This window comes from Macaca fascicularis, chromosome 3, assembly GCF_037993035.2.
Source record: "Macaca fascicularis isolate 582-1 chromosome 3, T2T-MFA8v1.1".
Classification (NCBI taxonomy): domain Eukaryota; kingdom Metazoa; phylum Chordata; class Mammalia; order Primates; family Cercopithecidae; genus Macaca; species Macaca fascicularis.
In genome coordinates, this window is record NC_088377.1 from 84,333,352 (window position 1) to 84,405,440 (window position 72,089).

The window sequence follows — 72,089 nt, forward strand, 5'->3', positions numbered from 1 at the left end:
AATAATTGTACTGCTTTAGATAGAAATAATACAAATACAATTTTGGGGGTAGATGTTTGTATAAATGTGCAGACAATATTTATTCAGAGTTGAAAGGAAGCAAAAATGATTCTGCGGTTGTGCTGGCCGTCCTGCCCATGCTCCGCACAATGCTGTTCAGCAGCGGCTGGTGTTCTTTCTATTGACATCAAAGTTATTCTCATGAAATTGTTCTCAAACTTTAGCTATTTAAACTGAACAATTAAATGACTTTTATGATTTTGTTGGACTAGCGATGTTCAATTATCTCACTGTCAAAAACTCATATTCTTTCATACATTTCATTTAAAATTTTTTCAGTTTATTTGAAGAAGTGAAATCATTCTTTAATTCTGAAAAAAAACCTCACAATCCATGTTGACTTTTTATGTGATTCGTTGAGTAAAGCCTTTATACTTCTAACTAGTTTTAAAAATATCTTCAGCTATGGAATTATGTAAATTGAAAAAAAGGTAGCACTTTTATACTTAAACCTGTTGAAGGTATTAAAGAAATAATTGAGGAATAATATATCACTCTAAGTATCAACAATAGTAGTAAAAGGGACAATATTACCTATAAACAGAAAAAGAAATTTTGACACAAAGTGGATAATTATTATGGCATTTGCTGAGCCTACCTTTGAAATGGATTTCACACCTTAAGAATTCTTTACTTTTTTATGGATGTGACTAATACTCTTCCAGCCTGGAAACAAGGAGACCATCACATGCAATGTTGAAGATAAAGTGAATAAAAGTCGACATGGATGCTTTCTTTTTGGCAGTGGGCAACATTTTTAAAAGTTGAATAAGAGATGCAATGTAATCTCAAAGAATGGAAAAGCAACTTATGTCATAGAAAGTGATATTACACTCCTCAACAAATCAAATCTGAAGAGCAGTTTTCAGAATTGGTAACTTTATGCCAGTGCATGGACAGCATACAGTTCATAAAGCTAATATTGATCATTTTCTTAGTAATGCATAGTCATTAGGCAAAAAAAAAAAAAAAAAAAAAAAAAAGGAGACAAAAGTGGACTTGATTGCCTCAGAAGATACACTTCAATGGAATGGAAAACACACTGTTTCTGCAAGGAATTTTATGAGTGAATTATGCAAAAAAAAAAAAAAAGGAATTGATAAGGGAAGCCAAATCATCAGGAAGATGTAATTAAAAAGGTAACAAACATTTATAATTTATTTCAGATAGATAAAAGTAATTGTGAGTATAAATGTGTCCCATGCAATATATGTTTAATCTTAATGAATGCCTGCATAAGCAATGCTCCTTTCCCAGCTCCTCAGGCTTACCTGCTGCCCTTTGCTCTCTTTCTGGTGGGTCTGCCTGGGACACTCCACCTGCGAAGAGCTTCAGAATGCCCTCTCTGGTCTCTTTCAAGTATTTGCTCCAGTCTCATCTTCCTATGAGAACGAATCAGATCATTTCTAGCAAATGTGCCTCCCTCCAGCCCAGCCTCACTCATGGACTAAACCTCTTATCCGGCTCTATGTTTTCATCTTACCCTTTCTTTTCCTTTTTACTCATCTGTTCTAAATACCATGTAATTCCTTCATGCATTACTCTGATGATTTGGGGGCATTTTTCCCTTGTTAGAATCTAAACTATAAAAAGTGGGGATGACTTTTGTTCAATAATGTGTCCCATGTGTTGGAGGCTCCTCCAACAAGGGCTTTTATAAAACAGGTTCTCAGTAAAAATGTGTTCGAGAACACATTGATGTAACAGGTAAGATATAAATGCAAGATCCCAAGCTTTAACATCAGCCCACAATTGAGTGGGTTCATGTGGGTGTGCAGGAAAGGAAACCCACAGTGCCAAGACTCTGACATGCTGCATCACTGCCAGCAGTGACGGGAGACACCGACTGATACGGTTTGGCTGTGTGTCCCCACTCAAATCTCATCTCTAATTGTAATCCTCACATGTTGAGGGAGGGAGGTGATTAGATCATGGGAGTGTTTTCCCCCATGCTGTTCTCGTGATAGCGAGTGAAGTCTCATGAGATCTGATAGTTTTAAAAGTGGCCGTTTTCTTTCTGCGTTCTCACTTCTCTCTCCTGCAGCCTTGTGAAGAAGGTGGCTGCTTCCCCTTCCGCCATTGCCGTGCCTGTAAGTTTTCTGAGGCCTGCCCAGCCATGCAGAACTGTGAGTCAATTGCAACTCTTTCCTTTATAAATTACCCAGTCTTGGTAATATGTGCACAATGAACTAATACATTTTATAAATGTATAAACTTATGCATTTATGAATCGCCCACCTTGATAGGTGTGAGAATGGACTAATACACTGACAATAGCGATGCCAGGGCTCAGGGTCTTTCTGTTGCTCAGTAAAGATGAAACACGGTTGCTGAACACTCATGCACCACACATAAGGTCAACTTCAGCATCTCCTTTCATGAAGTGTGTGCTGTGGACCTTTCTCTCTCACTTTCTCCCACTCTTCAGAGCGTAGGAGTGCCTGAATGTTTTAGAGTAACAAGTGAAGAATGTATTAGGTGGGGGAAAAAGTTTCTTTCCTGTAATTGTTCAGGAATCTACTTCCTGGGTCAGAGGGAATATGCATTTTTGTAATACTGGGTTTTTTTCTTTGTTTTATTATAATAAAAATGAAAACATTAATTGATTGAATCACAAACAACTCTCAAACACTTGCCCATGTCAAGAAACAAAGTTGAGTTATACCATTTTCTTTCAAATTTTGCAGAAACTTTAATTCCTTAAGAAATTAAATAATATTCTGGTTTCTGACCAAGTAGAGGAAACATAAATGTCAGTCCTCCCCCAGAAAAGCAGATTTGGCTTTAATTTGGTGTGCTAATGGCAAAAATCCCATGAGCAAACCTGTTTTTTCTTTGCCCTTTTAGAGCAATCAAAACTCAAAACAACAGCAGACTTAAATCTTGATGACCTATATCCCAGCCCAACCCCTAACCATTGACATGCTGCATCCAAATCTGTCCTTTCTTTTCATGTGTCCAGGAAGAAGATTCCAAGAGAAGACCAGATGTCAGATAGAGAGATTTATGAGAACTATCGAGAGAGAGCTATGATCACCAGTCTCTTAATAATTCACAAATTAATTGCAAGCCTAAAATGTATTTATCTCGACTTGCCTATCAGGCAACTGTGGAAATAGAGATAATGGAAAACAAAGTGGGTTATACTAGTTTCCAAGAAAATACCACACTTTTCCCTTCTAGCCCTGATGACCTGTGAGTGCTGAAAAGAAACCCACAGCAGTGTGGACAGAAGAAGTTCAGAAAGAAGGCCAAGCAGGGAAGCACAGACAGGAGGACAAGGTGTGGCAGTTGGGACAATAAACCCTAAGACTGGGTCAAAGCAAACTAATCCCTCCTCACACATGCACATAGACTCCACGTTGGCAGAAGAAGCAGGCAGGAATCTGATTTCTAGTCAAGTTGCTGAGCAAAGCTGGAGGAAGATGGTGGCAGATCCTGATAAGAAGCTGGAAGGAGCTGGACAAGGCTGAGCAGCCACCCAGGAGGCCTTGCAGGAGCAGAGTCCCTTACAGTCATGCTGTAAGCAAGTCCAGGAATAACTGGCCCTGCTGTCCTCCCATCACCAAGAGTAGGCCATTACTTTTGTAAACATATCATAGACCCACCCACATCTTTCCAGTCCTGGTCTGGGCCCTTGCATTCTCTTGTATGAGCAACTAACAGCCTTTGAATGGAGCCCCTAACTTCAAGGGCCCCCAACTTCAGATATCCCCTCCCTGCTGTTTCCAGTGTCCATCCTTCCTATGCACAGCTACTAAAGCCATTCTTAAGGTTGACCTATGTCAGAGCCCAGATTCCTGACAGTCCTGTAGACTCCACAGGCCTGGGGAGGGGCCCAAGAACTGGCATTTCCAAAAGGTTCCCAGTTGAGGCTGATGTTGCTGGACTGGTGACCACATTTTCAGGAGGACTGAGCAGCCAAGAGACCAAACCATCAGCACAGAGTTCAGAGAAAAGATTGAGGTCCTCAGGATGCACATACCCAAAACCCAATCCTAGAGCTGACAGCAAGGTCAATGCCCTAACAGGAGCAATAGCAGGATCGATGGAACATAGGGTCCACCCCAAACCAATCCATTTGTTGAGAAAATAAATGAAAGAGGGATTTTCCGAAATGAATTGGTGGTAAATAAAGGTAATCCTATTTCTGATGGAGAGCATGCGAGTCCATTGGGAGAGCAAGTCCCTTGCTGGAGCCCAAGGTCCAGGAAGACCCAGCTCAATGGCTCCTGGGCTCTGAGGATCCCTCCTGCCACTTATTCTTCATCATGATGTGTTGATGTTTTTCTGCCTCCTTAGACTTTGAGTGTGAGTGAGCAGAAACCATTCTGCATTCACTGCAGAAGAGGAAGATGATGTAAAGATGGATGAGCCCAGTCACCAGGGGACCATGGGTGTCAGGCTGGCAGCTATGAGCCAGAGTGCTTCACTAGCTCAGCAAATATTTATGTAGTTCCTACAGTGTGCCAGCTGCCTTTATCCTAAGTGCCGGGAGTACAACAGTGAACACAGCAAAGTCTGCACCCCAGTTGGGAGGAACTCAAGATCACATGTAAAAGAAAGCATGACAGCAGATAGGACATAGAGAGGAAGTGGATGGGATGGGGCCTTGATGGATGCTCAGACATGAGGACAGACACCTCCTTGACTGACACAGAAAGAAGGCTGAGCTCATCTGCAATAAAAACACCAAGAAAGAAAATACGAAGGTCACAGAAGGATTATAAGTTTGCATCTGTCCGTCTGAGGTAGCAGCAGAGCCACTGAGTCCAGGACCAGGACTTGGTGTCCCTGAGCTGGAGAGTGAGCAGTGAGGGACAGAGTCAGCCTGCTGCCACCATCCCACCCTGACAGAGAGTGCCGCTCCATGGAAACAAAGGGTATGTGCTTGACCCCAGGTGGGAAGAGGCAGAATCAAGCAGCTTAAAAAGTCCTTGGGAGCAGAATTCCTGCACTTGGCTCCTGTCCCAGAGTTACTTCTAAGCTGGGCCACTTTCACCAGGTGCATGAATCCACATCAGGAGACCAGGGGATTCCCCATAAAGAGTATGCTAAACATATTTCTCTAGCTGACACCCAGAGCTTTCTCCAAATAGCCAGCATCTCTATATCAGGAACTGCTGGGCTTCAGCATCAGTGGGGATTCAAGTTCTGGGCTCGCTGCATCCTGGCATCACACCCAAGCCCCACCCGCACCCACCTCATCTCAGCTGCCCAGCGCTCACTACCTTGGCTGACTCAATCCCTCTTCCAGAGACAATGCATCCCTTAATGAGACAGCCAGGTGGGGAGGGGTCCCCAGAGAAACTCCAACCAGTCTGTGCACTAGGGAGGAGCCACAGAAGTGCTGTGCTGTCTGCATCAGGGAGAAGCCTGGCCCCTCCTCTTCATGGGTGAAACCTGGGATTCAGTCTGTGAGGTGGGAAGCGCACAGGCAGAAAGCACACCATCTCGCTTCGCTAAGAGTATCTGTTTCCCCCCTTTTTTTTCCTTTTTGCCCAATAAATCCCATTTTTCTCACTCTTCAAATCATCTACGAGCCTCAATGTTCCTGGCTGTGTGACAAAGACCCTGTCTTTAGCTGAGCTAAGGAAAAGTCTCGCAACATTAGCATTCCCTCCAAATGTGCCTGTGGATTTGTACATTCTGTTTCTCTTGCCATGATATCCCTTGTGCCTAACTCTGCCTGGCAGGGAGTGAGTGTTTAATAAATAGATAAGAAAAAAATTTTACAGGAAGGGAGAAGGGAAGGAGGGATGACAAGCTCACTAGCATTCAAATAAAGTCACAGCAAGGACTTGGTGGGGTGTTGTGAGGATCCAAGCCCATTGGATAAATGGATACAAGATACGAATGTTCCCTTCCAGCCTCGTTTGTTACATCTTTGACTTAAGCCCTAGGTGTTGAGCATTTTTCTGGCACTCTCTCTGGAGAATTGCCTGCAGATTTGGTTGCATGGCAGATTCAGCAGACTTCACACACTGAGCTCTGTGCCAGGACCTGGCTGTTTTCTGGCTCAATCCTCTCAGCACCCCTAGAAGTGGGGTTTGGTATTCCTGCTGTGAAGAGGAGGAAACAAGATTCAGAATTTAGGAGATGGCCCCAACCTGGCAGCTAGTGGCACCCAGTCCTGAGCTCCGTCCTGCCCTCTGGGCCCAGAACTCCTTTGGTGCCTGTGGTGTGACTGTGATTGCCTTGTGAGGTGGGGCTTACTATGTAGAAAGAGCCAAAAATATTCAGCGAGAGATCTATGGTCCAGCATGGTGACTATACTTAATAACAGCATACTGTGCATTTCAACATTACTGACAGAGTAGATTTGAAAAGCTTTCACCACAAATAAATGTTGACTACGTAAGCTAATGTATATGCTAATTAGCTGAATTTAGCACTTCCACAATGTGTACATATTTCAAAACATTATTTCGTACACCATATATTTATACAATTTTACTTGTCAAATACAAATAAGTAATAAGAACAAAAGTTTTAAGAACCGTCGTAAAATGAAATCAAGCCATTTCTGCTACCGGACAGACTCGCCTTCCACGCTCCATGCCTCTTCTTTACTCCTGACTAAAACTAACTCCCTGGACTCAAACCTTGGCTCCTGCGACCTTCACCGTACCCTGCCCATCTGCCCTTGGTGGCCCCTTCAACAGCAGGGTCTAGGCCATCAGACCCTCGGCCTTCCTACTGTGACCTCTGCCTGCCAACTTGTCCTGACGTCTCCCAAAGTGAAAATGCTCATGGGCCGAATTTGGCCCCAGTCCAGGGCCTCAGCTTGGCAGCATGAGCAGGGCCAGAGCTCTGGGTGCCCGAGTCATGCGTCATCCACAAGCAAGGGCACTGCTCATGCTCCCGTTGCCAGTGGGCAAGCCAGGGCAGGACTCGATGTTATTTGTCCCATTAATCATGATCTTGGAGAAAAAAAAAAATCTTGAGATGGCTATTTCAGCACACCACGTAGTAACTGAATGTTAGTCACATCAATCCATTTTCAGACAACAAAGGAGGCAAATTTGAAGAAGCAGAGTAAGTACTTTGCACCATGTGGCTGTTGTTCACAGATAGCCAGATGTTAATTAAAGAAGGAAAAGACTGAAATCACTCTATTACTCTGATTAATCCTTCACTCCTGTTTGCAGATTAAATGGTCAATACATTCTATCACTGCATTGATTCAAACTATGGGTCCAGGGACCCTCTTCCTCAAGCCTTCTAGACAGGATTTTAGTCATCTAAATTGTAACTAGATTTAGTTTGTCTTGTATCTGTATTTGTTCTTTCTTCACTCTTGGCAACCAACATAGACCTTGTTCTTAAGGAGTGAGAGGGGGCAGAATCTTTTTTTTTTTTTTTCTCTTAGTCAACATTGTATTTCCTCAGGTATCAAACACATAAAGTGAACACAAAGGGATAGTACAGATTTTGGAATTAATTTTTCAAGTAGTGTTGATAATGGAGTGTTGACACTTGGTGAATTTAGTTCTTCTCTATTGCATCAGACAAATCTAAGGAGTGGAGTCCTCATCCACGTCGTGGAAGTCTCATCAGTGATTTCATGCCAAGTCAAGGCCAATGCAGAGGAAGTAACTGTGGACCAGCAATGAGAGATTTGGCTTGTATCCCTGTGCCATCCTGACTCCCCTGTGACTTTCCCCGTCTGTAAATGGACTGGCAGTCACGATGGTTATTTGAGCAGAACCCTTGCAATGTGGCGTGCTTTGGAGAAAAGAATCAGCATGTGCTAACAGCCGCTGAGGAGCAATGATAGCACTGCTCCCATTCCAGATGAGGACACTGAGGAAAAGAGTGACTGCTGTTCCTCTTGCTGGTGCACCGTTCTCCAATGACACTGGTGGAGAGTCAAGGAGTGAACTGTGAGAGGAAGCAATTGTATTGGAAAAATATCACCTAACCAGAAGAATTCCCCAGAAGCCCAATGTGATAGTCAACTGCATGTGTCAAATGTGCTGTGCCACAGAGCCCAGATATGGGATTAAATATTATTCTGTGAGTGTCAGTGAGAGTGTTTTGGATGAGATTAATATTTAAGTTAATAGGCTGCAGGTAAAACAGACTGCCCTTCCTAATGTGGGTGAGCCTCATCCAATCAGTTGAAGTTCTCAGTAGAAAAAATAAAATAAAATAAAAATAAGACTGACTTCTCTTGACCAAGAGCAAGTTCCCCAGCAGATAGCCCTCAGGAGTTGAACCATAATATGGAGGTCTTCCCTGGCTCTTCAGCCTGCTGGCCTACCTTACGGATTTTGGACTTGCCAGCCTTTGTGATCATGTGAGTCAATTCCTTAAAATAAATTTGTTTATGTGCACACACACATGCACATACAAACAATTGGTTCTGTTTCTCTGCTGAAGCCTGACTAACACACCCAGCCAGTGATTTTAAGGTTTTCTAGACCTGATCAAATGTACTGATATTCCATAATGTCAGGCAGAAGCGGCTGACAATATTCCAGGCTGGAAATTGCCTCTCTGAGGTGCAAATGGTTCCCAATCCCCTCGCCAAAGGCAAGCACTAGGTTAAAGACTGTTACATTCAGTGCTTACTAATTAGTTGCTGTCAAAACCCTGGCCTCATACCCCAATCAATGAGGTTGAACATCCTACCGTAACCCCAGACAGTTGGGCTGTGACCAAAACCTATCCCCATGGGAGCCTATAAGACACAAATGAGGAAACCTCAGCCTGCTCCACTTATGTTCCCAACGGGGCACACAGGAAGGGCAGCCCCAGCACAGGGCTTAAAACTGGCCCTTAGACCTGCATCCTACCCAGGGAACCTCTCCTTTATTATTGCCCCTCAAAACTTGATGCCAGTTTCTCCAATGTTTGATTCAAGTATTAGAAAATGCTTCTGAATATCCATTGAAAGAGATAAAGGCAATAACAAACAACTCTTCATTAAGCATCTACTATATTCACAGCACTGTTATATCCATGGGACAATAATGTAATAAACCTTCATGCTGAACTTTCCCATGCATCTTACTATTTGCTATTAACAACCATCTTGTGAGAAAAAGAATATAAGCGCATGTTGTAGATAATGAAAATGAGTTTTAGAGGGTTCAAATTGAGTTGTGCAATGTGAGGCATGTGGAATTTGGATCCAGGTGGGCGGTTCATCCTAACCTTGGGAGTTTTACTACCATGAATCTGTCTTAGAGGAGGAAGCATCACTGACTTCCCTTGCATATTCATGGACTCAAATTCATCATTGCTTGGTCCCCAGACACCTCCACCTCTATATTGGCCTGCAGCTTAGGGGAATTTTTTTTTTTTTTTTTTGACAAAGTTTCACCCTTGTCTCCCAGGTTGGAATGCAATGGTGCTATCTGGGCTCACTGCAACCTCCGCCTCCTGGGTTCAAGCAGTTCTCCAGCATCAGCCTCCCATGTAGCTGGTATTACAGAGACCTGCAACCACGCCCAGCTAATTTTTGTATTTTTAGTAGAGATGAGGTTTCACCACATTGGCCAGGCTGGTCTCGATCTCCTGACCTCAGGTGATCCATCCGCCTCGGCCTCCAAAAGTGCTGGGATTACAGGTGTGAGCCACTACACCTGGCCAAGGGAGATTTTTATATGACCATTTGGAGGAAAATTCTGTAAGCAATATAATTTTTATTTTTAAAAATTACATTTCCCTTATAATTTATAAGAAATATGTCAGTCAGGAGAAAGAGGCAGAGAAAAACCAATCTAAGTAATTACTGGTCTTCTCAAGTGTCAATCCACAGTCAAAATTAAGCCTGCTCCATCTTTGTTGCCACACTCGTAATCTATGAAATATTTGTCACTGCATATGCACTTTGCACAGTTGAATTTATCATGAGTGAAGTGTTTCATTTGCTTTCTCAATAAGCTAGCATTCTACATTTCTGCAAGGGTAAGTATGCAAGTTTTGCATGTTAAAATATATACAGACGTCTCATTAGTAACTTCAAAATATTCTCAGGGCAGTTTCTGAGGCAGGAAAACATTTCTCAAGGGTCTGCTAGGTGCCAGGTGCTGGGATGGGGCCTTCACAGTAACAGACCAGGGGCTTCTTCACAGGGCCTTTTGTTTGGCAAGGTAGGGAAATAAGTAACAAATAAACAAAACACTGCAGGACTATTATGATTGGAATGAAGAAAGCAGCCATCTCAGGTAGTCCTTCAAGGCTCCTTTAGATCAGGGGAAAAGAAATATCCCTTAAGGAGATGGCATTTGGGCTGAAATATGAATGTGAGAAGGAGCCAACAATTCACACTGCAGACATGCTACGAAGAGCCTTAGGCAGAGGGACAGGTGCAAAGGCCCAGAGTCAGGGATGCACTGGGGGCAGGACGGAGGTCAGTACAGCAGGGATGCCATGGTTCCCTAGGGGGATGCATAATTCCTTTTATAACTAAAATATAATGAAACTATACAATAAGGTTTAACCTCACAAGCAAGTGCTCCAAGTCATAGCCAAGACAACATCAGATTACATCAAGTGGAAACTTGATTTGTGGGATTCCAGATGAAAAAGAACCTTAAGATTTTATAAAGAAAAGGAGTAAAAGTCAAATTAATAGGGGAAAAAATGGGGAGACAGTTCAGAAAGCACAGAGGCACGTTAGGACTTGCAGGAATCATTTGAGAAAAGATACAAAATATACAGCTTTGCGCCCCACTTAAAGCAGTAAACAAATTCATTCCATACTTGGTTATACTAATTTCTATTTTACCCTAATCCTCAACAATGCTAAGAGAAAAGTCCAAAACAGCAGAGCATAATGCTCTCCGGAGGTGGAAAGCCATTCTTAGGCAATCATGATAAGGAACACGTGCTTGTCGTCATTCATCACAGCAGACGAATCTCTGAGGAAGTGTCGTAATTGGTGGTAGAAACCTGAACAGATCTGTGAACACCCAAAAGTTTTGTTTAAATTATTTTTAGTAGATAAATAATAATTACATATATTTATGATGTCCAGCATGATGTCTTGATATGTGTACACACTGCCGAATGATTAAATGAAGCAAGTTAGCACATCCATCACCTCGCATACTTATGTACTCTTGTGGTGAGAGCATTTACAATCCACGCTCTTAGTTTTTTTCAAATATACAATATATTGTTATCAACTGTAGTCCCCATGCTCTGTAATAAATCTCCTGAACTTATTTCCATCTAACTGAAATTGTATTTCCTTTGATCAACATCTGCCCCACCCTTCCCCACTCCTCCCCTCTCCCCCCGGCCCTTAGCAACCAGCATTCTACTCTCTGCTCCTGTGATTTCAACTTTTTAAGATTCTACATATCAGTGAGATCATATAGTATTTGCCTTTCTGTATCTGGCTTATTTCACTTGGCATAATGTTCGCCAGATTTATCCAGGTTGTCACAAATGACGGGATTTCCTGCTTTTTTTAAAACTGAAGAGTATTCCATTGTGTCTATAAACCACATTTTCTTTATCCGTTCACTCAGTGATGGACATTTATGTTGCTTCCATATCTTGGCTACTGTGAATAGTGTTGCAATGAACACAGGCATGTAGCTATCTCTTTGACATACTGATTTCATTTCCTTTGGGTATGTGAAATTCTATGCATGTATCTTTCTAGTGAGCAGGTCTCAAACCTGTCTCAAAAATTAATTAGCTAATTAAAAGTAGAATAAACCACAATGCTGACCCCTATTTTATTTTGATCAAAATAAGAGATGTCAACCCAATGTTTTAATAAGTGAACTCTTCAAGATCTTCCCTGACAAATATTACTATTTGCTTCTAAGCAATTTCCTTTTGCCCATGAGTTGTAGTCTATGCTCTGTCACCACATTTCAGAAGTTGATGAACCTAGCAAACTCTGTCATCAAGACATGGTCCATGTTCCATCTTTCCAAGGAAGCTGTGAGAATGGAGCCATCTGTGCACTCTTCATGGAAACTGTAGCCATTTGCAATGGCTGCCTGGGGAGAGCAAGTTCAGTGAGTCAGGAGGTTCCAATTTTGCTCTACCTGTTTCAAGTTATCTAGTAAACTGCACTTGCCTCTGCTCATAAATTTCAGCAATCCCATTTTGGCTCCCAGATTTCCTGCAGAAGGGGTTATAATGATGTTATATGATTTAGTGATCTGACAAAAGCTTTGTCCCCACAGCTACAAATCTTAGGCAATCATCTGTTCCAATGTAATGCTAACCTTATGGGTCCCCTGAGTGCAATTTTCATGGCTACCAGAGACTCCCTTAACTGTTGTCTAGTTACATGTTTTGAGAAGCATGTCTTTGGTAATTTTTTTTTTTTTTTGAGATGGAGTCTCGCTCTGTCACCCAGGCTGGAGTGCAGTGGCCTTTGGTAATTTTTAATATAAACATTGCAGATATATCATGCTAATTGATACATATCTGCACCCTGACCCAAGGAGGAAAAATTGGCAAACTTCTAGACAAATTGGAGAAATTTTCATAAGATGAGCTTGTTTTAAAGCAATATCTGCATTATACATTTCTGAGACTATGTATTTTCAAATGAAATGTTTAAATTGTGGGGTATTTTTTCTTCTTCACTGGAGAAGAAACTGTCATTTTTGGAGAACAGTCTATTCCACTTAACTATTTTGGAAAATCTTAATTATGTTAATTAGTCTAAAAACATCATGTGTGCATGTGTTTGTGCACATAAGTGTGTATGTTTTTTAAGGAATAATGTTATGTTTTGCAGAAAGCAAGGCAGAGAAGAATGATCATCCTTAGCAATGAATCCCTGGAAACATTACAGGTTGACATTTTCATTGCAGTGTATTCATGGTTCATGGAACTATCAAACTGCAAAGCACTCACATGTCATTTATTTGAACAAGCCTAAGCATAGGTGTCCAAAGTCCCTTAAGTGACACCCACAGAGACATGCTCCTGTGCCTGATTGACTTTGCTAACAGTGAAGAAATATCTATCTCTTGGGTTTAATACACAGTGAATCTTACTGGCCACCCCTAACCAGAGGCTGGAGGGCAGGGGACCCAGAAATAACACTGGTAGAGGTCAGCCTGATAGGGAGCACAGTAGGGCAGAAAGGGGGGCAGAGGAGGTCCTTGGGGCCAGTGGGGAACATCTGGCACACACCGAATGTTCCTCTAGTCATGGGATGGCAAGAATTAAACAGTTCTTTGTAGTTCTCATTCAGAACTCTTAATCTCATGAAAAGGGATCAAGACCTAGATGAGAAAAGTGACCTCCCCAGGACGCCCAGAAAGGTAGCTGTGGGTTGTCAGCAAGAAAGTTTTCAGACTCCTGGTACACAACTCTTTATTCTGCTAGGTGGACTTGTCAGCTCCTCTCAGGGCAGAGATGATAGTCTGGTTGTGGAAGAGAACAGTGAAGTATCCCCCACCTGGAGTCGACCCTGAATTCTAGCTTGAGGAATCTTGCGAGTTGTCTCCTTGGGATAGTCACAGACCAACCCTGCATGCCTGAGATAAGCGGTCTCGACCTGAGGGGCAAGAAAGCAAATAGTGCTCCAAAACAAGTGAGCTCTTTTTACGAAGCCGAAGTTAACATTCTTGTAATCCTTTTTGGCTTGGAAATGGAAAAAAAAAAATACAATCAGGAAAATGAGAATTAGATTTGCAAATGATATTTTTATAAAAATAAGATAATGCAAAAATCTCATTTTAAAATTTGTTTAAAATGTATCCATTATGTTTTAATGATAACTCAGAGTTATCCCTGAAGAGGCAATAGGAGGAGGCAGAGAAATGCCCCAACTTTTGAACTTGGTATGATGTACATGGATGGCAAAGTTACCCAGAAACATGTGTCCTAAGCAGAAGGAAAGGTCACTGGTTTATACAAACTAAACATCCTAAGTAGATTGTCCCGAGGAAGAGTGCACAAAGCGGTCATCTCGCAACTGCGAGCCACTACTCTAGGGGCCTCTAAGGGCCTCTGACATCAGTTTTTGGCCTTAACTTCCCCCTGGCTACGATTGAGACAGGATGATCTTGTGGTGTAAGAACCTCTGAGGCTGAATCCCTGCCAGGTGATTCAGGGCCATGCAGAAAGCACTACCCTGCTTAGTAGAAATTCTTTCCCCAGAATCCTCGTTGGCTTGCCCTCAGGATCTTAGTTTACTTTGTTTTACTCAAAGGTGATATCACCCAAAAGGTGGGGAAGGCATTACACATTCTCTCCCCACTCCATTTGGAAATCCCCTAACAAGCATTACTAAAGCCCAGCCCTGCTTACCTGGTGAAATCTCATTAATCTCTTGCCCAGGGCACTGCAATTCCAGTGACTGGTCCACGTGGAGAATTGCTAAAGGAGGTTTCCGTGTGCATTTCAGCTGCCTTTGTAGAGACAGCTCAGCAGGTGATGCCGCCAGGCTGCCCTCAGGAGAGGCAGGTGCTTCACAGCTTCTGCTCTGCAGGCTCGACATCAACATGTGACACTGCGGGAGGAGCGGGCACCTCACCCTCCACAGTGCGTGGCTAGAACAGTCATCCAGCCCACACAGCACTTTCTGTTCCACAACCAGCCCAAACTGCCTTTGCAATGCATTGGAAAAGCCACCCTTCCTCCAGCCAGTAGCTGCTATCTGCTGCAACACAGTTGTCAGAAACACGTAGATCTACAAGGCCTGTTTGTGAAGAGAGCCCCACGATTTGACGCCCTGAGTGGTGGGTGGACCAGGGAACATGACACCCCTTCACAGTTGTGGGACCTCAGTGTCAGAAGCACCAAATGATGTGTCTCACTTTGCACTACCTAAAATGAGTTAGGTTTAGTTCCGTGGGCTAAAAATGGAAGTGAGAAAGGAAAAACCAAGACTTAACACCACAGCCAGCTGATAATGGCCCGAATGTTCAGGAGAAATGACAATGTTTTAAGAGAAGAGCCATCTAAAATGTACTAAGAACAAGCAACCCTTGCTTATGAAAAAGTGGTTAATAAAAGTGTGAACTGGCAAAAGGAAAAGATGATTGTAGCTAAATCTCCAATGTGACGCACACCTATTGGGTGCTGTTATATCTGGGAGTATTAGAAAGAGACAGAATTAGTCTTCCACAGATCAGTGTTAGGAGGTTTGTCAATAAAATGTCTCTCACCCAAGATTGTCAGGGACTAAAGTCATAATGTCTAACATCATTAATTGTCAGAAAAACACAAATGCCACCATACACCTTATGGAGTGGCTAACATTTAGAGCACTTACCACACTAAATGTTGGTGAAAATCTAGTGGGAACATAAAAGAGTCCATCTCTTTTGCACAAGGCTGACCATTTTCAGTAAAGTTCAGCACATACTTACCATGTGACCTGGCAATTTGATTCTTGACTATTTGCACAAGTGAAATGAAAAAGATGTCTCCAGAAAGTCTTGCACAGAAATATTCAAAACAAACTTATTCAAAATAGCAAAAGATGAAAACCAAAGACATACCATGCCTATATGTATCCTTAGAAGGGTTTTGTTTTGTTTTGTTTGTTTGTTGCTAAAGTCTCCAAGTTTTTCTTCCCCCTAACACAGACAGATACACAGGAGTACCTGCTTTTCCTTTTAGATTTTCACCTGACTTTTAGGGTCACATGTATGTGAGCTCAATATGCTTTTCTTAGAGCCATTGGAATTTGCAAGAAGAGTATGTCTACTGGCATTAAAACGAAAGTATTGCCCAAAATGTCAATAAAAATTTTCCAGGAAAGTTCAAAACTTATTTTTAATACACACACTCACATGCACACACACACACACACGCCCATACACACAAACACACAGATTTTCACACAAATAATTGTCTATACCGAAGCCTTATTATTGGGTTCCCATATTTAGGTTAAAAAACTGAAAACAACCCTAAAACAAGCACGTGTGTCCACAGTTTTTTATGTGTCTACACAGTTCAATATTATTCAGCAATAAAAAGAAAGCCGCTACTGATACAAACATGAATGTGGGTGGGTCTCTAAAACAAGGCTGAGGGAAAGAAGCCGTGAAGTCTTTTCTACATGTATGCATTGGTTGGTTGGTTGGTTGGTCGGTCGGTTGGTTGGTTGGTTGGTTGGTTGGTTGGTTGGTTGGTTGTTGGTGCTGACAGGAAGCATGTTGTTCTTGATCCAAGACAGACCTAATGATTCACAGAGCATCTTGTGTCAGCTCCCCCATGCAGCCCCTCCCCATGGGGCAATGCAAGAAGAGCAGTGGACACCTATGCATGTGGTTTGGTTTGTACTACAGGAAGGAGTTCCAAATCATAAATCTTGCAGCTTATGTGGGTGGCTGGTACAGCTGCCTGACTCCCCTCTGGAGGAAAGAGAGAAACCTGTCTTTTTTTGACATAAACAGATCCTCTCGGGTGGGAAGGAGAAGCCTTCAGGTCCATTGCCCTTTGGAATGTAAGCTAATGGCTGCACAGCAGATGAACCATAGTGTCTCTGGAATAACTCCCCATCTCTAACTTCTTAGACATGGTTACCATCAATCATCCTTCAGCCCAGGTGGCCAGGACCTTTTGCTCAAAAGCCCAGATCACACAAAAACTTGAAAATATTCATGGAGTGTTGTTTTTTTGACAGAAACCAGACATTAAAAACTCCATATGGTATAATTTTGTGTTAGGAAATACAAAACATCGAAGTGAATGTGTAGTGATAGAATGCAATCAGCAGCTTTCTAGGGCTGGGACAAGTTGGGTGATTGACGGCAAAGCAGAAATTTCTGAGATGATGGGAATGCTCTATGTCTTAATTTTGGTCATAGTTTCACCACTGTCATATTTGTCAAGGCTTGTCAAACTGAACACTTAAAAGCAGAGCATTTACAGTCACGCTGGAATCCTCAGCAACATTGTTGATAAGCCCAGCTTGGACAGATTCCTTTGAGCTGTTTACATGGAGACTGCTGGGCAGCTTCCAGCCACACTGGTCAATGCTCCTACTTCTATACCCCTCTTTTCTTTCTTCGACTTACATACAAATAGTCAAGTACTGCATAATAATATTTTAGTCCATTATGGACTATATTATAGTGGCCCCAGAAGATGATAATACTGAATTTTTACGGTACTCTTTCCATGTTTAGATAAACAAATGTTTCCCATTGTGTTACAATTGCCTAGAATGTTCAGTATAGTCACATGCTGTACAGGTTCGTGGCCTAGGAGCAATAGGCTATACCATATAGCCCAGGTGTGTAGTAGGCTTTACCATCTAGGTTTGTATAAGTATACCCTGTCATGTTTGCACAATAACAAAATGGCTTAATGACACATTCCCCAGAATGCACATCAGTTTGTTAAGAGATGCGTGACTGTGTATGACTTGTGTACTTGGTTTCACTATATGCACGATATGTAAGTCAAATGTTCCTATAAAGTGAGGGTACCAAAAACTGGAGCCTCTCATTTTCCATTTCTTATACTCTCAAGTCTCACACCTAGCATATCATATGCTCTTTGAAATGATAATAATAATAATAATAGAATCTCATGTTTGAAAACACTGCCACTGTAGGATGGCTCCCCACTCTCAATCACTATATTAACAACATAAGAATGAGTCCAGTTTAGGGAGTTAAGGCTCTGCATCATGGTGTTACATAGCTAAGGCTTCATTGAGCTCTTCCTTTACGTTGGTGTGTAGAATACTCAGAAGTAATACAGCTTCTGTTTTCCTTTTTTTCTTTTTGCCATATGATATTAAAATTGATAGGAAAAGCGCAGCTTCTCTAAAGCTGCAACATGGAGTTACAGAGGAATGTTTAGTGCTTTTTTTTTTTTTTTTTTTTTTTTTTTTGTCTTTCCAATAGCCACTGTTGCTAAAGAATGGAAATTAAGCCATATCCTTTAGCAACAGAGTGATACAGCTGAGCAAAATATTTTTAAAATAAATGTTTCTCTTACATTATAAAGATGACATGTTGTTGTTTGGGAACATTTAGAAGATACAGAAAAAGTAGAAGGGAAAAAATATCAGACTACACTTAAACTCTTGAAAATTGGTTTCTGCCAAAAGGCCCATAATTCTTTTAAATGCCTTTTCCTCACCCCAGTGATTGCTTCATTTCTCTGCTGTTTAGACTCCTCTATCTCATGAGCCCAGAAAAAACTCACTGCTCTTTGTGTTAGAAATCAACATGATTTAGAACTGTTGAATTAGAATCTGGTTATCCCATATTCCATGGAAATGACACATATTATAGGTTGAATCCACCTGGATAATTTCCTGTAATTCCTTAGTCTGGAAACCTCTTGTTAACCCCAGCCACCTCCCACTCATTTTCACACCCATCATCACAAGCTTTTCTTGTTAACAGAATTTCCAAGTTGCACCCACCTGTCCACACACATGCACAGAATTCCTTCTCCTAAAATGGCCCTATTTTAAGGAATCTAAAATATTCCTCAAAAAAATCATGAGAAAAATAAATTCCTTCTTCTACAATGGAAATAGGGGAGAATCAAATATATACAAATCTTGTCTTTGTGGATTTACAGTAGGGAATGTAAGGCACAAGCACAAAAGCACCGAGCTGAGGCAGAAAGTAATGGTTAGCTTATAGAGTAAGCAGAAAAAACGATTCTGAAAACACTATACATGTACACTACAACTGAACAATTAAGTAAAGGAATGGCAGGTGGTAAGAGCCAGGTTTCTCACTGTCGGAGAGGCAACAAGCAAGAGAAGAGGCTCTAATGACCCATATGGTAATGGATTAGACTTGGAAACATCACCGTGAACTCATGTTTATCTTGATATAGAGATAGGCACACATAGAAATGTGTACACACACAGGTTGGTATACATATGTATTTTCTTGCTCTGTCAGGTGAAAGTGCCTGCAAGCAACTATACCCCAGGCCCAGCAAGCACAGACATCTTGCACCCAGATCTTGGTGTCCAACATCATTCTCTGATGAAAGGAGCCAGGGGTTCTCAGAAAAATTGCTGATTCTAGGACTGGAACAGGAAATAGACAAGATGATCCTGAAGCATCTTACTGTGCCAAAAAGTGAGGAAGTGCTGAAAATAAAACCCAAAACAAACAAACATGACGGGGGCATGTCAAAGGAACACAGAAACCAACTGGAAAAGGTCTCAGTGGCCAAAACTGAAACAATTTGAAAAACAAAATAAAGTAACATTGGATGATAATTCAAAATGTGAAATAAATAAACATGAGTCCATACTGATCAAAATAAAACACTGAATAAATAAATAAATGGGGGTGAAGAGACAAATGTCCTAGGCGGGAGCATTCCAAATAATTTATGTAGAAACTCTGGCCTCTAGAAGATGGAGTAAACTCCTCACCCCTTAAGTGTTGATTGTTCATAGTGTCTTCCATCCAAAGAGTACAGTATGAAAAGAAAAAGAGTAACTTGACAGTGGAGAAACCTCACCAACATAACCTCAACCAGAGATCAGGGTCAACAGCAACAGGGCGAAGTCATGCTGACTGTGCTTACCCTTGACAGGACGTGATGAAAATGGTCCTCTATCTCTGTGGCCTTCCTCCCAAGAACCTATAACTCCAGTCTGTTGATGAGAAAGATGTTAGACAAATAACAGTTAGGAGACATTACACAAAACACCTAACAAGTACTCCTCAAACTGTCAAGATCATCAAAAGCAACAAAATTCTGAGAAACTGTCACAGCTCAGAGGAGCTGGAGGAGATACAACGACTAAATGCCATGCAATATCCACAATGGGATCTTGGATCAGAAAACGAACATAAGGTAAAAATTAAGGAAATCTGAATAAAGTACAGACTTTAGTTAATAACAGTGTTGCCGTGTTGATTCATTAATTGTGACACATGTACCATACTAATATAAGGTGTTAAACAGGTATATGGGAACTCTCTGTACTATCTTTGCAATTTTTCTATAAAATAGAATGAACCTAATGCCTATCAATCAATTATATATATATACACACACACACACACACACACACACACACACACACACACACAATGGAATACTATGCAGCCATAAAAAGGAATGAATTAACGGCATTTGCAGTGACCTGGATGAGATTGGAGACTATTATTCTACATGAAATAACTCAGGAATGGAAAACCAAACATTGTATGTTATCACTGATATGTGAGAGCTAAGCTGTGAGGACACAAAGGCATAAGAATAAAACAATGGACTTTGGGGATTTGGAGGGGAAGAGTAGGAGGAGAGTGAGGGATAAAAGACTACAAATGTGGTGCAGTGTATACTGCTCATGTGATGGGTGCGCCAAAATCTCACAAATCACCACTAAGTAACTTATTCATATAACCAAATACCACCCGTACCCCAATAACTTATGGAAATTTTTTAAAATTATAAATTAAAATTAGAAATCATAAAATTTATAATTATAAATTAAAATTACATAAATTAAATTAATATAAATTATAACATGATTGTTATAAAGAAACAAATTTTTCCATAAAATGAGATTATTCTAAAATGGAAAGTCTATTTAAAAACAAGTAAATAGAAAGAAAGATGGAGATTCAGAGGGAAGAAAAGTGAAGAAGCATTTTTATGTCTATCGATATGCATTTGATCTTCATGGCAAGAGTGCTGTTCCTATTTTAACTATGATAAAACAGTAAAATTCAGCTACTTATCCAGTGTCACAGAGCAAATTCCAGTTGATATAAATATTTGGATGTTTATTCTGTACTGTTTGGTATACTTTTCTATATCTGGATTTCCTTACCAATAAAAGCACTCACTGCTGACTTAAAAGAATGACAGCAGAAAAATTATGGGAGGAATAAAAGATATCAAATCTCCATTCGCAATACATTCCTATAACTTGCCTGGTACTTGAGAGCTTTCAAGATGCTTGCACCAAAAGAAACTATCAACAGAGTAAACAGGCAACCTACTGAATGGAAGAAAACTTTTGCAGATTACGCATCCAACAAATATCTAATATCCAGAATCTATAACAAACTTTAACAAGTCAACACACACACAAAAACAAACCTCATTATAAAATGGGCAAAGGACATGAACAAACACTTCTCAAAAGAAGACGTACACTCAGCCAACAAGCAGATGAAAAAATACTCAACATAATTAATCATTAGAGAAACGCAAATTAAAAACCACAATGAGATACCATCTCACACCAGTCAGAATGGCTACCATTAAAAATTCAAAGAACAACAGATTCTGGTAAGGTTGCAGAGAACAGGGCTCACTTGTACACTGCTAGTGGGAAAGTAAATAGTTCAGCCACTGTGGAAAGCAGTTTGGAGATTTCTCAATGAACTTGAGACAGAAATACCCTTCAGCCTAGCCAACCCATTATAGGGTATATACCCAAAGAGATACAGATCATTCCACTGAGAAGACCTATGCGTGCATATGTTGATCACAGCACTATTTACAATTGCAAAGACATGGAATCAACCTAGATGCCCATCAGTAGTGTGAATAAAGAAAATGAGGTACATATATACCATGGAATAATACACAGCTATAAAATAACAAAATTATGTTCTTTCAGGGTAATGGCTGCAAGTCTAAGCAAATTAAGACAGAAACAGAAAACCAAACACCACATATTCTCACTTGTAAGTGGGAACTAAACATAGAGCACACATGGACACAAAGAAGGGAACAATAGACACCAGACATACTATTCTAGGTGGTGAAAATTTTCTGCATCTTGGCTATGCAATTGTATTCATTTCTCAAAACTCATTAAAATATGCACTTAAAAGTTGGTTTTTTAAAGTATAAATTCCTAAACCTCACCAAAACATATTTGCAATAAACATCTCCCCGTGCCTTGCCCCACAGACACGATATCATGCTGTTATAATAATAGTGTATATACAATTTTTTGAGAACTCTCTTCCCACTGGATATACTTTTTGAATAGCTTTCCCTGTTGCTGCACTATTGTGAGTCTGAAATGCTGCCATTCAGGATGGTCCTAGGCTCCACCCGCTGGAGGAAAAACAGCTAATCCAATGAGATCCAACATGTGATAAGACCAGCATCCTGAGTGTGCTTTCTGGTGTTGTGAAAGTAATTGACGTGCCACCAGTCCCAAACTCACATTTTCTCCGTGAGCTATCTGGGGGATGCAATCGTGTCAGAGAGCTGGGAGGCATCAGAAGTGAGGCTGGCACAGACCCCTCTGAGCAGGCCAGGGATGCGTCTCTCCTCCCCTTCTCTCACACACTCCCTAGTGTGAAGCTGCTGACTCCATGCCATGTGTACTTTTAGAAGTGAAATGCCCCAGCCCACTTCACTCTCAGCACCTATGGATTGGAGTGAACACTGAAGTTAGCAGACATCTGAATAAGAATTGAAAAGAAATCCAAATAGAAAAACCACATTCCCTTCCAGTCAAGTTAAAGCCATAATTTTAAATTAATCACTCACATTCTGTTCAGAGATTATTTTCTTGGTCTATGGCATAGTCTCCCAGGATATTCATAACTGGTAATAAAAATTATGAGGGCAATTAAAAATACCAAGACTCAGGTTCCCCACAATGAGCCAACCAAATGGACCATCATCCATCCCGAGGGCAACCATTAGGTGCCTTCTCTGATGGCCTCTTCCAGAGGGCTTCTCCAATTACAAAAGTCTGTGACTTGTGATGACATAATCTCCTAAAACCCCAAATCTTCTGCAGATTCCTCTAACTCCAGTAACCCCCAAAGCAGGGCAAACTAAATGGATAGTCCATTTCCTTCCCAGGGGATAGAGTCAGAGTCATTAAAAGTGGTCTTTAATGTGAGAAATTGAAAAGGAGTTGGGAAAGTGATAATAACTTCTCCAAGACCAGAAGAATGTCATTAAAGACATGGGAAAGCAGTGAGAACTCTGCTCACTTTGGGCAGTTACTGCTTGATGTTGAAAACATAAAGGAGTTCATGGGGAATGAGACAAAGCTTTCATGCTATGAGGAGTGACTTCCAGGGTAAGCAAGGTCCTGAAGGAGATGTACTCTAGGGCAGGTGAAGGAGTGGCCACTTCAAACAAAAACAACAGCATAAAAGGGGCATAGAGGGGAGAAGCGGTACTACAGGTAGGGAGGAGGGGAGAGGGTCACACCTGGGGCAGACCACAAACATTGGCAGAAAGAGGAGGGGGACAGAATAGAGCAGCCCAGAACCATGGGTGCCTTTCTTCCCATTGTGCAATTTTTTGTTTGTGTGTTTTTGTTTCTGAGACAGAGTCTCACTCTGTTGCCCAAGGTGGAGTGCAGTGGTGGTGCTATCTCGGCTCACTGCAACATCCATCCCCCAGGTGCAAGCAATTCTCCTGCTTCAGCCTCCCCTACTGAGTAGCTGAGATTACAGATGCCTGCCGCTGTGCCCCACTAATTTTTATATTTCTAGTAGAGATGGAGTTTCACCATCTTGGCCAGGCTAGTCTTGAACTCCTGACCTTGTGATTCCTCCACCTCGGTCTCCCAAAGTGCATTTTTTGATGCTGAGTAAAACTGAAAACTGTGCCCCAGTGGAAGGCTGTCATCCCACACACCTTACACTCATGAAGTTTCTCCCCAGTGCAAACTCTGATGCAGAACCTAGTTGATTTTTCAACTGGATGCTTTCCCACATTCCTGGCATTCATGAAATTCTCCCCCAGTGTGTGTTCTTTGCTGCACTGTGAAGCAAGAGACACAGGGAGCCTTTGCCAGCATTCCCCACGTTCACAGACATTTTCCCAGCACGGAATCTCTGGTGCTAAAGAAATACCCACCTCGGGCAGAAGGCCCTGCATGCTCTTTACATTCATAACGTTTCTCTCCCTGTAGACTCTGTGATGCTGAATCGGGACAAAGGAAGACTAAAACTACACCCACATCCTTTACATTTGTAGGGCTTCTCCTTGGCATGAATGCACACTCATGCACCGAAAAGCATGTTCATATTCCTTACATTCAAAGGCTTTCTCCCCAGTGTGGGTTCTCTGATGCTAAATAAGTTTTTCATTATATCTGAAGGTTTTCCCAAAGTCCTTACATTTCTAGGGCTTCTCTCCATTATGAAGTTTCTGATGTTGGAGGAGGGATTTTCTTCCCTCCTTTCTTTCCTCCTTCCCAATGCTCGATGAAGACATTGTCCACATGCTTGATATGAGTAGGGCTTTTTCCCAGTGTGGATTTTCTGGCACCATGACCATTTCAACCCATATCTGAAACCTTTCCCATCTTCTTTCTACTGTAGAGCTTCTCACGAGCAGGGATCCTGTGGTGCTCGTGAAGATCTGAATGTCAGTTGAAATATTTGCTACATGTATGGAATATCTGCATCCTAGCAATGCTCTGAATTGCAATGAGGTGTGTGCTGACTTCACTTTTTCCCAATTTCTTGGCTATCTCCTCTTTAGAGGGTGGAGGGTTATAATCTTGGGCTGTCAAAACCCTAAATTCTCTGCTCTTTAATTTTGTTTTCTTCCCCGTGTCGTACAGCTGCAGCTTCTCTGAACCGTCCCTGAGGTCAGAGTCCTGGGGAACATCAGCAATGCTGCCCTGGACATCTGACACTCAGGCTCCTCTGGAATGTTCAGCTTTGGACCTGGTTCCCACTCCCGGTCTTGGTTTTTCCACCTATGCAGCATCTCTCAGAGCCTCTTCATCCATGGGTGCCCAAGGATCAATGCTGTTTTTGTTTGTTTGTTTGTTTGTTTGTTTTTGTCTTTAGTTTTCTAAAGTTCAAGTAAGATATGTTTTGCTTTGTAATTATTTAGGCTTATCTTGTTTGGAGAACACTCAGCTTTTTTAAAGTGTTGCTTTATGTTCTTTGTCAAATCAGAGACATTTTCAGCCTTTGTTTCTTTAGGCAGTTTCTCAGCCCCACGCTTTTAGTCCCCTCCTTCTGGGACTCTGATGGTACAAATGTTAGATCTGTGTTACTGTCTCACAATTTCCTCACTGTTGTTCATATTAGGTAATTATACTGCTATATCTTCAAGTTCACTGATTCTTTCTTTTATAGTCATCCTGTTAACAAGCATATCCAGCAAGTTTTAAATTTCAATCATTGTATTTTTCAATTCTATCATTTCCTTTCAGTTCTCTTTCACAGTTTCTTTTCTTTGATTCCACTTCTACTTTTTAATTTGTTTCAGGAGTACTTGTAATCGCCTGATACAATCTTTAGCAAAAAGAGCAAAGCTGAAGCTGAAGACATCATACTACCAGACTTCGAAATACACTGTTGGGGTTCAGAAAAAAGTAGCCCAAAATGAAAGCCTCAGAATCAGCCTCAGAAACAAAAGTTTTTCTTTGACTTTTCATGCCTTCCTGTCTCTCAGTCCCACTCTTCCCTGAGGCTTGCCATAGAAACTAGAATTCCCATTTGCTAATGTGACTCATAGAAACCAGAATCTCTTTTCCCTAAAGACAGTCATAAAACCTAAACATAGTACTCTAATTTTTTCTCCACCTTGCTATGTAAAAGCTGGCCACAGAAAAAAGTTACCTGATCTACCTTGCTTGACTATGGGTCATAAGACCCCCCATTCCAGAGAGCATCCTGCTCTGCACCCAGAAGGAAGGAATGCCGCTCAGAGAGGCTAAGAGGAATACTGACAGACAGGCCTTGCTGGGTTTCCCCACTCCATCTATTAGCATTACATCATGCCCTTTTTGTCCACTCGTATTTCTTCAAAACTGTTCACACTTTGTTGAACCTAAGCACAAAAGTGGACGATTTCCCCTGAATCTTCATTCTGAAGAGGTCTTCATTCTGAAGGTCTCTGTTTACACATGTTAAATAAATGTGTATGCCTTTATTAATACACGTTTTGCAAGTTGATTTGTCAATGAATTTTCTGAGGGCATAGGGGGAAATCTCCCCTTGGTCCCTGCAATACTGCAAAGCTGTCATGGCCAAAACAATATGACACCTGCACAAAAACAGACACATAGACCAACAGAGTGGAATAGAGAGCCCAGAAAGGAATCCACACATCTAGAGCTAACTGATTTTTAACAAAGGTGAGGAAAAGGCAGTCTCTTTAATAAATGCCGCTGAAAAAACTGGATATCCACATGCAAAAGAATGAAAAAAAATCAACTCAAAATAGATTAAAGACTTAAATGTAAGACCCCGAACTATGAAAGAACTAGAAGAAAATACAGGGCAGATGTCCATGACGTTGGTACGGGCAAATAATTTTTGGCTAAGACCTCAAAGGCATAAGCAACAAAAGCAAAAATAGACAAATAGAATTACATCAAATTGAAACGCTTCTGAGGTAGGAGAATGGCGAGAACCTGGGAGGCAGAGTTTGCAGAGAGCCGAGATTGCGCCACTACACTCCAGCCTGGGCAACAGAGCAAGACTCCGTCTCAAAAAATAATAATAATAAAAATAATAAGAAAATAAAAAATAAAATAAAAAGCTTCTGGACATCAAAAAAATCAACAAAGTAAAGCAATTACTCACAAAATGGGAAAAAATGTTTACAAACTATAGAAGTAGATTATTTCAATAGCCCTATCACTAAAAGGAAAATTGTGCTAAGAATTTTTTAATGAAATCTTAATTTAATCAAGATTTGACTTTCAAAACGAAATCTCTAAACCCAGACAATTTCACTGGAAAATTATACCAAAGTTTTAAAGAATTATTAGCAATGATTCTACACAATCTATTCAGGAAAATTGAAGAAAGGAGGTTCATTTGCCAGTTCATTTTATGAAGCTAGTATTATCATGATGCCAAAACTAAACAAAGACAAAACAAAAAAGGAAAAAAGAAGGCCAATATCCCTCATGAATATAGACACAAAATTCCTTAACAAAATACTAACAAATAGAATTCTGTAATACATAAAAAGAAGTATACACTATAACTACGTGGCGTTTACTCCAGGGTTGCAAAGCTAGTTCAATATTCAAAAATCAATCAACACAATGCACCATATCAACAGGCAAAAATGGAACAATTACATGATCTTAGCAACCAAAGCAGAAGAAACATCTGAAAAAAAAAATTCAACACTTACTCATAGTGAAAGCTCTCAGAAAAATAAGAGTGCAGGTGAACTTCCTCATCTTGATAGGGACCAGCTGCACAAAACCTATAGCTCACATTATACCTAATGACGACAGACTGGATGTGTCCTAACATCAGTAACTACATAAGAATGTCTCCTCTCATCACTCTTAGCCAACATAGTGCTAGGCATTCTCACTAGTGGAATGTAAAATATTTAGATGTAAATCTAACAAGACGTGTGTGTGACAGACATAACACATTTATGAGCTGGAAGACTCAACACAGTAAAGTTGTAAATTTAAATACTGATTTAATGAAATTGCTATTAAAATCTTAGCAGGAATTTTGTTGATATAGACAAGATTATACTGAAACTCATAAGGGAAGGCAAATAAATTAGAATAGCTAAAATAATTTTGAAAAAGAAATAAAATGGGGTAAACAAGTCCATTCAATATTAAGGATTATTATATAGCTATAGTAATCAGGACTATTTGATGCTGGTAGAAGGACAGACAGAGATTTAAAAAACAGAACAGAAATAAACATAAATAGGCCCAACTGATTTTTGACAAAGGTATATAAATAATTCAACAGAGCAAAGATAGCCTTTTCAACAAATGATGCTGGTGCAATTGAATATCAATAGGCAAAAGTAAATGAACAAATGTCAAGTTAGAGCTAAGTCTTATACTTTATATAAAAATTAATTAATGATGAATCACAGATTTATATGTAAAAAGTAAAACTATAACTTGTTTATAAAAACATTCAGAGAAAAATGGAGGCATCTTTGCTTCTATCTAGGAGGAGCTGAATGAGTGAATTACCTAAGCTTCCGTCTAGGAGGAGGTCTGTTAAACGTCATGTAAATACGGGAGACGATACATCGATGATAACTGAAACCAATGAAACAGACAACAACAACAGAGAAAATCATGAAGCCAAAATCTGGTTATTTGAAAAGATCAGTAAGTTGGCACAATTCAAGTCAGATTAATTCAATAAAAAGGACAGAAAACAAATTTAAGAATAAAAAAGAGGATACACTCACAGTTCTACAGACAGAAAAAAATTAAGAGGATATAATTAATAAGATTTTGTCAATAAAACTGGCATTTTAATAAAATAGCAACTTCAGTGAGAGATATAAATTACCAAAATTGACTCCCAAAAATAGAGAATATGAGTGACTCCGTATTAATGAAATTTAATTTAATTAAGATCTGCTCACAAAGAAAATTCCAGATCTCAATGGCTTACCTGATGAAATCAACCAAACACTTACCAAGAAGTCACAGCAATTTTACACAAATTTCTCTATAAAATGTAAGAGAAAAGAATATTTCCCAGCTTACTGCAAAAGCTCAGCATTAGGCTGATACCAACACCAAACGAAGATATCGTAAGAAATGAAAGTTAGAGACCAGTCACTCTCATGAAAAAAGTCACAGTAAAATTCTTTGTGAAATATTAACCTATCCTCAGATACACCAGGCCCTGTGCCTGGTCTGTATTTTGAATGGGAGGATGGGGGACATGGAAAAAGAAAAAAGTATCAGCAAATAGAATTTATCAAATTATGAAAAGATATTGCATCATGGCCTAAAGACATTTAACCAATGAATACAAGGTCTAACAATGAAATTCACCATTTTAAAAAATAAAGGAGAAAAGTCTTATGATCATTACTACAGATGTGTGTATGTGTGTAATATAACATAACACATACATAAATATATGATACATACATGCACATATACATGAGCAATGATTCTATCTATTTACAGATAGGTAAGTTTTTCATAGATACCCTTTATCAAGTTAAGGAAGTTTCTTTCTATTCCTAGTTAGCCAAGATTTTTTAAAATCATGGATATGTGCTAACTTTTATCCATATCTATCTATCTCTCTATCTAACTACTTATCTATTCATCTATCCATCCATATATCCAAATATAGATGCCTTCCCCTAAAATTAGGGACAGAGGAGGCAGAATGTCTACTCACTGCTTCTACTAAATTGATGACCCAGGACAATAAGGCAGGACCAATTAATAAACGTTATATATATTAGAAAGGAAGAATCAAACTGTGTCTTTTAACAAATTACATGTTCAAATTCATAGAGAATGCTAAGGTATCTGCAAAAAAAAAGCTACTAGAGTTAACATATGAGTTTAGCGAGGACACAGGATTCAAAGTCAATACACAAAACTCAAATAAATATATGCACATTTATTTACATAATATGCATATATTTGGAAAGAACAACTGCATTTGAAGTTTAAAAACTAATGCCATCAAACACACCATATAAAATAATGCAATTTATTTCATAGAAATTAATTTAGCAAAATATGTGCATGGTATAAAACCTGACTCAGAGCAATGAAAGAAACAAAGAGATATACCATATTTATGCATTGGAAGGCTCGGTATTATTAAGATATCGTATTTTACTAATTGATCTGGAGATTCAAAACGATCCAAAGTAAAATTCCGGGAGTCTTTTTGTCGTTGTCATTGCTGAGAAACTGACAATTTGATCCTAAAATTAGATGGAAATGTAAAGGATATAAAATAACAAAAATAATTTTGAAAAGTTAGAACAAAGTTGCAAAGATTATATGTTTTCAAGACTGTTGGGAATATCAAATGGTACTACATTGTGAAAGACAATTTTGCTGTCTGTTATAAAGTTAAACATTTACTTACTACATAATCCGGAAACTTTATTCCTAGGTATTTACCCAAGAGAAATGAAAACATATATCCACATAAAATTTGCACACAAAAGTTCATAGCAGCTTTTTTCATCATGGCTCCAAACAGGGAACAACCTAAATGTTCAACAATAGGTGAATGGGTAAACAAATTGTGGTACAGTCACACAGTAGAACACTAGCAACTGTACAAAAAAAGTTATGCTAGAACTATTAAGGTCTGAATGTTTATGTTCCCCTAAAATTCATATGTTGAAATCCTAACTTCCAATGTGATGGTCTTAAAATATACAGTCTTTGGGAATGATTAGGTCACAAAGGTGGAGTCCTCCTGAATGGGACTAGTGCTCTTACAAAAGAAGCCCCAGAGAGTTCCTTCATCCCTTCCACCCTATGGGACACAGACAGACTGCGTCGTCTGTGAATCAGGAACCCAACCTTCACCTGATGCTGAATCAGCCAATGCCTTGATCTTGGACTTCTAGCCTCTAGAACTGTGAGAAATAAGTTTCTGTTATTTATCAACCACCCAATTTTTAGTATTTGTGTTATAGCAGCTCAAATAGATTAAAACAGGAACACACACAACATGAATAAATCTCAGAACATCATGCTGACAAAGCAAAAAGCCAGACACAAATGTGTGCATGCTGTATAATTCCATTCTTGTTAAAACGGTAGGGGGAATTTAATCTACGGTGACAAGAAAGAGATCAGCAGTTGCCTGGTGATGGAATTCTGGGGGATTGACTGAGATGGGGGAAAGTGAACTTTTGGGGTCTTGGAGATATTTTTTATCCTCTATGTTGTGGTAGCTACACAGGTTTATGAATTTATTAAAACTCATCCAAATGTACACTTAAATATACTTTATCATATGTCTATTATACATTATATGTAGATGCAGGAGCTTCTCAAAGTAAACTGATATGGTTTGGCCATGTCTTCACCCAAATCTCATCTTGAATTATAGCTCCCACAATTCCCATGTGTCATGGAAGGGACCCAGTGGGAGGTAATTGAATTATGGGAGCGGGTCTTTCCCATGCTATTCATGATAGTGAATAAGTCTCACAATATCTCATGGTTTCGTAAAGCGAAGTTCCCCCGCACAAGCTCTCTCTTGCCTGCTACCATGTAAGACATCCCTTGCTCTTCCACCATGATTGTGAGGCCTCCATAGTCATGTGGAACTGTGAGTCAATTAAACTTCTTTCCTTTACATATTGCCCAGTCTTGGGTATGTCTTCATTAGCAGTGTGAGAACAGACTATTACACAAAGGTTGAATTAGTGTGTGTGTGTGTGTGTGTGTGTATGTCTGTGTAATGGAAATCAATATTAAGAAAGATGGGTCAATGATCCCAATGCATGTCATGGGCACAAACTTTCACTTTCATCTTGTGTTTGTAGTAGGGTGCACATGGGGTAGATCCCTAACCAGGAGACTTTCCACACACCAAAGAACATCCTGACAATTTGCAAGTAGCCTCGGTGGAGGGCTCTTGAAGAAACAGGAGGGCAGGTGCTCTGGGATGACAAAGGGAAGAGCCATTTGGGCAACACAGGGTGCCTGTGCACACAGGAGAGGCCTGTGACTGGGGCTTCTTGGAGAGGACTCTTTTTCCCAAAGCTATAGGCAGCCTTGCTCCAGCCCCTGGCCTACCTCCTGTTGCCAGACAGAAAGTCTGTGGGGCCAGAGACGTCCACACTGTGCCTGTGCCCCCTCCCTCCTAGAACACACTCTGGGTTCTGAGACCCCAGACACCTTCCCCAGTATGGACTGTACCCCTGTGTTTGCCCTGGGTGGCACAGGAAGTGGGGTTGGGGGCCTCCAGGAGCACTTGCCAGGCCCCAGTGGTACAGGATGGAGCTGTCTGGGGAGAGGAAGTCCAGAGCTGGGGCTGTGGCCATTGGTTCTTTTCTCCCTTTTGGCAAATCTTACGGTGGGGCAGCGGGGAAGGTTCCTTTTCCCTGTTTTCTCTGCCCAGGTGTGTGTGTTTCAGAATAGAGAGGTCAATACATATTTTTAAATAAGTTAAAAATATGTAGCTAGACAGACAAGTAGAAGGGTGGATAAACTAAACAAGCAAAACTGCTCCAGAGAGAAGAAAACGCCAGAGGTGCATGGTGGCTGACTCTGGACAGAGCTCCCTGATCTGTATGATTTCTGTCTTCCCCATGACACTGGCCCGGCTCAACCCTCTCCCATCCCACATGAAGGGATCTGGTGTCTTTTGTGTCCTCACTAAGCAGACGGGTCCTGTCAGTCACACTAGGATAAACCATAATTCAAGAGGAATATCTCATGGTTTCTCAGTCATGGCTTCTCAGCCTTTTGGCTAAGACCAAGGGTCAAGTGGCGTACCTGCTGGTGGGAGCTTGTTTCCTTCACAGGATGCAGTCCCACAGCTCACGTGGGGGCCTGGGAAGATGTTTCAGAAGTGAGTCCAGCTGGGAGACTTTGTGACTGGATGGGAATAACTCACAGCAGCTGGCGATGACTGAGCTTCCTGTCCCAGAGATGCCAGCCGTCGGACAGCAAGCAGAGCCTGGCTCTCCTGGGCACCTCATCATGGGAGCTTGGGGCTGACCTGTTGTGTAACAGGCACTGCTTTTTGTAGTGGCCACAGGTGCTGTTACCACGAAAAATACCAAATATTAGAAGAATATGAAATGTCTGGAACTAAATCGTCACAGAGGAGGAGGAGGAGGGGGAGAAGCAGGAGGAGGGAGAGAAGGAGGAGGAGGGAGAGAAGGAGGAGGAGGGAGACAGAGTAGGTGATTCCTTGCAGAACTTCCCCCTCTCTGCTCACTTTTGTAGTCATTGCTGTGATCCCAGTAAGGCAGGATCCTGTAAAATATTGACAATCGTTTCAAATCTTCCCCAAGGAAAAAGAATGAATGGCAATCTTACTGCTTTTAAACCAACTTGGTGTAGTTGAGTTGTGAGCCAACATGCTAACTTTGAAGGGGCCTCCAAAGCTTTTGACGAGCCTAAATGGAAAATCCATCTTCTTCCCAGGCGGAGGCTATGCCGCAGCAGTTCTGTATGTAAACCCAATTACCACGGAAAGAGCATTTTTGTGGCGTATCGACTAAGAAAATGATCAGGCTGCTCTTTCTTGTGGTATTGGAACTGAGGACGAGGAAGTCTTCCCAGCCCAATCCTCTTAAGCCAACAGAATGATTCTAGAGGAAGAGAAATCTAAGACTCGGCTCAGGTCAAACACAGTCAGACAGCAGGGACAGCCTGGGGTAGGACTTAAAGAAAGAATCAAGGGAAATATAGCATTTTCCACCACAAAAATATTTAGGACGTAGCTATTTGATACCCTGACTGTTCTAAAGTTACTTTTTTCAGGAGGACATTAAAGCATGATATGTTATCAAATTGTTTTGTAAAGTGTGTTGCACTCTCAGAGAATATTATAATATTAGCTTACAAATTGTCACAGAGCAGTCATCACACACTTAAATTCTTTTTGCCTTTCTTCAAAGTTTTAGCCAGAGGAAGAACACTTCAAACATTTCACTTCACAGCCTTTCTTCTGTCTTTTCATTTGTTTGCATCTCAGCTTACTTAGAATGTTTAACATCTTGCAATCATAAACCTGAACATAACCAGTGAGTAAAAGTCTCAGCCACTGACCCAGTGTGGAGAGCAAGTGAACTGTGCAGCCAGCTGTGGTCCCAGCCCATGCTGCCTTCATGCTTCAGGTACCTCCAGACCGCACTACAGTGCTGACACAGTGTCCCAGCTCTGCGCTGCTTTCTCAGGCTGCAGCCACAGGGGGAGAATGAACACACAAACATGTGGATGGAAATCTCCTGTTTGAAAGCCTTGCTCTTCATGCAACGTTCAACATTCCTGTGGACTCTGGGATAATTAACCCCCTAGGAATAGTTCTCTGCACTCTCTAACACCCGGGTTCCATACTGCTCAAGCTCACAGCAGGACTCATTGTGCCAGAATGTGCTTCCCTCTTTCTGGGCACCTGCAGGGATGAAGCACATTTTCTTCATCCCATTCACACTGAACCAAATCCGTTTCTTCTTCCTGCTCAGCACACATGGCTTGGCTCAACCGCATGGCCCAGCCTCCCCAGCAGCTCAGAATGGCCAGGCCACCAAGTCCTGGCAGGCCCAGAACTCCTCATCAGTGTGATGGGTTCACTCCACACTGGCCCATACAAAGTTCCCAGGTGATCCTCCATGCCTTTTCCTTTCTGAGTGACAGAAACACCCAGGCAGTGGGTAAGCCACACATTGGAAATGAGACAGCAGCTATCACCACAGGCCTCTGAGCAACCACATGAGGAATGACTGCCTCCCAAAATGCTAGCCTTGGACTAAGAGACAAACATACTTTTTGGATTTTAAGCAACTGAAAACCTCAGATCCATCCATGAACCTCAGATCCACACTGTTGAAACACAAGAAACAGAGGGACATGCGGAGCAGGATGTCATTTACATAAAACTCAACAACACAAAAGGCAAAACAATGTTGTGCTTAAAGACCCGTGCGTATGTGATCAAACTAAAATATCAAGGAAAGATCAACCCAGAATGTAGGGAGGGAGTAAGGAAAGTAATTGGGAAGAACTATAGATGGGCTCCTAAAAACTCTGCTAAGGCTCTGCTTCTGAAACTAGACATTGGGTCCATTGGTTTTCATCTTATTATTATTCCATACATGACACCAGTAGGTTTTACATACATTTTCATGTCTATTACATATAAAATAAATTAAAATAAAATAAAAGAGAAGATAAAAAAGAATTCAGTGGGATTTCCCCCACCCCTAGGATGAAAGCAGGGCTCCTCAGCATGATCCCTAGGACTTCTGATGACCCCCCTCCTTGTCATCCTCCCATGGGACTGTCCATCTTGGAGCATCCTAGTCTCTGCACTTAGTTCCCTTGGGAAAGCCCTTCCTTCTCATATACATTTGGTGAACTCTCGCTAGACTTTGGGATAACTTCAAGATGGAGCCACTTCAGCAGGTGCCGACCCTTCCTGGTGCTCTGCAGGAGCAGGTACCTGTGCTTATTGTGGCCAGAGCCCTGAGACCCCTCATGCAGCCTCTGCCTGATCCTGCCTGGGAGCTGAGACCTCAAGGTTTCAGGACTCCATCTCGTCCATTTCTACAAGTAAAGCTGTCAACAGGAAGTCATGTGAGCTTTCCTCAGTGAACACTTAAGGGGAAAAAAAACAAAGAGGGAGAGAAAAGGGGAGTAGGGAGGGAAAGAGAGAGAAGAAGAGAGGAAAGAGTGATTAAAGGTGAATCATTGAATATAAATCTTAGCAACACATAGTATTTTATCTGCATAACATTTATAATTAAAAATTATCTATGTAGGAAACATGCAGATGCCAAACACCAGGACCATTCTTTTCAATAAATATATTTCTGTATGATTTCTCTGTTAACCATGGTAATACATTAATATGTTATGTTTAAAACTTTGCTTTCACACTTATTATTTCCTTACCTTTTAGACCACTAATTAGCGGAGCATCTGGTAATTATATTCACACTCGCATCATTCAATGATTCTTCAAAGCAACTGGTACACATTCATGTTGGCCAGTGTCCAGAGTTGAAGGAGAGGTGGACATCTGTAGAACTCCTGGTGCCAGAAGGGAATATAATTGAATTAACATGTTTCCTTTCTCCCAGTTTCAAAGGTGCATTGTTGACTACTAATTTTTCCTGTGTTTTTTGAAGGTTATGTCTGCTTAAAATTGGAGGAGTTGATACAATGCAGAACTGTCTTAATTTTGATAATGAATAAAGTATTAAATAACAGAAGGGATTAATACAAGTCAAAGAGCAGCATGGGATCTAAGCCAAATCCACAAATTCATCTCCCTACTTTACACATGAGGAACAATGTGGCCCAGCAAACATCTCGCCAGCATCACCAAGCTCCTTTCTAATAGAGTGCGGACCAATTGTCTCTCAAGTCACAGTTTAATGCCAACTCCTTTCTACCGTTCTACCTTAAATAACAATGCTGTGAATAATAAAAAAAAAATAATTAGCAGGTAGAGAATGCAGAGTGCCAGGGGCAGATTTTAGTGTCTAAGGCATGTGAATTCATGGGACAATCCTGCTGACCTGGTATGGAACACATTCATAATGTCCATGTTACAGTTGTGGGAACAGAGGCATAGGGTGCATCGGTGCATTGACCCAAATCCTACTGCTGGCAGGAGGCACAATCAGAATTGAACTCAGGTCTATGTGGGAGCCAGACTGAACTCTTTCCTATGCAGGAACACAGTGCCTCCCTTACTGATACCATGCACCTAGGCAAAGCCTCACTTTGTCAGGGTGGCTTTCTCTGGGCTTCTGTAACCAGACTTTTTTTTTTTTTTTTTTTTTTTTTTTGGTTGTGGGATGTTTTCAAAAATAGGTCAGAGCAAGAGGTTCAGACTTCTACGTGCAAACAAACAAATAAACAAGTGCTGATTCCATCTAGAAACCTCAAGCTAAAAGCAACATCATCTCTAAGGAATCCACTTTATAGGCATAAGGGAAAATGTGTCATCAGATAGCAGCAATGAAAAGATGCAGCTGAAAAGGCCAGCCACACCTGTCATCTCTGCTTGCAAATAGATGTGCACATTTAAGATAAAAATAGGCCTCCAGAACCAAGTTTTTAATGGCTGTACATTTGAGGGCTAAGGAGAATCATTTGCATCTACCAGAGTCTGGCATAGTGGCAGAAACAGGAATGAATAATGGAATTGATGGAATGAATAAGTGAATGAATGAGGGTTGGAAAGAACCACAAAGACCATGTTATTTAATCCCTGCTTATGTGTTCTATTCCTGCCCCTGAGTTTCTAACAAGTACCATAAATCTTGGCTTGAACTCTTCCAGGAACAGGGAGTTAGCTATTATCCAGTGCAATGAAATTATTGTTAGAAATTTAAAATTGATGTAAAAGCCTCTCCCCAGCTCTTTCTCCCTTCTTCCCTCTCATGCATACTGACTCCTTACAGAGTAAGTTTGGCATGTAAATGACATGGAGGCAATGGAATTATAAAGACAGAGGAAATGCTAGCTTTTCTTACCAGCATTAGAAGTCTTGGGTAAACACAGAAATAATAGGTGCAGGTCAACTAACTAACCAGTCTAATTAGTCAGGGCATGTTGTGAAAGTCCACACAGCCTCCATGGCAGGGTAAAGAGAGACACTTACCTTTTGCAGCTACAAGGTATCTTGTACTTGCGCTGAAAGTCAGACCTGGGATTTAATTGCAATGATAGCATTGGTACAAACAGGTCTGGATGCATGCTGTTGGCAGATATCCTATGCCAAGGTCTTCCTACTAGGAAAAGAGTTGGACCCCTCGGTCTAAGACAGGGACATTAGGTGGTTGACACTAAAAATCTTTCTAATTTTATGTTGATGTAAATGTTTATGTATTATAATGTATGGATATTAACTATCCAATTAAATGTGTTTTGGTAAATGTGTACACATGTATAACCCATGCTCCTATCAAGATATAGAATATCTGTCTTCTCAGAAGGTTCTCACATGTCCTCTTCCAATCAATTCCCACCTCTCATAGGCAACAAATCTTCTGGTGTCTATTACCATAACTCTTTTTGTCTGTTCTTAATATGCATACAAACAGAATTATAAAGTTTCTGGCTTCTTTTTTGAGAGAAATGTGTGTTTTTGAGAATTATTCATGCCGTCGCATGTATGAGTAGTTCATTTCTTTTTATTGTGGAGTAGCATCCTATGGGATGGACATACCACAGTCACTTACCAATTTTCCTGTGCAACATTTGGTTTCATCAGGTTCGGGGTCATTACAAACAAAGCTCTTGGAATGTTCTTGTACAATTATTTTTGAGAAAATGCATTTGAATTTTTCTTAGTAGAAATATCTAGGAGTAGAAGCACTAGACCACAGAATTATATTTATAACTTTACAAGAAACCACCAGACCTTTTCTCAAAGTGGTTGTTCTATTTTATGTTCTCGTCTACAATGTAAGGGAGATCCAGTTGCTCCATATCCTAAATCTGGCTTGCCAGACTTTTTAATTTTAGTCATTCTAAGGATGTAAGGTAGTATCCCACAGTGGTTTTAATGTACATTCCTCTGATGACTAATGATGCCAAACACATTTTCATGCAACTTACTAATCATTCACATGTCTCCCTCTTAAGTGACCATTCAAATTTTGTCTATTTTACATTAGACTGTTTGTTTTCCTATTCCTGAGTTGTAGAAGGTATTAATATATTCTGGACACACATCTTTGATATGTGTGTTGTGAAGGCTTTCTCACAGTTTGTGACTTGGATATTCATTTTATTAATTGTGTCTTTTGAAAACAGATACTTTTAAATTCAATGAAGTCTAATTTATCAGATTTTTTCTTCTAGGGTTTGTAATTTGGTGTTTTATCTAAGAAATCTTTGCTTACCTCAGGATCATAAAGATTTTTCTATTTTTTTTCTAAAATTTATTTAGTTTTAGTTTTTTACATTTAGGTGGATAACTGACTTCAAGTTCACTTTTCTACTGTGGTGTAAGACAAAAACATACTGAGGTATGTTTTTCATACAAATATCCAGTTGTTGCAGCACCATCTATTGAAAAGAATATTCTTATCCAAATGAATGACTGTGCCACTTGTGTTGTAAATCAGTTGGCCTTATGTATGAGTCTATGTCTAGATTATCTATTCTGTTCTATTACCACATATGTCTATCTTTATGTCAATACTACACTTGATATCCACATCTATATATCTATGTCTGTATTTCTGTCCCCCATTCTCTCTCCCTACCTCTCTCTCTCGACACACACATGCGCGCGCGCACACACACACACACACACACCCCTTGTGTCTATATATTTAAAATAAATTTTTCTTTTTTGTTTGTTTGTTTGTTTGAGAGAGCATTTGTTTATAGACAGAAGCTCTCTAGAGCACAGAGCTATAAACCCACCCATGTTGGTGGGGAGGAAGGCCCAAGAGAACAGGGGAACGAGGATTTATTTTGTAAATTGTTATCTGTGCAATATGAGATGGATTATCAGTCCATAACACTGTAAACCTCAGTAAAATCTGTTATTTTGACTAGTAACTTCTTTTTATGGACTGAGCAGGGAATGTTTTACCAGGCAGACTTGCACAGATCACGCAGAGAAACTGAAGAAAGAGAGAAAATAACAGTAGCAGAGGATCCTACAAATAAATTAGCACAGTTGAGATGAGGAGTTGGAGCTTCCCCAACCATGAAATTTATGTTTTAGGGATCTGACTGAGCTCTCCCAGGCCAGAAGACCAGAGAGATTCAGGCATCTGGATGGTGCCTGAATATTAGTATACATGTTACAAAGCACTTTTGCATAGAGTTTCTCAGCTGATTCTCATAAAAAACTTAGGTGAGCTAGGCTGGGTAAGCATTTTCACTCATGTGCAGAGGATGGAACCTGGGAGATCACCATCAGACCATGCTGCTCAGGTTTCAACAAAAATTACCAGGCATGTGTAAAGGCCAGAAAAGAGACAATGCAAGCATCAGAACCAGAGTAAGAAGTGGCAGAGATTTTTGGAATGATCGGATGGGAATTAAACTATTATGAATGTGTTAAGGACTACAATGCGAAAGTAGAATGTGCAAGATCTGAGACATAATGTAAGTAAAGACATGGAAACTCTTAAGAGTCAAAAGGAAATGCTACAAGTCAAAATAAATCATGGAACAGAAATGAAGAGTGCCTTTGATGAGTTCATCAGTCTAGACTTGGCTGAAGAAAGATTTAGTGGTTGCGAAAATGTCAATGGAAACTTCACAAACTGAAATGCAAAGAGAAAAAAGAGATTAAAGAAAAATCAAAAAGAACAAAACATTCAAGAAGCATGCAAAAATAGCAGAAGAAGTAATATGTAGCCAGTTGAAATGCTGAAAGTAGAAGAGAGAGAGGAGGACAAGACATATTTGAAGAAATAATGCCCGAATTTTTCAAAATTAATGACAGACACCAAATAAAGACCATATGTAACAAGCCCACAGGTTACATCATACTCCATCATAATGGAGACAAGTGGAAAGCTTTTCCTCTAAGAGAGTGAACAAGACAAGGGTGCCTTCTTTCACCACTTCTATTCAACATAGTACTGGAAGTCCCTGCCAGAGCAATTAGGCAAGAGAAAGAAAACAGGCATCCAAATCATAAAGGAAGAAGTTAAATTCTTTCTGTTTGCAGATGGCATGATCTTATATATGGAAAACTCTAAAACTTCACCAAAAAACTGTTGGAACTAATATATGACTTCAGTAAATTTGCAGGATACAAAATCACCACTCAAAACTCAGTAGTGTTTCTAAATACTAACAATGAACCATCTGAAAAAGAAATCAAGAAAACAGTTCTATTTACAATAGCTGCAAATCAATACTTAGGCATAAATTTTATCAAGAATATGAAAGGTCTTCACACTAAAAACTAAAAAACATTTATTAAAAAATTGAAGACAAAAATAACTGGAAGATATCCTGTGCTCATGGATTGTAAAAATTATTATTAAAATGTTCATACCATGCCAGCCCAAGTGATCTATAGATTCAATGCCATCCCTATCAAAATTTCAATGACATTTGACATTGTTTAAGGAAATAGAAAGAAAATCCTAAAAATTGTATGAAATCACAGAAAACTCTAATTATCCAAAGCAAAAAAAAAAAAAAAAAAAAAACCAGCTGAAGGCATCACACCTACTACCTACTAATCTCAAAATCTACTCCAAGGCTATAGTAATCAAACAGCATGATAATGGCATAAAAACAATACACACAGATAAATGGAACAGGATAAATACCCCAGATATAAATCTATACATTTATAGTCAATTGATTTTTGGCAAGATTACCAAGAACACCCAATGGGAAAAGGACAGTCTCTTCAATAAATGGCATAGGAAAAACGCCATACCCACATGCAAAAGAATAAAACTAGACTCTCATCTCATACTATACACAATAATCAACTCACATGGACTAAAGACTTAAATATAAGAGCAGAAACTGTAAAACTATTAGAAGAAAACATAAGGAGGAAAAGCTCCATGATATTGGTCTGGACAATAATACTTTTTGGCTATGAACCCAAAAGTACAGACAACAAAAGCAAAAACAGACAAGTGGGACTACATCAAACTAAAAAATTTCTTCACAGCAGAGGAATCAATAGAGTAAAGAGACAAAATGTTTAGGTTAATATCCAAAACATACAAGGAACTTAAGCTACTCAACAGCAAGGAAATAAACAACCCCCTTAGAAAATGGTCAAAGGATCCAAATAGACATTTCTCAAAAGAAGACATACAAACAGCCAAGAGATCTATGAAAAAATGTTCAACATCACTAATCGTCAGGGAGATGAAAATCAAAACCACAATGAGATTATCACCTTACATCTATTAGAATGGCTACTATAAGAAAGATGAAAGACAAGAGTACTGGAGAGGATGGGGGAAAAAAAGGAACCCTTGCACACTGTTGGTGGGAATATAAATTAGTAGAGCATTTGTGGAAAACAGTATGAAGGTTCCTCAAAAAAACTAAAAGTTGAACTACCATATGACATAGCAATTCCACTACTGAATGTATAGCCAAAGGAAACGAAATCAGTATGTTGCAGCAATATTAGCACTCCCATGTTCATCGCAGCATTATTGAAGATGGCCAAGATACGGAATCAACCCAAATGTCCACAAACGGATGCTTAAGACACACACACACAAAATGTAGTCTATACGTATAATGGAATACTATTCAGCCCCTAACAAGAAGGAAATCCTGTCATTTGTGATAACATGGATGAACCTGAGGGACATTTTGTTAAGTAAAATAATCCAGGCACAGAAAGACAATCCACATAATCTCATTCATATGTGGAATCTAAAAAAGTGGAACTCACAGAAGTAGAGAGTAGAATGGTAGTTATCCTAGGCTGAGGAAGGAGAAGATGGGGAGATGGTGGTCAGAAAACACAAAATTTCAGTTGGGAGGGGAGGAATAAATAAGTTCAAGAGATCTGTTGTAAATTATGGTGACTTCAGTTAACAACAATATACTATATATGCAAAAATTACTAAGACAGTACATTTTAAAAGTTCTCACCCTATAAAAAATGACAAGCATGTGAGGTAATGCATATATTTAATAGTTTGATTTAGCCTTTCCATGAGGTATAGATACATCAAAACATGTTGTACACTATAAATATGTACAAATTTTTTCTTGTCAATTAAATAAATATTTTTAAATGACAGACATCAAATCAGAGACACAGAAAGTTCAAAAACGCCAAACAAAGTAAATACCAAAAAGTCTACACTTAGGCATATGATTTTCAACTGTAGAAATCCAAAGGCAAAGAGAAACTCTTTAAAGAAGACATTAAAAAGTAAATTTTATGTATACAGAGACAAGGATAAGAATTACAGTATGCAAGCAAGAAGAAAGAAAGTGGAATAAAATATTTAAAATGTTGAAAGAAATAAAGAAAAAAACACCAACTTAGAATTCCATATCCAGTGAAATTATCTTGCAAAAGTAAACAAGAAATAAACTGTCATAAAACAAACCTGAACAAAAGTAGCAAAAATAGAAACCATATAAGGTATGTTCACAGGCCCAAACTGAATTAAATTAAAAATCAGTAACAGAAATATTCCTGGAAATTTTGCAAATGTTTTAAGATTAAACAACACACTCCTAAAGAGGACATGGAAAAAAAGATATGTCAAGAGAATTAATCCAGCATCCCACTTAGGGAATTAGCAACAGGAGAACCTTTTGAGACGGGTTCTTGTCTGTCACCAGGCTAGAGTGCAGTGGTACAGTAAGGGCTCACTGCAGCCTCAAACTCCTAGACTCAAGCAATCCTCCCACTTCAGTCTTCTGAGTGCCTGGGATTATAGGAATGCACCACTATGTTCAGCAAATTTTTTATTTTATTTCTTTGTAGAGACAGAGTTCAACAGAGTTCCTGTTGTTTTCTATATCCTCACTAACATTTTGTATTGTCATTTTTTTAAATTTTAACTATTCTAATACTTTCTCTGTTTAATGGTCACTGAGTGTGGTTTTAATGAGTGACCACTATATTGCCCAGGCTGGTCTTCAACTCTTGGCCTCAAGCAACCCTCTAACCTCAGCCCTTCAAAGTACTGGGATTACAGGCTTGAGTCACCACACGGAGCCAGGGGATCATTTTAAGCTTAAAGAAGCAAAGGGGAAACAATACTAAAAATTAGAGTATAAATAAGTGAAATTGAAAACAAAGCAATGGAGAAAATCAACAAAACTGAAGGTGGTAATTTGAAAGGATAATTAAATTGATGAACCCCTAGCCATGCCAACGAAGAGAAGATATAAATTACCAACATCAAAAATGAAAGAAAGATCATCACTAATGACTTTATGGAGATTAAAGTAATAATCAGGAATACTCTGCACAACTCTATACCTACAAACCTGATCATCTAAATTAAACAGACCAATTCCTTGAAAGATGCAAAGTATCGAAATTCACAAAAGGAGAAATAGATTATCTGAATACAACTGTATCTATTTAAAAAAATTAAATAAAAAATTTAACACTTTCTGAAAAGGAAACCATCAATGGTTACACTGGCAAATTTTACCAAGAAATTAAAAAGGAAATAATATCAATTCTCCACAACATCTTCCAGAAAATAGAAACAGAGAGAATATTCCTAACTCATTCTCTGAGGCCATCATTACCCTAATACCAAAACCAGACAGACACATCAAAAGAAACAAAAACTACAGACTAATATCCCTTAAAAGATAGGTGCAAAAATTCCCCCCAAAATTCATACCAAATCCAGCAATATAGGAAAAAATTATATTCCATTGCTTAGTGGGATTTATTCTAGGTATGCAAGGTTGGTTCCGCATTCAAATACTAGTCAATGTAATCTACTACGTAAACACAGTTTAAAAATTATATGTCATACCAGTTGACCAGAAAAATAATTGAACGAAATCCAACTCCCATTCATGATAAAACTCTCAAAAAAAGAAACTAGAAGAATAAGGAGAACTTTCTCATTTTGATAAGGAATATCTACAAAACCCTGCAGCTAACACACTTAGTGGTAAAAACTCAGGACACTTTCCACCTGAAAACAGACACAAGACAGGATGTCCTTTCTTACCACTCCCATTCAACATCATATTGTAAGAGCTAGCTAGCTCATAGCAAATAAGAACAGAAAGTAAAATAAAGGAATAAAAGTTGAAAAGCAAGACATGAAATGGTTTTTTTTGTAGGTATCATGAATTTCAATGTACCCACTCTCACTGCTCTTACTCAACATCCGACTGGAAGTCCTAGCAATAGGATAAGAAAAGGAAATAAAAGGCATACAAATCAAAATAGGAAAAAATAAAATTGTTCCTATTTTCAGATGACTTGTCTACCTATGAAATCCCAAGAATCAACCAAAAACCCTCTAGAACTAATAAGCAACTTCAGTAAGGTTGTAGAATAAAAACCATCACACAAAAAATCAATTGCATGTGTATACACAAACAACAAACATATGGAAACCAAAATTAAGAAGCAAATATCATTTGCTGTAGCTCAAGAAAAAAGAAAGAGAAGGGAAATAACTAGAAGTCCAACAAAGCAAGTACAGGACCTGTATGTTGAAAGTTACAAAATACTGATAAAAGATGTTAAAGAAAATTTAATAAATATAGAAACATACCAGGAGCATGGGTTAAGAGTCAATATACCAAAGATGTCAGTTCTGCCCAAAAGGACCTACAGGTTTAATACACTCTTATAAAAAATCCCAGTGATAGTTCTTGTAGATATAGACAAGCTTATTGTAAAACATAAATGAAAGCCAAAGGAACTAAAATAGCTAAAGCAATTTTGGAAAAAAAGAAAAAGAATGGGCTGGGCGCGGTGGCTCATGCCTGTAATCCCAGCACTTTGGGAGGCCGAGGCAGGCGGATCACAAGGTCAGGAGGTCGAGACCATCCTGACCAACATGGTGAAACCCCGTCTCTACTAAAAATACAAAAAATTAGCCGGGCGTGGTGGCCGGCGCCTGTGGTCCCAGCTACTCGGGAGGTTGAGGCAGGAGAATGGCGTGAACCCGGGAGGCGGAGCTTGCAGTGAGCCGAGATCGCGCCACCGCACCCCTGCCTGGGCGACACAGCGAGACTCCGTCTCACAAAAAAAAAAGAAAAAGAAAAAGAATGAAGTAGCAGGATGTTAAGATTTACTGTATTGCCACAATGATTACGACATTACAGGCCGGGCGCGGTGGCTCAAACCTGTAATCCCAGCACTTTGGGAGGCCGAGATGGGCGGATCACGAGGTCAGGAGATCGAGACCATCCTGGCTAACCCCGTGAAACCCCGTCTCTACTTAAAAAAAAAACAAAAAAACAAAAAACGAGCCGGGCGAGGTGGCGGGTGCCTGTAGTCCCAGCTACTCGGGAGGCTGAGGCAGGAGAATGGCGTAAACCCGGGAGGCGGAGCTTGCAGTGAGCTGAGATCCGGCCACTACGCTCCAGCCTGGGGGACAGAGCGAGACTCCGTCTCAAAAAAATAAATAAATAATAAAAAAAATTAAAAAAAAAAAGACATTACAGCATTGTTGGAGACAGTCACTGATGTGACTGTCAATGGAACACACTAATGAACTTATAAACAGATGATAACTGGGTTTTGACAAACAGACAAAAGTAATTTAATACAAGAAGGGTCTTTTCGATAAATGGTGCTGGAAAAAGTGGAAATCCATAGGCAAAATAAACAAGTAAGTAGATGATAGATAGATAGAAAGATAGAGAGAGAGAGAGAGAGAGAGAGAGAGAGAGATAGATAGATAGATAGATAGATAGATAGATAGATAGAGGATAAATAGATAAGAGACAGACAGATAACCTCAACATAAATCTCACACCATCCTATGTACAAAAATTAAAAATATGTCATGAAATTAAGTATAAAATATAAAACCATAAAATGTTCAGACCTTTGTGACAGTTCTAGGACTTGACACCAAAAGCACAATTCATAAAAAAAATTGATTAGACTTCACTAAAATTTGACAAATTAGATTTCATCAAATTTAAAAATTTGGGGTAGGATAGGGGAGTAATGAGGATGATTCATGGGTACAAAAAATAGAAAGAATTGATAAGACCTACTTTTCGATAGTACAACAGGATGACTATAGTCAATAACAACTTAACTGTATATTCTAAATAACTTAAAGAGTGTAATTGGTGGTGTGAACCTGTAGTCTCAGTTATTAGGAAGGCTGAGGTGGAAGGATCACCTGAGCCTGCAAGGTGGAGATAGTGCCACTGCACTCCAGCCAGGGTGACACAGTGAGACTCCGTCTCAAAAAAAAAAAAAAAAGAGAGCGAGAGAGAGAGACAGAATGTAATTGGATTGTTTGTAACTCAAAGGATAAATGCTTGAGGGGATGGAAACCCCATTCTCCATGGTGTGCTTATTTCACATTGCATACCTGTATCAAAATATGAACCCCATAAATATACAAACCTACCTACTATGTACCCACAAAAATTAAAAATCTAAAAATTTAAATTTGAAAACTTTGGCACCAGGAAAGAAAGAGGAGAAAAAGACAGGGTAGCGACTAGGAGACCATATTTGCAAGCCACATATTTAAAAAAGCTCTTAATCACTTTATGGATAAAAGGAGCTCTTAAAATTCAACAGTAAAAAAAAAAATACAGTCCATGTAAAAAGTGGGAAAAAGACATGAAGAGATACTGCATCAAAGAGTAAATACAGATGGCAAATAGGAGTTTATGTCTAGTTGTAACTAGTTCAAAATGTAACTAGTTCAAAATAGCCTTTAGGGAAATGCAAATTTCTGATAGTGAGAAATCTCTATCAGAATGGCTGAAATTTAAAAAAAAAAAAAAAAAATCTTAATAGCACCAAATGCTGGTGAGGATGTGGAAAAATTAGACCTCCTAGGAAAGGCACTACATTCCCAAAAATAATAGTCTCTAAACAAGCTATCTGCCTTTGTACAAATTCCAACAAAGTAAAACATTATTTTTTCCTTTGCCAGCGCCTGACACACAAGCTTGATATGATCTCAGGCAATCATAGAACTCCTCTTACTTTTATTAAAAAGAGCAAAGAGATGAAAATCCTACACACATCATAAGATAGGAGTTCAAGGAGAAAATGAACAAATTCCCCCTTATAAAACAGACTTACTTGAAGAAACAGGAGAAAACTAGAGAAAGGCTTAACATTTTATTGAGATTTGGTGAAAACAAAACTATTGGACCGTGAATTAATTTTTTTTAATGTTAGTGAAAACAAGCAAATTTCTCAAATGAAGTTGAGGTAGTAAAGAGCAGGTTAGGATATAGAGAAAAAGAAAGGAAATGCCAGATTACTAAATACACCAGAACAAAGAGAAAAAGTATAAACATTATAAGATAAATAAGTGTATAAAGAATAATACAGGGTGATCAGAAAGCCAACACAATTTATACAGGAATTTCAACTAAACAAACAAAAATACATAGTTAAGAAACAGTAATCAAATTACAAATATGGGAAAATAATCTCTCAATTGAAAATACCAGATTCAAAGGACCCGTCATATTCTAGATGGAATTAACGGGGAGTAGCCAAACCTAGATGTTCTTTAATTAAATATCCCAATGTTAAGGTTAAGTGAAACTTGGCAAGTCCTTGGAATATACAAATGCATTGATTCACTGGTCATTGAAAGTGACCTGCAAAGGAAAGTAACTGTATCAACACCATCATCCTCAAACATCAGACATCAAATGTCAGTGTCAAACATCCTCAAATGTGAAAGATCAAGGAGCAATACTTGAAGAATTTTGAAGCAAAAATACTTTTTAAATTTTCTTAAATTTCAATAGTTTCGGGGGCACAGGTGGTTTTTGGTTACACGGGTAAGTTATTTAGCGATGATTTCTGGGATTTTTTAGTGCACCCATCACCTAAGCAGTGCAGTCTTTTTTCCAATGTGTAGTCTTTTATCCCTCATCCTCCCTCCCAACCTTCTCTCCTCAGTCCCCAAAGTCTATTACCTCATTCTTATGCCTTTGCATCCTCATAGCTTAGTTCCCACTTATAAGTGAGAACATACGGTATTTGGTTTTCCATTTCTGCTTACTTCACTTAGACTAATGACCTCCAGTTCCATCCAAGCTGAAGCAAAAATATTCTGATAAGTATTCTTAAATTACTTATTTGAGCCCAACAGGAAGACAGTTTTAGATATGCAGAAAAACTGAAATTATGTGTGCCAGTGTTTCACCCTGAAAAGAAAATTCTCAAACAAATTATCCAGCTGATGGTGAAACAAACTAAAATAATGAATTCAAAAAGATATTTTATAAAAATGGATAGTGATAAGCAAAACACAAAGTTCTACACAAATCAAAATGTTCTAACACAAGTAAATGGTCACAAATATGAAAAACACTTCTTGAAAGAGAAGACGCATGGTACACAATTTAATTAATTATTATAGTATTTGAGATAAATGCTACATAAATGCTACATAGAAAAATTTACAGAGTGACCAAAGTTGTGTTTAGAGAAAAATTGATCACTTTACTCCTTTTTTGGACTAACAAACAAGAGTAACTTTAAATGAATGAACTAAAAATTTTAATTTAGAATTTTTTTTAATTCACTAAAGAAATAAGAATTTTAAAACTAAACTAAAATAGTAATTAGTTAGAAAATGGAAAATAGATAAATCAATAGATCTAAGAACAAACTTGTTCAAAAGCACAAAAGTAATACAAAACAATACTATATCACAAAATAGCATGAGAACAATGGAAAACATACAAGTGTATAACATTGAGAAGTGAATAAGCAGACAACCAAAAAACCCAAAGAATATTACATACATGCATAGATCTCTACAATATAGTGCTGAAATATCAATTTTCTGATAACAAATAAAATTCTACATTCTCTTAGTACAATTTCCCACCTAGCTCGCTGTGAAGTAATATCCCAGGTGGACAAGAAGTGAGCTCCGTGGAAACCTTGGCAGACATGAGAGAACCCAGAGCAAATCAACATGAGTGTCTTTTCGAGGGCTGGGTAACTCTTACGTGAAGTGACCTGGAAAAATTGGGTCCTGCTGGAGCTGGCAGAGTTCCTGGAGTATTTGGGGCCTTTTCTGCTTTTCCCTCCATGGGGGAAAACATTATATTACTCCCCACTTTAGTGGGTTGAAATGTGACAACCACCCCCCACCCCAACCCCAGCAAAGACGACATGTCCATGACCTAACCCCTGCAATCTCAGAATGTGACCTTATTTGGAAAAAGAGTATTTGTAGATGTCGTTAAAGATCTCAGAAAAGGATCATGTGAGATTACACAGATGGTTCCTAAATTCAATGACTTGTGTCCTTATAAGAGAAAAAAAGGGAGATTTGAGACACAAGAATAAGGCCATGGGAAGACAAAGGCAGAGATTGAGGATGTGTCTACAAGCCAAGGAACCCAAAGGTTGCTGGCAGCCACTACAAAGTGGGAAGAAGCAAGGACGGATTTTCCCCTAGAGCCCCAGGAGCATGGCCCTACTAACAAGTTGATCTTAGACTTCTGGCCTCTAGAACCATGAGAGAATAAAGTTTCGTTGTTGCAAGCCTCCAGTTTGTATAATAGTAATTTGTTACAACAGTCCAAGAAAATTCACACACTGCCCAAAGCCAGAGGGCCCTGAAAATACCTCCCACAATGGCATGGGTATGCCCACATCTCTTGCATGGACTTCCTATGTCCATGGCTCATAGATGTCCTGAGCCAAATATGCACAAAGGACTGTGCAACCAAACAACTGGAGTGGAGGACACTAATGCCAAATGAAGCCTGCAGAGCAAGACTGGTGAGGGATATCCACATTTCCCTAAGGCCCAAGGGTACAGGGTCCCAAGGAGCCACCTGGAAAAGTGAAGCATCTACGTCAATTGCAGGGAAGCGTCTCACGGGAGTCAGGGAGGAAGAGGCCACGTATTTGGTATCTGAAGGGTTGTCCACATGGGGTGTCTGAGGCACAGACCCGCCCAGTCCTCTGCACAACAGTGATGCAGAGCGGGCAGGCAGTCTGCAGAGGAGGGGCGCAGCCCTGGGCAGAGGCGCGCAGCCCTGGGCAGAGGCTCCTTGCTTCCTCAGGCTGGATGTAAACCTCTCTCTTCTTTCTCATTACTTTTATAGGAATCATGGGGAGAAGCTTAGTCTCACAGGACACAGCAGAAAAATGACTTCAAGTGGACAGTGCCTGGTAACAACAATACTTGCACTGGGATAACCATTTGCCTAAGAAATACAGTTCTCAACGGAAAGCCACTGAAAAGTTAACAGACAGCACTGACTTCACCAGATTGCATTATTAGAGCTATTTGCTGCTGCGTTGGAACGCAAGTGGGAGGGAGAAGTTCGCATGGTTATAAAAGCAAAGTGATTTTCATCTTTTCTTGGCAGTGTATGTTCACACCTGCTACACTAATAGGCTTTAACATCTTGTTGAAATAGATACGTTTTCAGGGGAACAAACTTCCAAAATGTATTCAGAAAAAATATAGAAAACCCGTGACCAAAACTTCCAAAAATGTATTCAGAAAAATACAGAAAACAAGTGACCATGAAAGAAATTATACAATTTCCTCCCCCCAAAAAAAAAGAAAAAGAAAAAAAAAAGCTCTAGAGGCTCAATGATCGCACAGTGAACTTTAGCAGGACTACTGAGAACAGGTAATTTAAGAGATTCCAATTGTTCTCCTGCAGCACAAAAGTTGAATAATTTTCAAATAAACAGGAAAAAGGATCTCCCAGGAGAAAACCAGGCAATGGAATACGAACAGACAATTCACAAAAGAAGAAATTCAGATGTTCAATAACAATAGGAAAACAGATAAAAGACGAGTCATGATATTCCCATGTTGAAATGCATCCGTTCACAATAGGAGAGCCTTAATGTGGATGAATGTGCAGTCCTCATGGAGGGTTAAACACTAAGGACAGGACAGGAGAAGCATACATGAGCAGATCTACACCTGACACCCTCTGGGGATAGACTCTGTTGCAGGTATTGAATGGGCTCGCCCCTCTCAGAACTCAGGGGAGGAGCCTGCTGCTGCCACAATCAGCTTCCAGCGCCTCCTCCTGAGAGACCATTGCTGGCAGACTTGCTCCTGGGAACCTGACCCCACAGCTCATCCCAGGAGGAGGAAGATGTTCTAAATCTCACGATTCAACACTGCAATAATAAAGGCCCTAGAAAGGAAAGTTTTCACTCAGGAAACAAAGATGCAGCCGAGCTCGGGAGGGAATGCCCTTTACGCTCACAGGTGGATGGAGCTGACTGACTACAGGATTCAGGATCAGGCCAGGAGCTCCCTGGGGGAGGGGATGGCAGCGTCTCTGTGAGTGACAAAAAGGCACAATCATCCAGTTGCCTTCAAAGAGGGCAGGGAGAGCCAGCATGGCCACAAAGGGACAGCAGCCATCTCAGAGGCCACGTGTTCATCACACCGGTTCCCTCTGGTGCAGCTATAGTGGCCTTCTCCCAGACAAAGGGTCACTTGCCAACTTCATTCCTGCCTCGGGGACTTGACCACTTCCTTTCTCTGGGAACCTGTCTTCCCCACCCCTCGCAAGGATTACTCCCCACTTCACTGGGCTCTCTGCCGAAAGAGCCTTTCTCCACCCACTGGCCCTCCCTTGTGTCCTGTTAGCTGGTCTCCACAGTAAGGAGCCTGGCCAGACACTTATTCAGGTGTCTCGTTTCTGCATCCCACCACAAAGGAGAAGGTCACTGGAGGCAGGAATTTGGGGATTGGGGCTATGCTCCAGCACCTCCTACACGAAGTTACTTGATACATATTTGTCAAATAAATCGATCAGTGAGTCCTTTAAAATGTGTTATAAGCACTTGGTGGCTGAAAATAATGTCCTGAAAATAATGCTCTAAAATAATATTATCTACTAATAGTTATACAACAAACATGGTTAAGAAATGCAGTGATTTTGTCAGCTCACATTCGCTAGTGGGAACATGTACACACCTCACACAATTTATACTGGGGGTGGGGGCTATATTTACAGCACTGGATTTTACATGGAGGAGTTGTAGAATGAAGGGCTTACTTCTCAGTTGCTGGCCAGGTGACTCCAGTGAGACTCTCAGCTCCCTGAGCCTCCTCACCTCTGTCATTTTTCATAGGGATAATAAGACCCAGATGAGATGAGGGCTGTGAGGCACCTAGGCATGGTGCCTGGCCAGTCTCTGCTCACTGTCAAGCTCAGTCCCCACAGACTAGTGGAATAGCCTTTGGGGATGCTGTAAGCTGCCCTTTGTCCTGCAGCTCAGCTTCCCAGGACCCTCTCAGTGTTCTGATTTGTTCATATGATATTTGTTCTTGTCTTCAGATTGCAGCTTCCAGATTGACCCTGTGCTTCTTGGGCTTCTGCATATTTGCCCTTGGAACCCTCAGAGATGCCATCCACAGCCCCAAATAAGAGCACTTTCAAGGCCCTCTCCCTCCAGGATCCCAATGGCAGTGGGGTTGGATACACTCCTCCCCTCTCCCTTGAGCATTCTTTTCCTCTTAAGCAGCATTTTCCACTGTGGGATCAATACTTCCATACACTCAACTGAGGCTAGCCTTCTCCCTGCACCAGCTGTACCCATTGCTCTCTGAACCATCCATTCTACCCTTGGAAATTGCAAAGAAAAAATTAGAAGGCAATGATTGCATTGCCTCACAAATTATCCTTCCAGACTAGACGTCTTCATGCCCTCCCAATGTTCTTCCAGTAGTAGGACTTTCAGACTGCTTGTCATAGTATCCAGTAAAGCAGGTTTGTGTTCACTAGTTGTCTTCTGAAATAATTGGTCTTTTAAAAAAATCAACATGGTCTGAATTTCTCTGCACATCTGAGGTCAGTCTAAGGACACTGATGACCCCACTGACTATCAGCGTCCCCATAAGAGGAGGGCTTAGCTTTGCTGTGGTGAGTGGTCCCCAGTCAAACCTGAGAAACGATGTGTACAGAACGCAGGACATGGGAGCTATTCTGTGAATATTTAGGAACACAGTAGCTCAGATATACAGGAAAGTGACTCTCTATGCACCTGATCCACTACCTTAGATTTGCTGTTTTGCAGAAATTTGCATTTTCTTCTATACACATTTATGCCGTACTTTTATATCTGAGGAAAGATGCTAGGCACGGGGTGATAATAAGGTTATTTGAAGATTAATAACTCTTTTGTGCAAAGGAAAAGGAAAGAGATTAAATGACTTGAGAAAAGTGCATAAAATTATACCTTACTTAAACCTTTAATCATACATTCAATGATTTCATCTCTGCCTGAAAAGAGGTTGCTTATTCTGACTCTCAGATTTTGTTCCTGAAGAAAGTACAAGGAGAGAGAGATTACATGTACTCCTCAACATTCCTTTCAAGATTCATTCTTAATTTGTTACTTTAATGGGTTGTACATATATATGGGAGAAATTCAGAACTACATAGCAGCCAGCACTGAGTTAAGTTTTTTCCATATCCTGGTCCTCAGCTTCTCAGGACAACATCTGGAAGCATCAATGACTGTCCGCTTTCTCTGTGTCCTTCGAGATATAGTCTAAGCAGAGACAAACAAGTAACAGTGCCCTTTCTGTTTTTAGGTCTCAAGCTAAATATTAGTACCTTATTGTGGCCTGTTTTTTGTTTGTTTAAAATCTTGGTGAAGATTCCATATCATTCCATAATAACTGCTTCACACTTTTTTCCCTGCTGCATAATACTATATAACATTATTAATGGCTGTTCCATTGCTTATTTAACTCCATGAAATTGACAGCAATGGTGCACTAGTATTCCTATGCATTTGTCATTTCAGACATGGGTTAAAAGTTTCTACAGGATAATCCTCAAAGGTAAAATTGTGGCAAAATAGGGATCAAGTTACTCTCCATAGATAATTTATCAACTTATACATAAATTTTTAGAGGATCTAATTTATTTTTTCTGAATATTCTTTTTCTCTACCAATTTCTTAGGTTTAGAAAAAGAAACAGTTTTTCTTGCTGTTTTGAGATTGAGCCAATTGTCAAGTACTTAAATGTTTCTGTGTGTTTTCTGCAAGCTGTCTGCTCCTGCTCATTGCACATGTGTCTGGAAGGTTTGTTTTTTGCTTTTCCAGGGGACCTTTTAATGTCTAGGAAATGCATTATTTGTCTGCAATAAGAAGTGCAAATGTATTTTCTGCATTTGTATGTGCCTTTGGGCTTTTTCTTTTACCTGTCAAGAAAACTTTTATTTTTTGTGTAGTCAAACTTATAAAATTCTTCTAGAATGGCTTGTAGGTGAATACATGCTATCTTCACTGCACAATTTTTAAACACAGTGTTTTTACATTGTTTACTTCTCGTACTCTTAGACCATAACTTGATATTTAAATTTTATTTTGTCACAAGACTAAGTGTTAACTCCTTTTTCCAACAGGCCACACGGTGGTCTCAATGTCATTTATGGAAAATCTCTTATTTCCCCACTGATAGTCCACACCATACATTTCTGTTTGTGTTGTTTATTTTGGACTTTATTCCATTCCATTGTTCAGACTACTTCTTCATGCATTTCTACCACACTGATTTAATTAAGTAACTTGATAATATGTTTTAATACTGGCGTGAAGTCAGTACTCTTTTTCTACTCCATTTTTCAAGGTATTTCTGAATATTCTTACTTATTCACTAAGCATTAAGTTTAGGACTAACTTACCCAGTTTAAAAAAAGTGGGGGAGGAGGGCAAACTAAGTGTATTATTGTGATCACAATAAGTATTTTGTCATATTAAATGTATAAGTTACCATGGAAAATCTTAGGGATATTTAAACTCTTATATTCAAGGGCAGCTACACCATTCCAGTGTTGCTTTCTGTTCCTTCATATGGACATTACAACCTTATTTTTTGATTTTTTCTAGCTATTTAAAATGTGTTTTCTATTATAAATGAAATACATCCTTTTATACATTTTCTAACTAATGCATTTTATGCAGGAGAGATATGATATTATATATTAGTACTCAGCTACTTATTTATATTGTATGCTATATTTTACAATTGAAAATTAGTTACTGAAAGTTGGTTAAAATTTTCCATGCATACAATTATATCATGTACAAATAAATAAAATTTGACTCCTTTTCCAATTTTTATAACTCAATATTTATTCTAATTTATTTTTCTCACTAGCACCCTTAGGACATTTCTGACACATAACCCTAAGTATATCACCATTTTAAAGAAAAAATATTTATATTCTAATTTTATTAAAACTTTTGCTTCCTTTTTAGTGAAGAAGGGATGCATATTTTCACTGTATTTTCAGCATCTATGAGGATGATATTATTTTGTTCTACATGGTAAATTAGAACCACATATTGTATTGTCACATGTATTATGCTAACATATTGTATTATTATATTTAAATATTCCAGAAATAAAACCCTTTTAGTTAGGATATATTTTTACTGCGCTATTGGATTTAGTTAAGTTTTCATACATTTGAGAATTTGGATAGCAATATTACATTGATTTAAAAAAAATTTTCAGTACTTTCTTTCTTTTTTTTTTTTTTTTTGAGACGGAGTCTCGCTCTGTCGCCCAGGCTGGAGTGCAATGGCCAGATCTCAGCTCACTGCAAGCTCCGCCTCCCGGTTTTACACCATTCTCCTGCCTCAACCTACCGAGTAGCTGGGACTACACGCGCCCGCCACCTTGCCCAGCTAGGGTTTTTTTTTTTGTATTTTTTAGTAGAGACAGGGGTTCACCGTGTTAGCCAGGATGGTCTTGATCTCCTGACCTCGTGATCCGCCCGTCTCGTTCTCCCAAAGTGCAGGGCTTTATTTCTTTTTGATCTTATAATAATTTGAATACCATTAACATCGTCTGGTTTTTAAGATGTGTTATTACTCTGAGGCTTTTTAGGTGAGTATTTGATTTTTTTATCACAACAGATTAGTTCAACTTTTCTAACTCTTAAAGAATTGTTTTTATCTTTTTCATAAAAATAAAAAAAAGACCTAGGTTTACAAATATGTTTGCATAGAATTGAGTTTATATTTTTTTAAATTCGCGGTAGATTTGCTTACTTTCCATTGACTTCACTAACATTACAAAATTGCTACTTTCTCCTTTTTATTCATATTTAAGTTCCATAAATCATTAATATTATTTATTTGCTTTTTAAAGAATTTCTCTTTTGTAACTCACTGATTTTCATTTGTATCTTTATTAATTTTTCCATTCTATTTTTCTTATACTCATGGTGTAACTTTTTTTCCCAACTTCTTAAGTAGAATTCTCAATATATTTATGTACATTTTTTTCCTTTTACAATAATGGAAGTATTTAATAATATAAATTTTATTTGTGATATTGATATAATCCATATTTTTCATTATTTTGTTTGTTTAAAGAGTATTATATAAAATGATTTCATTCTTCAAGGAGTATTTCAAGACAGTAGTATTTTTAAATTAAGCTTTTGTTTTAAATTGTTTTATTAACTTGTGGTTGTATTGCATTGTGTTGAGAGAATATTGCCTGCCCTATTTATACAATATGGAATGTATTGATTAGATATGTGGTCCATTATCATGACTTGCCATGGGCTTTCTATTATCGAGCTGCATAAATCAATACATATATCAATTATAGCTCCCTTGATATGTTCATTATTTATTCAAACTCCTTATTCTTTTCTACTTTAACTCTGAATGAATTAAAGTCTTACACTTCTGCTATATTCTAATTCTCTTTTTTAATGAAGTTTAATATTTTGTCAAATAAGTGGAGGAAAAGGTACATAAGCCAAATAAGAATAATTATGTGTAGCAGGTAAATCAGTGTGAGAGGAAACTGGTGAGACAGAAAGTATAAGGAGGAGAATCATTAAATAAAACCCATTGTAAGCGAGATTGAGTGCTGAAGGAAGAATAGAAAAACAGAGGGATGTTATTTTCAGGCTAATACAAATGGTGAGATTTTTAGGTTTGTAAAGAGAAAAAGAAAGGTAATTAGAAGTGAGATTAGTTAGATGGATCTCCATCGCTATCAGGGAGGACTGAATCAAACCCATGTACCAACTTCTAAGGAGTTGGCATAGATCTCACCACATCTGAGGGCAGTCTCTGACACAGATGTCTTTTCCCTGTGGCTTTTTTTTGATGCTCTCCTGGTGAAACACAAGCATATCCTCTTCCCCACATTAAGTAGAATTAGAGACAATATTTAAAGGTTTGGGGAAATCCTATAAGGCAGTAATCACAGCAATTAACTCTGCCTTCTGAGCAGAAGTATAAGAGGTAGAAATAAGCTCGTCTGTAGGACCTACATAGCCAGCATTGCCATTACTGGAGCCATCAGTGAACAATGTAACAGCCTCAGGAATGGACTGATCTTTGGTTAATCGAGGGACCACCCAAGACGTCATTTTTATAAAATCAAACAATGTGTTTTTTGAATAATGATTGTCAATAACGCTAATAAAATCAGCCAAGTGAATTTGCCACAGCACTGAATGTTGAAAGGCAGCCTGAACTTCAAGCCGATTTAACGGAACTACAATTAAATTTGGATCAAATCCAGAAATTTGAAGTATTCTACACCGAGCCTGGCCAATTACTATGGCTATTTGGTCCAGAAAAACAGACAAAGTTTTTGATGCAGAATGAGGAAGAAAACACCACTCTACTAAATCATTATGTTGAACTATTAGTCCAGTAGGGGAGTGTAAAAAAGCGAAAACCAGAAGCTGAAAAGGCTGAAACGGCTGTACTCTAGATAACTGGGTGGTCTGGATTCTTTCTTCTATGAATTCCAGTTCTAGTAAAGCTTCAGGGGTGAAAGTCCTGGGACTGTGGAAATTGGAATCTCCTCACAGGGTAGAAAACAAGTTAGCGCATAGGTCAGAATACCTAAAGTAGGTCTTAAATAATTAATGTTACCCAAAAGTTTTTGGAAGTCATTTCAAGTTTTTAAGGAATTTCTCGTAATTTGAACTTCTTAAGGTTGAATGCATTGTTTATCAACCATCATTCCTAAATATTGAACAGGAGTGGTCTGTTGAATTTTATCCTGAGCAATGTGTAATCCAGCCCCTGTAACACAGTGGCTCAAAATTTTATAACAGTCAATCAATTCTTTATCAGTGGGGGCAGCAATTAAAATATCATCAATATAACAAAGAATATAGGCCTGGGGAAATTGGGCTCGAACTGGTGAAAGCACTTGTCCAACATAAAGCTGGCAAATTGTGGGCTATTCAGCATTCCCTGAGGAAGTACTTTCCATTGATAATGAGCTGCAGGTTCCTGATTATTGACAGATGGTACAGTAAAAGTAATTTTTCACAACCCGATTTATGTAAAGCAATATGAAAAAAATCTTTAAGATCAATAACTATGAGAGGCCAATTTTCAGGTATTAAAGCAGGGGCAGGCATGCCAGGTTGGATGACCCCATAGGTTTAATTACAGCATTAATGGCCCTTAAATTCGTTACCATCCACCACTTGCCTGATTTCTTTTTTACTAGAAACACAGGAGAATTCCAGGAGAAAAGGGAAGTTTCCACATTTCCAAGTTGTAACTGTTCAGCAACCAATTGAGGTAAAGTATCCAGTTTTTCTTTAGAAAGTGGCCACTGCTAAATCCACACGGATGTGTCAGATTTTCATTGTAAAGGGATAGGATCAGGAGGCATGGCAGTGGCCACCACTAAAAAGGATAACCTAAACCCTCCCTGTTTTCTTTTATAGTAACTGGGAGGGGTTTAGTAATTCCTTCATGCTTTGGACCAAGACCAAGCCCAGGAACAAACCCCATGTTTTCCATCATATGCTGACTGGGAGCACTATAAGAGTTATGCGGAATATTAATTTCAGTCTCAGTATCTACTAGGCCCTCAAAATTTTTTTCCTTGAATGTGTACGGTGTAGGTAGGCTGTTGTTTAGAAATTACATTAATCCAAGAAGCAACCTTTTCACCGCCAGAGCCCATCCCAGGGCCATGTGTCTTATCTCCTTTGTTTAAAACGATATTAGGTAGTAAAAGCAATTAAGCTTAACAGTAGTAAAAGAAACAGGAGCTTGGCCTGGGGCATGTAATTTATCCCAAGCTCTCATACACACCTTTGTTACTTGTTTTGTGGTAAGAGTATCAAAGCCTAACTGGGCATAAGTATCAGAGAAACTATCAGAGCCTGTGAGCTAAGCCTGAGTAATTAGAATGCCATTAGTCCAATGTAGTTGAGCCTGCAGACAGGCCTCCTGTGCCCACCATGCTGAGATGGGGTTAGAACAGCTTTTGCCAAAAGGTGCCAGTCTAAAGGAAGCAAAATGACCTCAGTACAAAAAGTTTGTAATACCATTTTAACATAAGGAGAAGTAGGACCATACTGAATACAGGCATCCTTAAATTCTTTTAAAAAAGTAAGACTGAGCGGCGCATATCAACGCAGATCAGAATGAGTGTGAGAAAGGGGAATTGAAGGAGTAGAAGAAGCAGAAGTCTACTGGTGATTATGACGTCCATGTGTAAAGAAGGGTACAGAGAAGTAGGCTGAATGGATGGCAAAGTGACCAGTTGAGGAACCAAAACAACAGGAGGGTGATGAGCTGAAGTGGATGGGGGAAGGCCTGCAGAATTACAGGTAAATTGTAGTTTGGTCCCGGAGCCATTAGGTGACACCCAGTGGCAAATGCTGCAAAGGTTTGAAGAGGGAAGAATTAGCACATCTATGGTCCCCGGGCTGTGTGAGTTGCAGCTGCAGGAGCTTATTTCATCCCTTCAGCTTCAACCATAAAAGATGCCGCCCCCATGGGAGCCATTAATAGGCCTACCATCAGGGGCACATTCTCTTTCGCAGGGATGTTCCTTGCTGAGAAAAAGAATTCAGTGATATTTCTCCTATTTGCCTTTGAAAGAAGAGAAATATGGCTCTGTTCTGTCTGGCTCAACCACAGTCAGACTCCAAAGTCTTATCTCCCTTGTTCCCTGTACATTGCTGTTATCCTGTTCTTTTTTCAAGGTGCCCAGATTTCATATTGTTCAAACACACATGCTCTACAATTTGTAGAGTTAACGCAATCATCACAGCATCCTGAGGCGACATACATCCTCTTCAGCTTATGAAGATGATGGGATTAAGAGATTCAAGTAAAGACAGACATAGGAAATCATGAGGGTATTGACTGGGGAAGTGGTAAGTGTCCATGAAATCTTCACAATTTGTGTTCAGAGATTGCAGTAAAGACGGGCATAACGAATTTAAAAAGCATTAATTTGGGGAACTAATATATGTCCATGAAATCTTCACAATTTGTGTTCTTCTGCTGCAGCTTCAGCCGGTCCCTCCATTCAGGGTCCCTGACTTCCCACAACAGTAATTTGAGTCTTTTAAGAAATCAGTACATTTCATCTGAGTTATCAGATTTGTGGCATGTAGATCAATAGTGATGATGTGTTTTACTCCTCATGTTGGAGATTTATATACTTTGTTTTTTCTTGATTAGTTTGGCAAAAGTTTTATCATGCTTATTGATGTTTTCAAATAACTTGGTTTTTAAGAATTTTCTCTTTATTCCTGTTTTGTGTCATTGATTTCTGCTCTAATTTTTATCATTTCCCTTTTTCTGTTGCTGTAGGTTTAATTTTACCCTTCATTCTCTGTTATCCTAAGATGGGTGCTTACGTTATCAATTTATATATGTCTTCTTTTTTAATATATTTATTTAATGCTATACATTTCCCTTTAAACCCTGCTTTAGGTGTAGTTCACAAATTTTGATAAGTTGTACTTTCCTTTTAATTTAGTCAAAATATTTTAAATTTGATACTTCATTAATTTATGTTATTTTAAAATGTGTGTTTTATTTTCCAAATTCAGCTAACTTTCTGTTCTTAATTTCCAGTGTGTTCTAAGAACAAAAGTTGTATGATTTCTATTCATTACATTTGCTAAGTTGTATTTTTGTAGTCCAAAATGTAGTCTATCTTGATGAATGTTTTACTTGTGTGTGAGAAGAAAGTCTATTCTGCCCTTTGATAGCGTATTCCCTGAATATTAGTTCTCACATAGGATTTGAATAGAGTCTTGCTGGGGTTTTTGGATACTACTCACACCTACAGATCACTACTCATCTTTCAATTATTCCTGGTAAGGTTTCTGTAATGAGGGCTGTGGATAGGTGTTTCAGGACAGCAGTTATTCTTACTGGTTCAAAGTGAATTTCCAAGTTATGTTTCTGTGAGTTGTAATTCCTAGTATCCACCATGCTAACCAAGATAGTTAACTTCAAGGTTAGTTTTAAATCAGAGTGGTACCGCTCTCCCCTATCCTTTCTTATTTGACTGCTCTTCACAATGATAACATTTCAGCTACCATTATCTCTTCTCCTCATGTCATTATCTCTTCTACTCTGCCTCTGCAGGCCACCTAGCAGTGCTTAGAGAAGATCAGAACACCAAGTCACATAATGTTTTGTCACTCCAGGTGCTAGCATACTTGAAGAATTATAGCCTGGATGTTCTTCTTTAAAACTGTGATCATCAGAGTCCTCTTTAGACATGTTCCTGCATTCTTGTTGGAGATCACATTGTTTTGATCTTTCTTCATGTTTTAGGGTATTTTTTTAAAGAAGAAGAAGATCTTCTATTTAGCTACTTTTGCTATCTAAAGAGCCTGGGAACTCAAGTCTGAACCCTGACAGAGGCCAACAGCTAGGGGAATGTGGAATAAACAGAGCTTTTGGTCCTTGAGAATGAAACGTTGCAATTGTTAGCTGGAGGAACCTCAAACCTGATCTCTTCTTCAAGAATCTTACCAAAGCATGAAACTGTACACATTGAGAAGTTAAATAACTTTAATTTAGTTATTTAGCTATTCTAATCTTTCAAAATTATAGTGGATATTCTCACAATGTCTTCTTCCTGAAGGGGACAATGGCATGCCAACCTCTCGATTGATAGCTCAAGAGGTCCACAATCTGGAATTAAAGTATACCAAAGGAAGACTGATGCTTCCCACAGCTGCAATCCAACCTTCACTTTGTCTCCTCTATGATTTAATTAAGGTAATCAGGGAAATGGAAAAGTTATTTCTAGTAGATTATACCGATTATACTGGAACCTCTACAGTTTTTTTTCTCTTAATATATATAAAATGTCTAGGTTTCAACAGAAAATTACCAGTCGTGTGGGAGAAGAAAGGGTATAGGCGAAAAAGGAGACATCAGAAGCACACCTGAAAGTGATATAGATATTGAAGATATAAAATAACTATGATAAATGTTTATTAAGATAGAGGAAAAGCAGGACAAATAGATGAAAAGTAAAATGCTTCATAAAAAAAGAATCTACAAAGAAAGAGAGGTAATTTGACATTCTAAAAATGAACAATACAGTACCCCAAATCGTTAATTGGATATAACTTAAGATAGAAATAGTAAACTGGAAAAAGGGACAATATGAAACACCCAAATAAAGTGATAGGTAGACGAAAGAATGGTCAGGGAGTGGGGAGTAGGGGAATTAGAAACCTGTGGGATGTAGTAAAAATATTCAATACAAATATTATTGGAATCCCAGTAGGAGAGATCAGAAAAGAAGAAATACGTGAAGATCTGATGCTCAGTAATTTTATAAATGACGAAAGTCATAAACCTAAAACCTAAAACATTCAGTGATACTGAAGAAGTAACAAACACAATGCAACTAAACTGAGACATATCATAGTCAATTTGGTAAAATTCAAAGATAAAAAGTTGTTGCAGAGAAAACGTACTGCCTTCAAAGGAGTGGCAAGAAGAATAATAACTGTCTTTGCAATAGCAACAATGGAAGCCAAAATCAGAATCCATTCATAGATCTCTGTGACTATGAGTGAGTTAGCTCTGCTACTTAGGAATCTGTAAAGCACTTGCTATCAGTCATGATTATTTGGAATAAAATATTCAAGGCACAGAAATTAACATCTATATGTTAATTTTTACCTTTTCTTTTATTGCTTGTTGAATCTACATTACTAATGATCCCATTCTCCCTCTTTTTAATCCAATTTCTCAAACATCCTCATAAACTGTCTCTGTTTATTTTTGAAATACAATGTGAGCATTCTTCCTTTTGGGAGGAAAAATATACAGTCTTCTAGTATTTCCTAGGATAAAGTTATCTGGCCAGCCAAAATCCAGCTTACTGGTTTTCTGAGCAGTGTCTGAAGATAAATGTGTCTGTTTTTAGAAACCTTTGAGTGCTCTCCTTCTACTCCATCTGTAGCAGATACTTTTGAGAAATTATCTCTTTTACTTCAGAACTAAGGCTTTACAGTACCAAGGCAATTTGTGGACAGAATTTCTCATGGGAATAAAACCTACAAATTATTTATTTTTCTTGCAATGTTGCTACTAAAGCTGTATTTATCTCTTATGAGAACAAAATCTTCAACACCCATGATAAGATGCTGATGTTTAAATATTTTGCACACTACCCATAAAGCATACACGGGGTTTTATAGACTCATGAAATATGTGTTTTGAAAAATATTTGTGGAATTATGAAGTTCAATCATTAACTACAGGGTGGATCCCCTCCAGCACTCCCTTTGCATGTGGTTATTAGTCATATCCATACACATTGTCAGTGATGAGGAACTCAATACTTATATTTTTAAAAGAGCTTCATTTAGGTATAATTTATATACCATAAAATGCCCCCAATTTAAGTGTACAATTCAGAGATTATTTCATAAATTTAAAGAATTATGCAACCATTGTTCAGTTTTAGGGCACTCCTATTACCCCAGAGAGATCATTCATTCACATTAGTATTCATTCTCATTCCCTCTTCGAGCACCAGATCACCACTAATTTACTTTCTTTCTCCATAGATTTGCCTTTTCTGGATATTTCATATAAATGGAATCACACAATACATAGTCTTTTGTGCCTGACTTATTTACTTAGCATGTTTTGGGGGCTGTCTTTCTTGGTGGATGCACCATTTTACATTCCCACCAACAATGTATGAAGACTCCAGTTTCTCCATATTCTCAGCAACACTTCTTATTGTCTTTGTTTTTGATTACCAACATTATAGTGGGTGAACCAGTATTTCATTACAGTTTTAATTATAGTGTTCCTAATTACTAATGTTGTAGAGCACACCCCATGTGCCTTACTTTTTAGATATCGTGTCTCTTATTTTGTGAAATGTATTTTGAATTTTGTTAATTTGCTCATTTAACCATACATAGTTGTTATATGACAATTATCCTTTATTGCATTTGTGATTTGCAAGTATATGGCTTGTCTTTTCACTTTCTTGGTGTTTTTTTTTTGTTTTGAAGTTCAAAAGATTTTCATTCTTTAAAAGTTTTATATTTGTACTCTTACATATGGGTTGAGATCTATTTGAGTAAATTTTTGTGTATGATACATCTTTTTGAGTGTAAATACAAAATTGTTCCAATACATTACACATAGAAAAGACTATTTTTTAACTATTAAATCACCTTAATACTTTGGCAAATATAAATTGACTGAAATGTAAGGATTTCCATATGAACTCTAAACTTTATTCCATTGACCTATACGTATGTCTATCCTTAATAAAACATTTTGAAAGTGCAAATTCTTCAACTTTGTTCTTATGTTGCAAAACTCTCTTGCTATTCTGGGTTCTTTGTATTTCTATACATTCTCATGGGATTTTTTTATAGAGATTGCATTCAATCAATAGTCGGATTTGTCATCTTAACAGTATTGAGTATTTCAGTTAACAACATGGTCCATTTTTTCATTTTTTAGATTTTATTTTATCTCTGCAGTGTTTTGTTTCTTTATTTGTTTGTTGATTTGAGACAGAGTCTCACTATAGCCCAGTGTGGAGTGCAGTGACACAATCTTGGCTCACTGCAACCTCTGCCTCCCAGGTTCAAGCAAGTCTCCTGTCTCAGCTTCGCAAGTAGCTGAGATTACAGGCACATGCCACCACACCCAGCTAATTTTTGTATTATTAGTAGACACGGGGTTTCACCGTGTTGGTCACACTGGTCTCAAACTCCTAACCTCAGGTGATCCACCCAACTTGGCCTCCCAGAGTGCTGGGATTACAGGTGTGAGCCACCACGTTTGGCCTGCAGTGTTTCCTGGTTTTCAGTGTGCATGACTTGTAATTCTCTTATTTTCTAATTCCTTCATTCAATTTGATGCTGTCATGAATACATTATTTTTTCAATTCCATTTTCATATTGTTCATTGCTGCTGTTACATAGAAAGGTAATTGGTATTTATACATTGATTCTGTATATTCTAACCTTACTGAAGTTGTTTATTAGTTCCAGTAGTGTTTCAAAAATTTCTTTAGTTCAACCACTGTGGAAAGCAATGTGGTAATTCCTCAAAGAGCTGAAAATAGAACTACCATTTGACCCAGCAATCCCATTACTGGGTATATATCCAGAGGAATATAAATCATTCCACCATAAAGACATATGCACACGAGTGTTCATTTCAGCACTATTTATAATAGCAAGGACATGGAATCAACCTAAATGCTCATCAATGACAGATTTGATAAAGAAAATGTGGTACATATACACTACACTACACCATGGAATACTATGCATCTGTTAAAAAAAAAATGAGCTCATGTCTTTTGTGGGCATGGATGAAGCTGAAGGGCATTATCTTTAGCCAACTAATGAACTAATGCAGGAACAGAAAACCAAACACTGCATGTTCTCACTTATAAGTGGGAACTAAATGATGAGAACTCATGAACACAAAGAAAGGAATAACTAGACACTTGGGCCTACTTGAGAATAGAGAATAGGAGGGGGCAGGGGAACAGGAAAAAATTAACAATTGGGTACTAAGCTTAGTACCTGGGTGATTAAATAATCTGTACAAGAAACCCCTATGTTAGTTTACCCATATAGCAAACCTGCATATATACTCCTGAACCTAAAATAAACATTTTAAAGTAAATAAATAAATAAATATAGGGGAAACTATGTATGAGGTATATGGGAATTCTGTACTATCTTTGGAATATTGCTGTAAATCTACAACTGCTATAAACTTTTTTTTAGTTTTTTTAAAAGAAAGAAGAAAAGCCTTGACTTTTCAAAATTTTTAAAAGGGTTTTCTGTGTAGAAAATTATGTAATAAATAAATCAAATCAGTTTTAATTTCTGTTTCTCAATCAAGATGCCATTTATGTCTTTTTCTTGCTCAACTGCACTCACTGGAAGCTCTGGCACAATATTTAATAGGGGTGGCAAGAGCAGGCATCCATGTATATTCCCCAGTCTTTGGGGGAAAACATTCAATTTTTTGCCACTAAGAAGTTAGGTATTGGTTTTTCAAAGATACTCTTTATCAGTTTGAGACAGTTTCCCTTTAATTCCTAGTTTGTTGAAAGTTTTAGTCATGAAGAAGTGAATTTTGTCAAATGTCTTCTATGTATCTATTGCAATGATTATGTGATTTTTCTACTAATGTGGTAAGTTATATTAACTGCTTTTCAGATGCTACATCACATGGACGTGGCATATAATCCTTTTATATACTGTTGGATGAGATTCTTTTATAATGTTTTGTTAAGAGTTTTTGCATTTATTTTCATGGTAGAAACTGGCATATAGTTCTCTTTTCTTGTGATATCTTCATCGGGCTTTTGCATAAGGATAATATTGGCCTCATAGAATGAGTTGGGGTTATCTTTTTTCTTCAATTCTGTGGCAATTTGTTCAAGACTGGTGCCATTTCTTCTTTAAATGTTTGTTAGAGTTAATCAGTGCAGACATATGACCCTGGGTTTTTTCTAGTGAAAACTAATGAATTACTAATTCAATAATTTTTTTGTTATAGAAATATTTAGATTTGCTTTCTCTTTGGGGGTCAGTTTTATTAATTTTTATCTTTCTCAGAAATGGTGCTGTTTCATCTAAGTTGTCTAATTTGTTAGTGGAAAGTTATAAATGCCTTTTTATTAGTATTCTTTTATAATGATTTGATTTCTTCCTAAAGTTTGTCATGAAGTGCCTTCTTTCATACTTGATATTGATCATTTTTGTCATCCTTCATTTTCTTCAGGTTCATTTTAGATAAACAGCTGTCAATTTATATCTTTTTAAATAAATCAGTTTTAGATTTATTAATTATTGTTTTTCTGTTTTTCATTTCACTAGTTTTCACTTGAATTTGTATTATTTCCTTCTTTTTTTGGATTTATTTTATTCTTTATTTTTTAGTTTTTTAAGTTGTACATTTGTTTACCAATATATTTCTTCCTTTCTGATACTGCAGCTTATAGCTATCAATTTCAGTTTAGGTACTGATTTAATTTTGCCTTATAAATTTTGATATATTGCATATTAAATTTATTCAGCTTGAAATATTTTATGATTTCACCTGTGATTTCTTCTTTGCCACATAGGTTATATAGAGATGTGGTATTAATGTCCAAATATTTGTGGATTTCTGAAATTTCCTTCTGTGGTTAATTTCTAATTTAATTTCATTGTAGTTGGTAATCATAGTTTGCTTGACTTTGATCCTTTGAAATTTACTGGATATTGGTTCATGGTCTAACATATGATTTATCCTGGAGAATATACCACATGGGACTTGAAAATAATACTTATTACAGTTATTGGGTTGAATATTATAATGTTAACTAAGGATGACAGGTAAAAATGGCAGAGTAAGAACTTCTGAATATCTACTCCTTCATAAAAGCATGAGAACACTGCAAAAAAAATTGTCAGAATCAACATTTTTGAAATTCTGAAATTTAATCAAAAGTTTGAAGCAATTAGGGAAAACTTATTCAAGAAAAGAACTCTCTCTAAGATGAGTAAGCAATGTAGAGTTTTAAGTTGTATTCCCATTTTACCTTCCTTGGCTTTCCCATAGTCTTGAAAACTAAGAGCTTACTACCATAGTGAAAACTATGAGCCTGGTAGCCAATAGAGAAACCAGAATAGTTCTCAAGCTCCGTCAAGGCTCTTTTACTAAAAAAACTTTCATTGTTGTACCTGTCATGGAATTCCCTGGAAGAACCCACTTAATAGGCCCTCATTATTTGACCTAATTTAAAGCTCAGCAAGGGCAAACAGACTTTTCCCCCATACATTTGGCAAAAGCCATAAGAGGCAATTTTTTAATGTTTCAGCTCTCTGAAGCAACACACAACAGTTGAAGCCAACAATAGGTAAACCAAAAAGCTGAAAAAGAAAAGCTGGTGAGAACCCACAAAGAACTCAAACAAATTTACAAGAAAAAACAACCCCATCAGAAAGTGGGCAAAGGATATGAACAGACATTCATACAGTCAACAGACACATGAAAAAATGCTCATCATCACTCATCATCAGAGAAATGCAAATCAAAACCATGATGAGATACCATCTCACACCAGTTAGAATAGCAATCATTAAAAAGTCAGGAAACAACAGGTGCTGGAGAGGATGTGGAGAAACAGGAACACTTTTACACTGTTGGTGGGACTGTAAACTAGTTCAACCATTGTGGAAAACAGTGTGGCGATTCCTCAAGGATCTAGAACTAGAAATATCCCTTTGACCCAGCCATCCCATTACAGGGGATATACCCAAAGGATTATAAATCATGCTGCTATAAAGACACATGCACACATATGTTTATTGCAGCACTATTCACAATAGCAAAGACTTGGAATCAACCCAAATGTCCATCAGTGACAGACTGGATTAAGAAAATGTGGCACATATACACCATGGAGCACTATGCAGCCATAAAAAAGGATGAGTTCATGTCCTTTGTAGGGACATGGATGCAGCTGGAAACCATCATTCTCAGCAAACTATCGCAAGAACAGAAAACCAAACACTGCATGTTCTCACTCATAGGTAGGAACTGAACAATGAGATCACTAGGACACAAGAAGGAGATCATCACACACCGGGGCCTATTGTGGGGAGGGGAGAGGGGGGAGGGATAGCATTAGGAGATATACCTAATGTAAATGACGAGTTAATGTGTGCAGCACATCAACATGGCACATGTATACATATGTAACAAACCTGCACGTTGTGCACATGTGCCCTAGAACTTAAAGTATAATTTAAAAAAAAAAGAAAAGCTGGTGAATGGAATATCCAGAGAAACCTTTAAAAAGCTTCAAAGTATTCCTGGAATCTAGAAGTTCAAACACATGTATAGAGGTATGTTCATGTCCGAGGCTTCCTGCATGCTCAGACCCAAGAAGGTCCTAAGGTCTCACCTTTTCTGTTCTTCAGGTTCTACACAAGCAGGAAGTGAAGACTAAGGTAATTTTCAACTACCTGGTTGAATATTGAAGGTGTGTCCCAACATGCACACAGAGACCCTCTGCCAAGATGGGGAGATTTATCAGTTCCAGGAAACTCCGAAAAATATCTGTCCATTGATTAGCTACCCACTAAGCTAACCAAAGAAAGACATCAGTAGCTACATACAACAAAGAATACATATTTTAAAGAACTAGTTAAGAAAAGTCTGTAATAAACAATAGTGACAGCAATAACAAATGACAATAATAACAAACCATGGGGAAAGGAGAGAATCTGATTTTCAGAGTTGACACATTATATTATTTAAAATGTTCATTTTTCAACATAAACTGTGTGAAATAAAAAAATATATGACCCATTAACAAAGAAAAATGCAGCCAATAGAAACTGTTCTTGAGAGAGCACAAACTTTGAACTTATTAGACAAATACTTTGCACCAATTATATTTTATATTGTTCAAAAATTAAGGGAGACCAGATACAGTGCACACTTGTAATTTCAGCATTTTGGGAGGCCAAGGCAGGAGGATCGATGGAGCCCAGAAGTTCAAGACCAGCTTGGACAACATAGTAAGACTCTGTCTGTAGAAAAAAAAAAAATTAAAAATTAGCCTGATGCAGTGTTATGTGCCTGTGATCCTAGCTACTCAGGAAACTGAGTCAGGAAGATCACTGGAGCCCAAAAGGTCAAGTCTGTAGTGAATTTTGATTGCGCCACTGCACTCCAGCCTGGGTGGCAGAGTGAGACCCCTGGATGACAGAGCAAGCATCTGACTCAGAAAAAAAAAAAAAAGAAAGCAAAAAAACAGGAAATTGTAATATAACAAACTAAAGGTATAAGAATCTCTGAGACACAGCTGAAGCAGTGTTAAGAGGTAAATTTACAGCACCTAACATCTGCACCAAAAAGTTACAAAGATCTCAAATTAACAACCTAAGATCACACCTAGAAGAACTAGAGAAACAACGCAATCTAACCCCAAAGCTAGCAGAAGACAAAAAATAACCAAAATTAGAGCTGAAATAAACAAAAGTGAGACACAAAAGACCATACAAAAGATAAACGAATCCAGGAGTTGGTTTTTTGAAAGAATAGATAAGATTGATAGGCTACTAGCTAGACTAATAAGAGAGAATATACAAATAAATGCAATCAGAGATGGCAAAGGAGACATACCACTGATCCCACAGAAATACAAAAAAACCTTCAGAGACTATTATTAACAACCCTATGCACCAAACTAGAATGCCTAAAAGAAATAGACAAATTGCTGGAAACATAAAACCTCCCAAGATTGAACCAAGAAGAAACTGAATTCCTGAATAGACCAGTAGTGAGTCTGAATCCCTTAAATCAGTAATAAAAAGTCTATCAACCAGAAAGACAGATTCACAAACAAACTTTACCAGAGGTATAAAGAGTTGGTGTCATTCCTACTGAAACTATTCCAGAAAATCGGGAAGGGACTCCTTCCTAACTCATTCTATGAAGCCATCATCACCTTGATTCCAAAACCTGCCAGAAAACACACACACTCTCTCACACACACACAAACACACACACACGCACACACACACACGCACGCGCACACACACACACAAACTTCAAGCAAATAACCTTGATGAGCATGGATGCAAAACGCCTCAATGAAATACTAGCAAACAATCTAGCAACAACATGTAAAAGTAAATCCACCACAATCAAGTAGGCTTTATCCCTGGGATAAAAGGTTGGTTCAACATAGGTAAATAAATGCAATTCACCACATAAACAGAACTAAGAACAAAAACCACATGATCATCTGAATAAATACAGAAAAGGCTTTCAATAAAATTCAATATTGCTTCATGTTAAAAACCTTCAACAAGCTAGGCATTGAAGAAACATACTTCAAAATAATAAGAGCTATCTGGGACAAACCCACAGACAACATCTTATTGAATGTACAAAAACTGGAAGCTTTCCTCTTCAGAACAAAAACAAGACAAGGATGCCTACTCTCACCACTCCTACTCAACAGAGCAATCAGGCAAGATAAAGAAATAAAAGATATCCAAATAGGAAGAGAAGAAGTCAAACTATCTCTGTTTGCAGATGATATGATCCTATACCTATAAATCCCCATAGTCTCCGGCCAAAAGTTCCTAGATCTGATAAACAACTTCAGCAAAGTATCAGGATACAAAATAAATGTTCAAAACTTAGTAACATTTCTATACACTAACAACATCCAAGCTGAGAGCCAAAACAAAATGTAATCTTTTTCACAATAACCACAAAAAGAATAAAATAACTAAGAATTCAGGTAACCACGGAGATAAAAGATCTCTACAATGAGAATTACAAAATACTGCTCAAAGAAGTCCAAAATGAAACAAACAAATGGGAAAACTTCCCATGTTAACAGATAGGAGGAATCAATACTGTTAAAAGGGCCATACTGCCCAAAGCAATTTACAGATTCAATGCTATTTCTATCAAACTAACAAAGTCATTTTTTATAGAATTATGCAAAAACTATTCTAAAATTAACTTAGAAACAAAATGCTTCCCAAGGAATTAGACAAAACCATCTTAAAATTCACATGAAACCACAAAAGAGCTCAAATAGCCAAGGCAATTCTAAGTAAAAAGAACAAAGCTGGAGGCATCATGTTCCCCAACTTAAAACTATACACAAAGACTACAGTAACCAAAAACAGCATGATACTATTACAAAAACAGACACATAGATGAATAGAACAGAGCAGAGAGCTCAGAAATAAAGACACACACCTACAACTATCTGATCTTCAACAAAGATGACAAAAACAGACAATGGGAGAA

The 72,089-nt window shown here is 38.6% G+C and overlaps 1 long non-coding RNA gene across 8 annotated transcripts; it reads right to left on the reverse strand.

Moving 5' to 3' along the window:
• Positions 1-13,354: 13,354 nt before the first annotated feature.
• Positions 13,355-28,478, reverse strand: LOC107129197 (uncharacterized). 8 transcript variants are annotated; one of them, XR_010585674.2, is made up of 5 exons: positions 28,339-28,478; positions 27,881-27,949; positions 19,528-19,597; positions 14,308-16,188; positions 13,355-13,552 (listed from the first exon to the last, which is right to left on the reverse strand). It is a non-coding gene; the product is annotated as an uncharacterized lncRNA (long non-coding RNA). The 8 variants fall into 8 exon arrangements; XR_010585673.2 differs by having other exon boundaries at positions 13,355-16,188; XR_012433204.1 differs by having other exon boundaries at positions 13,355-19,081.
• Positions 28,479-72,089: the final 43,611 nt, after the last annotated feature.